Source organism: Vipera berus, assembly GCF_964194415.1.
Source record: "Vipera berus genome assembly, chromosome: 9".
Classification (NCBI taxonomy): domain Eukaryota; kingdom Metazoa; phylum Chordata; class Lepidosauria; order Squamata; family Viperidae; genus Vipera; species Vipera berus.
In genome coordinates this window covers 14,111,168-14,168,706 of record NC_138212.1, presented here as the reverse complement: position 1 = coordinate 14,168,706, position 57,539 = coordinate 14,111,168, and the positions used below count along the sequence as shown (strand labels likewise).

Here is a 57,539-nt window from a genome sequence, read left to right as displayed (position 1 = left end):
TTATATTAATTATATATATATATATATAATTTATATATATAATTTATATATATATATATGTTCTTATGTTAACTGAATTTCTTTTTAAATATCCAACCCAGGTGGGATGTCTCTTTCTGCTTGAGTCCCAACCCTGTCAACAGTGAATGACTGGTCTCTTCGAATTGTGCAATACTCTGTACTTTGGAAAGCATCATTTTGGGAAGCTAAAAAAAAAAACCAGCATAGAAGGAAGCATATATGCCCAGTGCAAGAAGACTGAGAAAATCAGTCTTAAATCTGTATCATTAAACAATTGTGTGTTGTTTTTTCAGATTGTGAGCTTTGGGAAAGGACAGGTGGCTTAGGCCAGTGTTTTTCAACCACTGTTCCGCGGCACACTAGTGTGCCGCGAGATGTTGCCTGGTGTGCCGTGGGAAAAATTGAAAAGTAATTATAAAATACTTTCTTTGTGTTTATTTGATTCCTATTCAAGAGAATTACTTTATATATAGTCAATATAGGCACAGAGTTAAATTTTTTAACATTTTCTAATGGTGGAGTGCCTCGTGATTTTTTTCATGAAACAAGTGTGCCTTTGCCCAAAAAAGGTTGAAAAACACTGGCTTAGGCTGACCAAGAACATGGTTAACTTTTTCCACCCCAAAGATGGACGACTTGCAAGGTGAGCTCCTGTTCTGCTCCTGATCCCCTTCCCGCCTTCTTCACAGCACTTGAATATCCCAAATCTGTGTGGGTCTCTCTTCAGATGACTCCCAGAGGACAGCGTGCTCCCGGTCGTAGGTTCTGCCTCCTAGCAAGACAGGAGGAAAGGGTGAGTGTGCACTGGAAAGAAGCAATAGGCAGTTATACCCAAATAGCAGCCACAATGCGGGGAATCAGTTTCTTCCAATATCAGTACCAATTTCTTCCAATTTAGGTAGTCTTCAACTTACGACCACAACTGAGCCCAAAATTTCTGTTGCTAAGTGAGACATTTGTTAAGTGAGTGAAGTTGTTAGTAACACGGTCGTTAAGAGAATCTGGCCTCCCCATTGACTTTGCTCTTCAGAAGGTCACCAAAGGTGATTCACATGACCCCTGGGACATTGCAACTGTCATAAATATGAATCCGTTGCCAAGCGTCTGAATTTTGATCGCGTGACTGTGGGGATGTTGCAATGGTCGTTAGTGTGGAAAAACAGTTATATGTCACTTTTTTCAGTGATGTTGTATCTTTATATGGCAAAAAAAACCCCAGAAAGACACCAAGAGTAATCCTATTAACAGTATTAAGACATTCAATTTTAATGTTCATGAACCTTAATTTTAAATTAAGTTCAATGTATTTTGGGCCCTGGCTCTGCTCATTTTTTCAATGTGGCTGCTGGCACGTTGCTCAAAGAAGGAGAACAGCTACCAGAAAGGTTTGCTGTGAGAAAATTGCCTGTAAGGCATTTGAAAGATTTTGCAAATTAAAGGACCATATTAAGTTAATATTATAAATTCTTATTTATATATTACTACATCACTGGGAATTAATGCATATCGTGTGCTATATTACTGCAATTAGCTATGCTATAGATTAGCCTGTGTATGAAATATTACTATGAAAATGCAGATAAGCATTTTAAGCACATAAGAGAACAATTATAGCACATTATATAGCATATCTATGTGCATTATCTATATATGCATTTTAAGCACAAAAACTATATTATTATTATTATGTATTCCATTTCACATAGAGTATCTATGCATTTTAAAGACTTTTACAATATGAAATGTTATATTGCTGTATTAGCTATTTGTGTATATGTTATTATGAGAAAATATTTATAAATATTTTAAAATAGTTACATAATATGAAGTAATATATATTACATATTTTACCATAATGCATATAAGCAATTTAAACAATATCAGCTATTAAATATTGCTGTAATATATAAGATATTATCATACTATGAAATAATGCCTGTAATAAAAACACAGGATCAAGATCTACTTGTTGTATATACTGTTGTAACATATATTAGGAATGTATTTAAACATTACTATAAAATGAAACAGGCATTGTCAACACATCCAATATCAAGTATTATATTACTATATTACAATATCTGCATATTTATGCATTACTGTATTAATAAGAGGTAGTGCATATATAGTTAGCATTTTAAACATGCACTCTCCGTTATGTAATACAATAAATAGAAGATATTTCTAGGAACCGGGTCCTGGGAATGGAGGAAATTCTAATGTTTGTTTATGTTTATGTTTTATTTGATTTCTATACCGCAGGATGATCCGGCTACGGTTTGATAGCTCCTGCCAGAACAAACTATATGCTACTAAAATTCTAATTCCTATAATCTTTAACTGGGCAAAACGGTGCACCATAGGGCAAACCATTTCAAATGGGCTAACTTACAGAAGGCATCCAAAATCTAGGACCCATGTCTCCTGTGGAGCTGAAATTTGGCAGATTTTATAAAACACTTTATGCTTTAAATATAAAATAGTTTATGACATGATACAAAATGCCACAAAATATTTCCTGTGCTATGCAGTTCAATGTGTGCTATTTTCAAGGCAGATACATCTCTGATGTATTCCAACTTTTCCAGGGAGGGCAGTATATTAGAAGCTCTGTTATTGTTGAAAAAATTGAGGAATCTGATAAGCAAATAGTTTTGAAACAATGGCCCAACATAAGTTGTCTAGTCTCTCCTAAATCCTGTCTTCTGAAACTGCTCTTTGGAGCTAAGTCAGAATTATCACCACCACCACCACCCCATTATGTTACCTTTCACATCTAGAACTTTATCTTCAAACATCTGGCTGCATATTCTCCCAAATGAATCAATTCTCCATGTCTGCCGGGGCATTCGACTCTCAGACCATAAAACCACTTTGGTGCTATTTGCAGCTGCACCAATAACCTGGAGGCTCATATTGGGTGCAACCTGAAAACCAAGAACAGGGTAAGCATTTTTACGAATCCTAGTAAAAAGAACCATTATTAGTATTTTTTTTATTTTCATCATCAAAGTAGTATTAAATTATGGGATCGTTCCTCAACCTGATCTGGTCTAGATATGTTGGAGGACAACCTCCATGATCACCAGATAGAATTGGATTGGTTGGCTTAGACTATAGGGATTATACTCCAACAAATATGGAAGTTATTGGCTTGTACAAGACTTTAATGGTGAAGGTCTTCAATCAGAAGAATTTAAACTCATGGATGATACACCTCCGTCAATGGTTGCTAATCATGATGGCTACTTATTAACTCCAGGATAAGAAGCAAATGAATTTTGGGGGGCAGAAATATCTGGTTAACAATTCCAGGAAACAGTGTCGATGTTTGGACACTTTGGGCCTGAAATCCTCTTTTCTGACAGTTTTTGGAGGCAACAATGTGACCTAAGGGATGGCCCAACTGCTACTACAAAAAATATTTAAAAAATTCTGTAGAGAGTTTGCATTCTGCTAAAGGTAGTACAGGATCATGGGTTACTATATATTAATTATCTAGAAGAAACAGAATCTTCAGCTTGGAAAAACTGAAACAGCCAATATAGATGGGCAAGATGAATTGTTTTATTCACTCCAGGGATGGGGAGATTTTGAGCAAGTGGGATATAAATCTAATTAGGAGATCAAATGGAGAAATGGTTGGAATCATGAACTCATACACTCCATTCTACAACTTAATGTTGCAAGTCCCACATCTAAGATATTACTCATCTTGCTTGTTTCTACACTATTTACCCTACTGGGAGACAAGCTCCCTGGACCTGGTATAAATGCTTGGGTATGTCTAGAACCAGATTGATACATTCTTGGTTGCTTCAGCCTCTATCTCTATCCAAGTGGATGAAGGCCCTTACTTGGTTCTTCATAAGTCCCTCTTCATAGTACCAGATGCAACTGTTCTGGTCATTGATCTCCGAAACCAGAACTCGTCCAGCTTTCATGTCTTCAACGTCATCAGGCACAGAAAGGAAGGTCTTCAAATCTTGATTTTTTATTCGAAAATAGATCCTTCTCTGCAAAAAGGGGAGGGGAGATGAATGTTAAAAAATGATAACACTACGAATTAGTTTGAATTGTCTGTGCTTGTAAACAAGTCCTGTACTGTGGAATGACATCTCTACAGTATCTACAAGATTGGGAATGCTTACTTGGATATTATAGGAACACCGAGCAACAAAAACACAGGCAGAAAATTCTGGTTGTAAAGAACTACAGCTGTCATAGAATTGAAAGATACCCCAAAAGTCATCTCGCCCAACTCTTGGCCCCAAGAAGAAATGCACTGTATAAAGAGAAAAACATCTTGCTTCCTTTTCAGGAGAGAAGAGACCACTGCTTTACAAACATTGTCTTTCCAAAAGAGATTTAGACTCTTGAGATATTGTTCTTAATTCAGACTTGCAATCTTTTCTTAGATGTAGAGCCCATATGTATTTATTTCTTAGTTATAACATACATAGAAATCTCATATCTATTTGCTCTCTCTACATTTGTCTAACATCCCTCATTCTGCACAAGTAGCAAAGAGGAGAGTCTGTTGATCACATGTATTCATTCAATTCCATCCCAGATGATCAGAAAATTGTAAGACCCACCTGCTTGATGGGGTACAGGGAGCCAATATGTTGAATCCCACTGTATGTCAGCCAGTTGGTGATTTCCATGCATTCCAAAACCCACTGGTGGCCTCGGAAGTCACTGTGTTCACATAGCACCCAGCTGTGAATTGGAATCAAACCAGTCATAGGAGGAAAAAAATTAGCAAAAAGATCATTGATCAGTATCAGTTGTCAAATGTTTTTTGTCAACTGAAGCTCAAGATTCTTTCGTTGTACCAAAAGAAGTGAATATTTGTAGCTCATGGTTGAACTATGAAGTCCTTGTTGCTTGGCTGTTTTCTTGCAAACATCTCATTATCCAAGTAAGTAATAGTGATTACTATCCAGCTTTTCAACTGTGCAGGTAATGGTGATTGCTACTCAACTAAGCACTGATGATGTTACTTCCCATCGCCCAGTACGCTCACACAGAGAAGGCCTCCTCAGGGTACCGTCGGCTAGACAATGTCGGCTGGCGACCCCCAGGGGGAGAGCCTTCTCTGTGGGAGCGCCAGCCCTGTGGAACCAGCTCCCCCATGAGCTTCGGATGGCCCCAGATCTCCAGTCCTTTCGCCGCGGCCTCAAAACACTCCTTTTCCACCTGGCTGACCTGGACTGACAGGGATTTTAATTTATGTTTTTAATTTTTAACTCTAATTTTTAATTTATTTTAATTTTAATTTATTCTACAGGGGCCATTAATTTAATTTTTATTTTAACTTCTGTATTATTGTATGTTATTGTTGTTAGCCGCCCTGAGTCCTTCGGGAGATAGGGCGGCATATAAGTCCCAATAATAAATAAATAAATAAATAAATAAATAAATAAATAAATAAATAAATGGGCAATGAAACATCTGCAAGAAAACAACTAAGCTCAGAGAGCACCAAGGACCCCCATACACTGATTGCTTATTCAATCAGTCTCAAGGGTAAATGTATATTGCCCTGAAAAATGATAATTTTACAGCAACTGCCCCCAATTAGTATTCTCTCAGGATGTGTTGGCTTTCAATCCACCCAATCCTTCAGTCATTGAGAGTCAGTTTGGTGTAGTGGCCAAAGCATTAGCTAGAAACTGTGAGTTCTAATCCTGCCTCAAGTGCAAATCTGGTTGATCTTAAACCAGTCGCTTTCTCTCAGTCCTAAGAAGGAGGCAATGGCAATCCACTTCTAAAAAACTTTGCGAGAAAACTGCAGGGACCATTCCAGGCAGTTGCCAAGAGTTAATGCTGACTTGAAGGCAAAACCCAGAATCCTTCAGCATCACAGCGACAGGTCAAAGCCAGAACAACCAAATAAGAACAAATGCAAAATAGGCACCTAAAGACATATATTAGAAGAATATGCATATAAAAAGTGTTGCTCAATGGCAGAAATGGCCGATACACCTACACAAGGAGGAAACAGTTTGAATAAGAACGTACAGGTAGTCCTTGACTTATGACCACATTGAAGCCCAAAACTTCTGTTGCTGAGTGAGACATTCGTTAAGTGAGTTTTGCCCCACTTTGCCACCTTTCTTGCCACAGTTGTTACGTGAAGCCCTGCAGTTGGTAAATCAGTAACACCTTTGTTAAGTGAACCTGGTTTCCCCATTGACTTTGCTTGTCAGAAGGTCACGAAAGGGAATCACATGGCCCCAAGGACACTAGAGTCGTAAATGTGAACCAATTGCCAAGCACCTGAATTTTGATCAGGTGACGACACGGATGCTGCAAAAGGTCATAAGTATGAAAAACGGTCACAAGTCACTTTTTTCAGTGCTGTTGTAACTTCAAATGGTCACTAAAGTGAAGGACTACCTGTATACACTATTGGAAGTACATTCAAAAGTTCAGACAAATGAAGAAGCTGGGCTGAATCTGCAGTTTGGAAGGAGACAAATGCAACGCAAAGGGAACAGTCCATCCCCTGGTTTTTAATTTACTTACATCCCACCCTTTACTCGGACGGAGAGCACGTGATTATTAAACCCTTCAGCTTTCAGGCTGCGTACTTCACTATTCAACTCAATCTCCTTCCCTTCGAAACACTCCAGTCCATGCAGGAAGATGGAAGGCTCAGAGAAGAACTGTTAAAAAAAACAACCCAGGAAGAGCAGAGAACAAGATGAAAACAGAGTGGGGGTTATTCGGTCAAACTACGTAATGTAGGCCGTCTCAAAGTATGATGGGAAAGCTCTTTGGTGAGAGATTGGCATGCAATCTGGAAATTCTGTGAGCAACTGCTGCTCTAATGACAAGAATTTCAAGTGAACGAGAATTATTTTGGAAAAGATGTCCATCAGGATGATCATTAGCAGGTAACAATAACAATTATTCCAAGGGGTATAGATTTCATTTTATTTGGATTTTATCAAGGTCTCATCTTGGAAAAATGGGGAAAAATAGACTAATAATAATAATAATAATAATAATAATAATAATAATAATAATAATAATAATAATAATAATAATAATAATAATAATAATAATAATAATAATAATAATAATAATAATAATAATAAGTTGGAAGGGACCTTGGAGGTCATCTAGTCCAACCCTCTGCTAAGGCAGGAAACCCTATACTGGATAATGGACAGTATAAGACAGCCTTTCCAGGAGGGGGTCTTCAGAAGTATGTTAGACTACAATTCCCATTATCATTGGTGTGCAGCCTATAACCAAGTTGCCTGAGGACGATGTGAATTGTAGTCCAATAAACAACACCACAAAGTGTAAAAGAAATACAACATAAAAAATTATTGAATGAACATAAAGTGAGCCTAAAGACCATCAGTCCACCTAGCCTGGCACTTTCCTTTCCACAGTGACCAAATGGCAATGCCAGAAGCCCATGGACAAGAAGAATGCTCTTCTTGATGCCCCCAGCACTAATAAATTGCCCTGACTTTTCTAAATCAAATTATTGCAGTTATTTTGACTAGCTGACCAGTTACTTCCATATCTTGTACTGAGCAGTTTCCTAAGTTAATTGTTTGTAATGTGAAAAGGTATCCTCTTCCTATCTTGAACTTATACTTCCCAAAACTGGACAATCAGAAAGAGAAAGACTCTTTGCTTGAGTCAAACTTGACTCTTGAACATGTTCATGTCCATGTAGTTTGCTAAGCAGCAACTGAGTAATAAGAACTCCAGATAAAGGCTTAGGAGGATGATCGTCATGACTTACAATAGGGACTTTCTTCAGAGAGCAGATAGCTGTAGTGAAGGCACAACCCATGGAGCTCAGTGTTGGATACTCGCCTTCTGAGAGAACGTGCTGCTCACCATCAAAATTGTGGCCATCATAAAGAATCCAGCTAAGAAGAGACAATTTGAATGTGACGTTTGTGTGACTTTAGAGGCAGTGATCAAAACCTCATCAAAGAAACAATTATGAGTTCATGGAAACCTGATCTCCCTTTGAAGTTTACCTGAACACCATCTGAATAGCAAACCAGCTTCTACTGAAAACACACTCACCTGGGAATAATGGCTAGACTGAAAATGGGAATATTGCTCTTAGAAATATATATATATAATTCCTCTTTGGGTCTTATTAAGTTTCTTAGAAGCTCAAAAGGAAAGTGTTGGTTTTATTCTCCCCGCCCACTTTTTCTTTCTACATATGTTATGGTAATTTTTTTCCTTCTGTTATTTTTTCCCCATTGACGTCAATGGCTCAGTTGACAGAACTGTCTGGGGAAGCCCCACAAAATGACTCAGAGTTATATATTTTAACTACTTTGACATTGCTGCTTTATATGAAAAGTTATCAACCCAATGAATCATTTCACTCTCTGAACTGTACTTTGGATAGACTTCCCTCCCTTTGAGAATTGCTCTAATTCCCTCCTGTAGAAACCTCCTTTTCCCTAAGTGGAAGGGAACTGAGCACCGTTTCTTTGGGGTCTGGAACAGGAAACATTGGCAGAATGGCAAGAACAAAATGAGAATGAATGTGGGAGGTCCTATTGACAAAAGAGATCATTACCTGCCTCCATTGACCCTACAGGAATGGGGGACTAAGTTCTCTGGAAGAGTTGCTTGGTCCTCCTTAAAAGTCATGGAGTTTCCTGAGAAATCAGGTTCCGAGAAGAGTTGGATCTAGGAAGTCAAAAATATCTTGATGTGAACAAGAGATAGACTGAAGTGGCTTGGAATAACTGTCCCGCAGTTGTAACCATTTTGTTTTTAAAATGATGGTTTTCAGAATTCCTTAAGGAAAGGAAATTGTTTTGCCTTCCCCATATTGGCTGGGAATTCTGGGGGTTGAAGTCCACCCATCTTAAAGTTGACAAGGCCTGTGGGGAGGCATTCAAAGGACGACGACTACCATATTTCCATTGATGAACCTAATGTATTATTATAACAATATGATTCTTATCCATCCTTCTTCTCTGAAAATACTATATTTATAAAATATAAATAACCTGATCATCCAGTTACTACAGGAGAAAGCAACCTTTTTTTTTTAATCTGGGAGGGGAGGTGTGCTGCACTTTTAATTTTTATTTAGCTAATTGCCTGCAAGGAACACAGGAATCATGGCAATAAGGCTACCAGAAGCAGAAAGGTAAAGATTACGAAATTTCAGAGAAGCTATATTAAATACAGCCTTTATTTATTATTGGGATAGGAGAGGGAAGCAAAACAGGATCAGTGGTCCAGTTTAGTAAAGGCTCAAGAAGCATCATATAAAGCCTATAAACAGCTTTGGGTTTGCCCACCTCTCAGCTAATGGACCAAACCAACTCAAATGTGGTAATCTTGCTAGAGTAGCATAATGTGACCTAAAAACTACCTTTGTGGCGTACTTCTCAATACCAGCTGCTCACCTTTGAAACGAAGAACAGGCTGCTGCGTTCCCCAACCTGGTAGAGGGAGAGAGGTGGGGAAATAAAAATAAATTATGATACAGTATTTGGACCAGGTTAGAGAAATGTACAGTTTATTCAGTGGTGGGATTCAGATACATGTGAACAACTGATTCTCTGCGTGGATGCCACTTCCGGAAGTCCATTCTGGGCTTGGGCAACGAAAAATTAGCTACCGGTTCTGCCAAAGTGGTGCGAACCGGATGAATCCCACCACTGGGTTTATTACTGATTGGATGATCTGGCTAGCACAAAATAGGAAAGAGGCGCAACTATGCTACAGAATTCACTATGTGAGTGAGATCATCTCAAATGGGAAAATGGCCAGTGCGCTGCAACCTCTTTTCAGTTTTGGACTAAAAGAATTCTCTGAAAAACATTGTGTTCAGCTAGATCAGGGGTGTCAAACTCAATTTCATGGAGGGCCGCATCAGCACTGCGGTTGCCCTCAGGGGGCCGGGTGGGTGTGGCCAGGGTGGGTGTGGCCTATACTGGGTGGGCGTGGCTAGAGTGCGTATGGCCTACTGGGTGGGCGTGGCCAGCTCTACGTTGTTCGCATCAAGGGTGCCTATGGGGGCCTGGGCAAGAGTGGGACAGATCTGAGGGTCTCTGGCAGGAGGAGGGTCTCTGGGCCAGGGCCAAGGTAGTGGGGGCCGTTCCCTCACTGTTTCCAGGATGGCTTCACGGGCCACATGAAACCACTTTGCGGGCCGGATCCGGCCCCCGGGCCTTGTGTTTGACATGTCTGAGCTAGATCGACCATAGTGCTCATTGCTTAGTTGTTAATCTCTGAAGAAGATATGAGAGGGCATAACATACAGGGCAAAACTTTAAGGCTTCTCCTTTTTTTAATGGAATGGAGTTCCTACTTCAGATCACCAGGAGGGCTATATGCAAATGCAGAAGGATCCAGAGACAGTTGTTGCTTGAAGACTTGGAACGTGGGTTGCGGGACATTATATCTGAAGTGGCAGGAAGTGAAGACAGACGTCTGGACCTTACCTGTAGGACAGGTTGCACGGAGGCAATCTGGCAACTGGTTGCTCCCCAGTCTTCACAGTTGCGATATACTCCTTTCTCCAAAATGTATTGTTCCCCACTGAAATTCTTGCCTTCATAGGCTACCCACCTGGTCACAGCAAAGGAAATAAAATTATCCGCAACTCCATATTCATCTACTAGTCCCAAAATAGTGTTCTGGTGGGGCATCAGTTCTATCCCCTCTGTTATCCTCTGAAAACAGTTACAGTTACTGATTTAAAACCTGAGTGCTCCAAGAGGCCTTTAGTCCCAGGAATGCTAAGGTTACAACCTGGCCAAAATTGAGACAGGAAGTCTGAAAGCTAACATTGCTGGTTGGGAATTTAGAAAGTTGATATCCCAATACAGTACATGTGTAAGATGCACTGAGTAATGCTGATGGAGCGATCTGAGACAACTTACAGAATAACAGAATAACACAGTTGGAAGGGACCTTGGAGGTCTCCCAGTCCCATCCCCTGCTCAAGGAGGAGAGCCTATAGCATTTCGGACAAACGCCTGTCCAATCTCTTCTTAAAATCCTCCAGTGATGGAGCACCCTCAACTTCTGAAGGCAAAATGTGACACTGATTAATTGTTCTCACTGTCAAGGAATTTCTCCTTATTTCTAAGTTTCTCTCCTTGAGACAGCGGTAAGCAGTGATCTTTGCTGCATCTCTTTCTCTCTTTCTCTCAGTCATGCGTTCACTTACTGACCATTTCACTTAATAACCTGATCGTTGGAATGGCACTTGATCATTAAATGAGGAATGGGTGTATCAAGAAGGGCTCTGTACCATCCATGTTTGAACATCATCTTCTGTCCCAGAACAGAAAGTAAGTTTCCATTCCTTTTGCTCAGGTTTGCCTGTTTCCATCAAGGTGGTCTCTCTACATTTCCCCAGCAAATACTCACACTCCATTCAGGACATGGATGGATTGTGTCATGATGCCATAGCTGGCCAGCTCAACATCTGGCAGAGCCTCACTGAGCTCAACACAGGGGCCCTCTTCAAAATCCATGGCTTCAAAAAGTACAATGGCTGGGTCCAAAAAGTCCTACTCAAAGAGATTAAAAAAAAGTGAATGTATCATAATGTAGCAATATTATTTACCCATGTTCTTGGTAGAGTTGCCTAGAATTGCCCTCTGAAACTCAAATTATCCCGGGGTCACATTTTGCAACCTTCTGACAAGCAAATCAATGAAGAAGCCAGATTCACTTAACAACTGTGTTACTAATTTAACAACTGCAGTGATTCACTTAACTGGCAAGAAAAGTCATAAGAAATATCTTGCTTGGCAATGGAAATTTTGGGCTCAATTGTGGTTGTAAGTCAAGGACCATGTGCACATGGTTATAATAAATCCACCTTCTCAAAATACTACTTTCAGCTGAGCAACGTGGTGGTAGAGGAGGCACAAAGTTTGCTTTTTTATGTCTTTGTTAAGTTTAAGCCACCTTCACGTGTGTGGTTGCCCCCTTGTGTTGGATACCCCACCGTTTTAATATTCCACTTTTTTATCCTTTATTCCAACATTTCATCCTTTTTTTTACGTCTACCCCACCACTACCACCACCAGTCTCATTGTATTGTTCTCATGCTTTACGTTCGTTTTGATATTTGGATTTTTTTTTAAGGGAGTTGGGTACATTAAGATTACACTAGAAGTGTGATAGCAAAAAGTTTAGGAATCCCTCCTCTAAAGCCATGTTCCCCAACCTTAGCAACTTTAAGGTCAATGGATGTCCCTCCCAAAATTCCCCTGCCAGCAGGAATTCTGGGAGTTGAAAGTTGAGGTCCAGACATTCTAAAGTAGCCGTGGTTGACAAACATTATGACAAAGGTTAAATATTTCCTTAGATAATGCTGCAGGACCAAAGCACCCTAGATCTCCCATTTTCAATTCAGCGAGGAAACAGGCAGACTTACTGTCCGGATCAGCCTCAGCGACAATAGCTCTTCATTATAGCCACCCCATTCTGTCCAGTCACAGTATTCCCCTTCTTCCAATAGGTACTGATGGCCACGAAAACCTTCTTTCTCATAGCCAACCCAGCTGGAGATGACAATACACCAACAATAAAAGAGGGGAAAAAGAGGGAAACTACTCTGATTCCTGAATATAAAAGTGCTTCTTTCTCTCAAGTCTACGGAGATTCTCAATCATCCAGGTGTGGGTTGTCCCAAAGGTGCTTTTCCAAAAAAGGCAATTGGACTTTCTTGGGTTTTTTTCTTTGAAAACATTTTGCTTCTCGCCCAAGAAGCTTCTTCAGTTCTGACTGAATGGCGGCTGTCCATTCAATCAGAACTGAAGAAGCCTTTTGGATGACAGGCCAAACGTTTTCAAGGAAAAAGCCAAGAACGTCCAGTTGCCTTTTCGGAAAAGCACCTTTGGGATTTTTCTTTCTCTCCTTTCCCGAATCAGCCTATTAAACAACGGACAATATGGTTCCTGCAGCGAAAATAGTCTTTTTGTATTTATCTTTTTAAATTAATCTTTCTTTTTTAAAAAAAAATGTGTGTGAGAGACAGAAAACAAACAAGTGCAAAGGAAGGGAATTTTTTTTGGTGGAGAAATAGTGGAAAATTTAGTATTCATTTCAGAAACGGAAAAAGATCTCTAAAATGCTTTTCCTTGTTATTAACAATGTATTTTTATGGTTATTTTTCATCAATGATATACTGAGTACTAATTGTACAACTTTGTAATTCCTTTGTCCAGTTATTGATACAATATTTTTGCATCTTATTTATTGTATGGTTCTGGGTGGATTCCCCAGTGATGTGTGTGTGTGTGTGTGTGTATACTGTATGAGTAATAAAAATATAATATGATGCAATAAGAAACAGTAAGAAAACAATAGTAATAACAATCAGCAGAAACCACTTTTTAAAGCCCAGGGTGGCTTGTCTTTGACTTGCTTTTTGCAAAGAAGCTAATGTTTTTGCTTCCCAGGTGAAGTAACATAATACAAATGGGGGAAATCATGTTATCCAGAATTGCTCACCAGCCTCCCACGATTCTCAGAGAACCAGCAGTGGACATCATGGAATCCTGGTTGTTTTCTGACTTCCTTAAGTTGTAAATATCTCGGCTTACTTCCCAGCTATGACCCTGGAAATCTGGCCTTTCAAAAATTAGAATCTGGGAAGACAACGATGGAGAATGAGATGAGCATTTGTCTGGCTTACACATAATACTTAATACTGACTTTAAGAGAAAAAAAAATATTGGGATGGGGGAATGAGTAAATGCTGAAATTCCCAGGGACCTGAATCACAATTACAGATAGTCCTTGACTTTCAACCATTCTGTTAGTGACAATTCACAGTTAAAACAGCATTGAACAAACTGACTTATGACTGGGTTTCACACTTGTGACCATTGCAGCATCCCCATGGTCATGCGTTCAGAATTCAGGCCCTTGACAACTGGCATGTATTTGTGACAATTGCCCTGTCCTGGGGTCATGCGATCACAAACTATAACCATCCCAGCCAGCTTCCAACAACCAAAGTCAATGCAGGGAGCCAGATTCACTTAACAATCACATGATTCACGTAACAACTGCAGTAATTTGCTTAACAAATGTGGCCAAAAGGTCATAAAATGGAGCACTACTCACTTAACAGTTGCCTTGCTTAGTAACAGAAAGGTTGGGCTTTATTTCAGTCATAAGTCAAGGACCTACCTATATACAGAATTTAGAAGAACCTGGGAAGTCACCTGGTCTAACCTGTAAGGTTTACCTTACCGTTGACACCATAACAAGTTCTTATTTGATTGCTTAATCAATTTCTCTAGCTGCCCAACTCAAATAAGTGACTCTGCTTGACATTTTTATCTTCCTTTCATCGAAGTTCACATGCTTATCTTTTTATGCCCAATTTTCTATCTATGAATATAGTGTCAGGATCGATGAGAAAGACCTTGGGGAAATGGGCAAAGAGATGCTGTCAAGAGAGAAGTCAGATAAGAGGCAATATCACTCACAGCTAGATAGTTGGAGGATTAAGAGGCTTAAAAGAGACACCCCCCCAGTTTCTTGGGCTGTAAAGGAGACGGGGGGGGGGGGATTTGTACTTTCATACTTGCAAGATTGTTTCAATGTAGTTTTACTAAGGTAGAAATAGCTGATCTGATTTTAGTTCTTATCTGGATTCCCCCTCAAGATTGACACATACGCAAGAATATTTTCTTCCACTCCTGTATGTTAAGTACCTTTGTGGTCTAAAAAACGGAAGTCTGTTTTTCCTGACACCAACCCCTTGTGGAAAGCAGAAATGTCCTGCTTGCCAAGTTGTTCAACTTTCTATTGATTTCAGAAGCCAATTTAATCAGCAAATTTGATCTTAATCCTTTCCAAGCAGACTCATTCCCTTCTACTTAATGTCACAATATCTATAGAAAACTATAGCTTAATTTTCTCTGTTTATATGATGTGCGTGTGCAGCCCCCAAGAACAGATTTTAGTTGACAGTCTATGAGAAAATGCAAGGGTTTGAAAGAAGGGAAGTGAGGTAAATGAAGGCAGATTTTAAAGGCAGCATCAAGGGGATGCATTATGTGTTATATGTCCCATGAGTCCTCCTCAGCATATTAATGGAATTAATCTAACTGCAGCTTCAATTTCAAAACCATTTCTGGAGATTTCTAAAGTAAAATCTTTAGAAAAATGTAAATTGCAAGCACCATAAAATAATGCCTATTCCATATATATAATGCCTATTCCATATATATCAGCCCAGGTTCGAATCTCAGAAGGGTATGGCTGACTGATGAAGACTAAAGAGTCAGAAATGCATCTCAGTCTCCTTTAATTCTTTGTTAGTAATTTACACAAATATATATATATATATATATATATATATATATATATATATATATATATATATATATATATATATATATATATATATATATATATATATATATATATATATATATATATATATATATATATATATATTCTAATATATATATATTCTAACATATATATATATATATATATATATATATATATATATATATATATTCTAATATATATATATATATATATATTCTAATATATATATATATATATATATATATATATATCTTCTAATATATATATATATATATATATATCTTCTAATATATATATATATATATCTTCGTTTTCGTAGATTATCTTCTAATGTGTTCTGCTAAAAAAAAGCAATTTTGCAGCAAACTCAGATTCTCTGTCTCTACTTTTTGCAAGGATGTATTTCTATCCAGTGATCAGACTTGTCCATGATCCCGTTACCTTGGGCTCTGCAGGAGTTTCAACAACTGGGGGACCCTGAAATGAGAATAAACAAAAAGGAACATTTTATAAATGGATCTATTGATTATGGTTTCCTTTTCAACTCATCATTATCTGGATTCTTAAGACATTTTCTGGTCCCACTTTTGCACAAGAATTCTTCCTGACATTAGATTATCATCCATCAGAATTGTCTTGTTTTCAATATTAAAATAGGAATTGGTTAAGAATTTCAAATTTCCTCACATACACTTAACATTTAAAAAAGTTCAAAGGCAGGGGATAAAAACCAATTTGACCAATTCACTAGTGCAAGCAGAATGCTTTGATTCCTTAGTTCTTTTAAAAATAAAAAAAGTCAACCAATAACCATATATATAGCAACGAATTTGGACTGTGACCTCTTTGTTTTTTTAAAAAAGAGTTACGTTGTGGATGAAAGTGTCTCTGCTGGAAATTGTAGAAACTGCTTAATTCACCTAGTGCAGATAGGCAAAAGCAAGGGGGCACGTGGAGGTTAAAAAAGTCAAAAAGGCAACCACAACCACATGATCAAAGCTTGGTTCATTTTAACATGTATCACTAAAAGGGCCAGGGCTTAATTCATTTGCTATTGCCATCTTCTTTTTTTTAACACTCTCACCCCTGAAAGATGAGAATTGGGTGAGAATTGAACAAAATTTATACTTTTCCCCTCAATCAAGACAAAAGAAATTGTACTTTTAAAAAAAATCTGGAAGATACAATCACATTAAAGGTAAAGGTAAAGGTTCCCCCGCACATACGTGCTAGTCGTTTCCGACTCTAGGGGCCAGTGCTCATCTCCGTTTCAAAGCCGAAGAGCCAGCGCTTGTCCGAGGACGTCTTCCATGGTCATGTGGCCGGCATGACTAGACACCAAAGGCACACGGAACGCTGTTACCTTCCCACCGGAGTGGTCCCTATTTTTCTACTTGCATTTTTATGTGCTTTCGAACTGCTAGGTTGGCAGAAGCTGGGACGAGTAACAGGCGCTCACTCTGTTACGCGGCACTCGGGATTCAACCCACCAAACTGCCGACCTTCTGATCGACAAGCTCAGCGTCCTAACCCACTGAGCCACTGCGTCCCTTACAATCACATTACTGGTACCAAAATGCTCTGTTTTCTTCCAAAGCCATTTGATAAAAGTTGTATACCTTTGAAGAACGTGCAAACAAGCCTTCATGCATTTGCACCTTTAGCAGCTTTAATGTTCTGCATGGTTGTGGATGTTTTTACTGTGCTGCTATTCTAACAGTTCAATACTGGTTCCTTTTTTAAGAAAAGAATTTGATTGCCTAACTCACCTTACTGATTTCCAAATCAATCAGAAGGGAAGGAGGTTGCTGTGTTAGCTGAAACTGCAATTTGTGCCACAGCATGGGACAGTGGCTTCAGGGCAACGAAATGTTGGCCAAAGTACAATAAAAGAATATAAAGAGAGGTATTCCTAGAACAGCCCAATCAGAACTGAATGTGCTTATGGAAGGAGAGGGTGTGGAAAAGATAGAAAAATAAGAAAGGGAGTGGAATGAAAAGCAGTGAACTTGCATTCCACAGTGTAACATCTGGTTACACATCTCACTTGCTTAAATGAACTAAGTAAGCAATGATTAAGTAATGAAGAAATGTACAAACATACGTGCATTCATTTGTATGAGGCACTACACTTTTCTTAAACAAATTAAAGACATGTGTGCTTAAAAAAACAAACCTGTCATTCAGCTGACTTGCACAAATAAAATACCGGTTGAATACATTTGGTGAAAATAGCACTTCATTTTTTTTAATAAATTGCTGCACCTGTAGTATTTAAATCTGCCCTCTCAGGGTGAGAAACAAATAGACATAGGCAATCTGCAAAATAAATTTTGTTGTCTGCATGTTTAACAGGTTCGGGATTTCAATATGTGGACTTTGTGCTGCTTCCACATGAGTCCCATATTGATGGGTTCCCCAAGGGTTATTAGTTTCTCAGCTAATTCGCATGGTTTATTTCTGGCTCAAATTGCAGTGGAAGAAATTCCCTCTTTTAAGACTATGAAGCTCTAGAGCAGGGATCCCCAACCTCCTCGCTGCAGCCCACTACTGGGTCATTCAGAACCAGGCTGTGGAAGTGGTGGGCAAGTGCACAAGCATCCACAGCTGTGCAAGCTGCGGGCAAGCCCATGCACGCATGCTCCATTAGTGCAAGCAGGTGGGCATGTGTGCCAACTGCTCACATGAAATCTTTCTGGCCCACAAGCCATAAAGATTGGGGAACTCTGTTCTAAAGCAATGTTTCCCAACCTTAGTCATGTTAAGATGTGTGGACTTCAACTCCCAGAATACCCCTGTCAGCAAGGCTGGCTGGGGCATTCTGGGAGTTGATGTCCATACACCTTTACATGGCTAAGGTTGGGAAACACTGCTCTAAAGCAAGGTTTCTCAACCTTGGCAAATTTAAGGTGTGTGGACTTCAACCTCCCAAATTCTCCTTTAAGCTAAAATGCAAACGTAAATCTAAAGTGCAAACAAATGAACAAATAAAGTCACAGTAGTAGAATTCCCTGGGTTTGAGAACTTCTCCAACACATGGCAACTGAGGATCAGATGAACTTGCCTCTTGAGATCTAGTCCATCCATTAAGGAATCAGTATAAAAAGGAAAAAACAACTCACGATGACCTTGCCCTTAATGAATTAGAACATTAGAGCTAGAATGTGTAAATGTATTTTTTCCCCAAGAATCAGTAGTACCTTTTCCTGACTTTAAATCTGACTAATGAGATTCTGTGTGATGTTAACTTGCTTGGTCGTGTGCTGTTAATAACATATATGCATAAAGAGCCCTGATGGTACAGTGGTTAGAATGCAGTATTGCAGGCAAAATATGCCCACAGCCAGCAGTTCAATCCTGACCAGCTCGAGGTTGACTCAGCCTTCCATCCTTCCAAGTTAAGTAAAATGAGGACCCAGATTGTTGGGGGCAATATGCTGACATTGTAAACTACACAGAAAGTGCTATAAAGCACCATGGGCAATATATAAGCTAAATGCTATTGTTATTTTTCCAGGAGATACTTACCAGTTTAATTGGATGCATGGAGCAAATGGAGGGGTCCTTTGCACCCCAGGCTTGCAAATTGGGATATCCACCAGGTTCTAAGACATATGGGTCATCATCAAAGAATGGTTTGGAATAAACGAGCCACCTGTGGAATAGAGAGATCTGTAAAAGAACTGGAAAAACAAATAATGGTAACATGCCTACTGAATGGAACTGAATATCCCAAGAGATCTTCTGGAAGGAGACAGTTTGTTTGATTAATGCCTTAAGTCAACTAGCCCAATTTGTGTTTTGCAGACTAATACGTAAATTAGAAGACAATGATTGGTTGTTTTTTGTCCATTTTCAAATTTTACAATCTACCCCAACTCACAAAATAAGCAAAATATCTATAAAATACACAGTTCGGAGCAATACATGTACAGAATTCTGTATTGTGCAAAGAAAAAAGAAAAATCTGAACAAGAAGAATCATGGATTATTTGTTTGAAAATTTCAATAGTACGCTGGGTTTTCCAAGCAAGTTCAGAAATGGTCTGCAGAGCTTGCCCTTAAATGCTTCCAATAAATAAACATTTGAATTTCCAAATGGATGTGAGAACCAGTTGTGAGAAGCTGTAAGACAAAGCATCAAGACCACTTTTCCACCGGTACTTTGACCGAGCCATCTCTCTTGCAACCAGAGAATTCAGGACTCTACCACAGTAAATTGTAAATTAGCCACACACCAATGTTCCTCTGTGTGGAACTGTTGCTAGTAACCAATAAGCCTTCCATTAGAGAAGGAGCTAATGGCCACTCTTCAGATCTGTCTAAACCAAAGAGATCACTGTCAATTTCAGAAAAGGCAGGTACAGCCACACTCTTCTGTGCATTAATGAGTCACCTGTGGAGATGGTTACCAACATCAAATTCCTGGGTGTGCAGTTAACGAGTAGGCTGGCTTGGTTGCTCAACAGCGAGACACTGGTGAAGCGGGCACAGCAGCACCTGCATTTTCTGTGTCTCATGAGAAAAGCACAGCTTCCTTCCCCTGTCCTGACCACTTTCCAAAGGGGGGCGATCAAGAGCATCCTGTCATACAGCATCACAGTCTGGTTTGGAAGCATCACTGCTTCAGACGGTGCAGAGAGTGATGAGGATGGCAGAAAAGATTATTGGCAGTTCCCTCCCTTCCATCCAGGACATAGCACAGAAGCGTTGCTTGAGCAGGATCCACAGGATTGTCTCAGACACCACATATCCTCTTCACGACCTGTTTTCCTTGTTACTTTTTGGGAGGAGGCTCTGTGGTATCCAAAGCAGAGCATCCAGATTCAGTCATAGTTTCGTTCCATACAGTATTAACCTTGTAAACTCTAAAGCTTCCTCTTTTTGTAACGTATTCAAGATGGTCAGTGATTAAAATTTATGTTATTTATATGTAAGGGTGTAGGTTTATGCATATGATGTATATAGCATATTTAAATATGTGCTATGTATGAGTACATTTTGAGAGCAAGCAACTAAATTTCATTTTTAATGTGTGCCAATGTGCCCACAGTAAAAAAAACAATGACATTAAAGGGTATCTATCTATTTTAGTCTCTATAAAAAGAAGTCAAGCACTTTAGCTCAAGATCACCTCTTATAAGCTGGGTACCCAAAACAGGAGGGAAAAAAAGTGTCTTACAGGCCAGAATGTACAATGATAGATGCTGCGTTCAAGGGTTGCCCATACGTTCGTAAATCTTCTGCAGAATTGGTGAATCTCTGTTTTCTCCCTTCACCATTTTCCTCCGCAAAAAAAGTGATCTCGGGGAATTTGTAATCCTGCAAAGAAGTTTTGCTTGTTAAAGTTGATTTCCATAATCATTACTTCCTAGCATTCAGTAATGGTTACATATTTCAACAGTCGATAAAACTTTTGTTTTTCAGAAAATGATTGTCTAGAAGAGATGACCCTGGTCAAGGCAGACTTAATGCACCAACCAATTCATTCAAACTACTGTCAAGTGCTTTGCACTGAAAAATGGAAGCTTCAGTCACTTAGGGTTATAATTTGAACTCAGTCCCCTTTACCTGCACAACCCGCTTGAGAGAACCAATACAGAAGGGGGCATTCTCTCTTTCTGACTCTTCCTTGCAATACATTCTCCAAGGGTTAGTGATTTCCACGTTCCCTTCAGCCAGCACGCACTTCCTCCCATGGAATCGGGGCTTTTCATACATCAACCAGCTGGAGAGAATCAGAAAGAAACAACATTGGGTGAGGATCAAATAGAGCCAAGTCTTCCACTTGAATTCTGGAGTTGGACTGGCTGGTGTATGATGCTGATGGAGTTCCTTGGGTATCCACCCACATTCCTCAAGGTCTTTAAAAGGGAAATGCCTTTCATCTGTACCGAACAAGCATACTAACATTTATCAAAAATATCTTACATAATGTTTTGCTTCAATCGCAAAAAAATGGAGGGGAACAAAAATGTTGGGAGATTCTCCCATCCTCCTCCTATTTGTCCTTTTATTCCTCCATAGCTCCAGAGAGACACAGTTTTATGCATTAAAATAATAGTGGCACAGAAAACAGTGTCAGTGTTCATCCAATAATTAAAGTTGGGGTATGATAGCAAACATGATTTACTTCAAAGAACAGCTGTTATGCCCACTGGGAAAATACTTAATCAGCCCAATTTATCTGGACAGCTCATACCCAATATATGAGGGAGGTTAATCTCCTTTACTGTGCTGTTCCCTCCCAGTAGCTGATATTTAAGAAGGAGAGGTGGACCAAATCAGGAAACTGATTCCATATAAAGAGTAGAACTTTTGAAATAGGATATAGTAGAGATGAAAAAATTCAGCACTCTGCAGGAATGTTGGTGGAATTGACAGATTTTTCTAAGATGGATAAACTAAGTACTTTGATTGCAGTAAAGAGAAAATAATACCTATGTTTAATGATGATGAAACCTCTTATGCACCTTTCGGATAATAATGTGATTTACATTTTTTTTTATAATTAGACAAGATAGAGGACAGAAAGAACTGGATCAGGATGCAACTTTAAAGAGATTAAACTACAACCGTGCTTGTAATTGCTGCGAAGAAGATCAGAAGCCATTTTTTTCCCTTTTTCTATTTTTAACTTGCACTTTTGGCTTTCTCTTGGTTTCTTTTTCCTCTTTCTTCTTTATTTTATAGATTAGTTTATATTAGTTTTTATCTTTCTTTTTTAAAAGGAACTGTGTATGTTTGTGTATAGAAAGAGAGAGAGGAATGAGAGAGAGAGAGAGGAAGAGATAGGAGAAAGAAATGAGAAAGAGAAGCTAGAGAGAGGGGGAAAAAGAAGAGACACAGAGAGAGAAATAAGAGAGAGAAACAAGACAGACAGAGAGAGAGAGAGAGAGAGAGAGAAGGAGAAAGAAAGAGAAAGAAAGAGAAGGGGGGGGGGCGGGACACACAATCCAGCAAGTCTGACAGACTGCCTGCTTAGTGATCATTCAAAGTTATGACAGACCTCTCCAACCCAACCCAATTTCCAAGTTTCAACGACCACGTACGGAAGCTTTGGATCTTTTCCATAGTATTTCCTTTTTTGATTTCTTTTTCTAGCCAAGGTCCAGTTTTCCCACTATGCTTATTCCAAGCCAGCCAAAGCGTTGCTTACCCTCCTCGGATCACCTGAATGGAGATTGTGCTTGCGAGTTCCCAAGAAGTGGCATCCGGGACATCATTCCAGATTTCTCTTTTCTGCCCTCCAAAGCCTGCCTCAGAGTATAAAATGATCTATAGTAAGCAAGAAACAGGAGTGGGGTGGGGGAAGGAAAAGGGGCCATCTTAACTTTGCGTCTACCAATGTATAATCTCTTTGCGGGATCCTGGGAAGTCACCCTTCCTTGTCACCATCCTACCTTGCTGGGGCGCTTGTTGATCTTCAGAGGATTATGTTCCTCTTCCTGAAATTGGGGGAAAAAAAAGTGGGAAATTAATGAAGATCACAGGGCAGCACTGGCACAAGTAAAAATGGCCATTGTGGAGATTTTCCAAAAGTCTCTGTGTCTAAAATGTACGTCAAAGGAACATTCTTTGCAGCTGTGAGAATAAGGAAGGGGTATGTATTTGGGAAGCTCAATCATGTTTTATTCAGCCTGTTAGTTTTATACCCCACCATTCCTTCAGAGGCTCCAAGTGACCCACTCTGCGTCTCTCCTCACAGTCACTACCTTATAAAGTGGGTTGGGCTGGGAGAGACGGATAAACCTTGGGGGATTTCCAGGTTTGAAAAGGGACCAAGACTGAATCTCAACACCTTAACTACAGGTAGTTCTCGACTTACGACCACAATTGAGACCACAATGTCTGTGGCTAAGTGAGACATTTGTTAAGTGAATTTTTGCCCCATTTTACAAACTTTCTTGCCGCAGTTGTTAGGTGAATCACTGCAGGTGATAAGTTAGTAACTCAGTGGTTAAGTGAATCTGGCTTCCCCATTGACTTTGCTTCTCAGAAGGAACACAGCAACGGTCATAAATATGAACCAGTTGCCAAGCATCTTAATTTTGATCACATGACCATGGGGATGCGGCAAAGGTCATAACTGTGAAAAACAATCATATGTCACATTTTTTTCAGTGCCATTGCAACTTTGAATGGTCACTAAACGAACTGTTGCAAGTCGAGGACTACCTGTTGTATACCACATGTGTCTCTTGCACTGCATCCAAATATTCCTTTCCCCAACATACATAGGTCTGGAGCATTGTTGGGTCATTTCTGTACATCTGATATAATATTATGGCTTCAAAAGCCAAGGAAGAAGATAGTCCATTGGCCCCTGAATTGTGTTCTACAGTAATCAATTTTGCAAACCAATCTTATCAAAGAACTCATCTCATCAGTGTCATAATCTAGCGAAGTCAGTTTCACAACGCCAATAGAAAGTTCTCTGACTTAATCCATTCTTGCTTGCATAAGGAGCATTCCTCTGTCTCTGGAAGCACCAGCACAGCTCTGAAACCCCACGCAGCCAGCCCTGCGTGGAAATCCAGATTGCTCAAAGGACCCGACATAAAAGAAATTGGGAGTGGGGGATGGGAAAACGAGTCAGAACCTGTGCCTTGTGCTCCATAAAGGAGGCTGTTGTGAAACGGTCAGGTTGCAATGGCCCAAGATAAAAGCTTTACATTTCATAAACATCTGAGTTTCTTGTTCCTCTTGTTCTTTTCACCACTGAAAATTCTTGTTTAATCATAAAGGGGAAAAAAAGTGGGGGGGAATCGGGCATATTCAGCAATGAATAAAAGGTGACCTCTCATTGCAATTGTAGTTCGAGGTGAGAATTCAGGTCTCCAAAATTGAATATTGCGGTCTTTTCATTATGCACACTTATTGTATCTCTGCTCCTGTCTAAGTTGACCACTTTTCAATTTCTTTAATGAGCATCACTGACTCTGTAGCCATCCCACCTAAAGATTGTACATAATGACCTTTGTTCAGGCACAGCATTCAAGTGGCTTCTATAAGTGCTGTGCAATTGAGCAAAGTGATGGGTTTGGTCCTGTAACCATCTTTTTGAACTTAAGCTATGCCACCAGTTCTACAACTGGCTGAAGCTGGGGACTATAACTCATCTGGGTGCAAAATGGTACAATGCTCTTTTTTCACATTGCAGACTCGCAAAGAGTTCAAACAGCCCAGCTCTTGAACACCCAAAATGGCAAAAGACCATAAGTAGTGGCAATTTGGAAGACCATTGTTATTTCAAGGAGTTTAGTGACATTATTTTGATTTCTCCTTCATATTAAGAAAATTCTGGAGGTTTAGAACTCATTCTGAGCTAACTTGCTTTTTTACTCTTGTTTTTGAACAAAGAAGGTGGGGGGGGATCTTCACGTAGCTGCAAACCTTTCTTACTGTAAAAAGTCTCAGACTTTCCATTCTCATCCTAAAGTCATATGCCGTCCAGTCCTTCTGCACAGAATCTAGCACTAGATACTGTGGAAACTGCCCACTCTTGGGGTATCTTTGCTGTAGCTATTAAGGAGCTCCTGGCAACTTGTAAACAATTTGGGTGTCATCTTGCTTGGGTATGTATGCCTTTTATGTTATGCTTTTAAATATCTTTGCATGAGCTAATAATAAAGCTTAAAATCCTTTCATTTAGTCTTGTGCTTATGGTCTCTAGACCCAAAAGAACCTATTGTCTAGGCATCTGATCACTGCACTGGCACTTGGCAAAACACCGTATCACAGTTGTCATCAGCAAAGACCAAACAGAACATTCTCATTCAGGTTTCCTTAACCCAGGGCTCTCCAGAGGCCTTAGATTTCAACTCCCACACTCCCCCAAAGAATGCCAGATAATGCAAGTGAAAGGCTAAGACATTCTGCAGGCACAAGCGTGAGAACAGTGACATTAAAGTCAACTTAACCTGGATTTCATGATACCTGGCAACGGTTCACTCACCTGAATTTCTGACTGTGTCAAGGTTTCTGCTTCCTTGGACAGAAGAATAACCTGCTTGGAATAACCACCAGTATCTGGAGCTTTGAAGTGGTGCCCAGGATGGAGAGCAGTTTGTGGTAACCCCCTACGAGCTGCATCTTCCTGATGTGCACTTGGAGCTGTATGGCACTCTCTGCTGATTTTCTGGATAACTGGGCTCATTTCCTTCCTTTTTGCTGGGCCCTTGGGTTCAGCCTTTTCTGGGGAGATGAACTTGCTATAAAGAAAGCTGTTGTCCAAGCGAGAATAAGGCTTGTCTTCCACAACCTTCCTGTCTACAAAGTTGGACAAGAGAGACATCCCTGAGAGAACATTGGTTCTAATCAAGTTGGGTTGATTCACAACAGCTCTGGGGACAATAACACTCGCCTTGGTATCTCCTAGGCTTTGCTGGAATTTTCCAAGAAAAGGCCCAAAGTTTTCCTCGGTCTTGGACTGCTGGCTTTCCCAAGAGAAAGATCTCCTGCCTACCTTACTCTCCCATGATTTATCTTCTTTACTGAGATAAGGGTTCTCAATCTGCTCTTCATCTGCCAATCCTGGCTCCTCCCCCTTGGATCCCGTTCCTTCCTCTGAGTTCTCCTCGGTGAGAGGAAACAGCTCACCCCGTGCTGTTGGGAAATGAACCTTTGCCTTGGGAGTGATGTGGTTCTCATCGATGGGCGGAAGGACGGTGTGCTTGGCAAGAGTGGAAGGGCGTGGAGCCCTCGAGAGGACTTTTGAGGGCTTCCGAAGTTCAGCGGGGTCCATGTTGCGGAGAGTGTCTACAAAATGCTCCATTTCCCCCACTTCCTCGGGTTCCTGTTCTCCTGCCAGGCTGATGCTTCTTAATAAGTCACTCGGGGGTTCAGGCCATGAAAAGGAAGGAGAACTCTCTTGTTCCAGTGCGAATATCAGGGGACTCTTGCCCGAAATCTGGTTTTCTTTCTTTAGTCCATCCTCCTGTGACCTGGCTTTAAGGTTCCCTGGAGACGTTTGCTGCGTTGCAGCAGAGATTCCAGTTTCCTCCGCGGGGTCCAAGTGGCACTTATTTCTTCTGTTGGCCGATAAGATGGCTTTTCCCACGCCTAACCAGCTGCTGTCTTGATCTGACCCGCTTGTTATTAGGCCTCCTGCAGTGGGCATGCCTTGCTCCTGTTCAGACCTGCTTCCTGCCAACAGGTTGCTGTGCTTCTGGGAGGTTGAATTGCTGGGCAGGCTGCCGTCTCTCTGGGCTGTGCTGAATGGAAGTACTCCCTCCCTGACTACAGCAGCCTCTCTGTTTGAAGTGCGAGCTGGGCTCGGCACAGGCGCACACCTTGGCCTCTGGGCATCCCTCACATTGGTATTTTGAGAGTGAGTCAGGCCATTCTCAGGCTGTGACTCTGGCGTGGAGTAGATGCGAGATGTGGGGAAGGAGGAGTGGACTCTTTGAGGGGACTTGGCATTAGGGAGATCGGCCTGGGATGGCCAGGTTTCTTCCAATGGAGTGCAAGTGAGGGAGGAAGAAGCAAAGGGTTTCTCTTGCTGGCCTTGGCTGGTCTTTTCTGATCCGGGGGCAGACATAACAATCTCTCGCCCGACTTGGTAAACAGTGGAGCATCCGGGCTGAGGCACAATGACTTGTTGTTGGGCTCTAAAAACGACTGTGCTGCTCCCCTTGGGCCTGTGCCATTGGGCATGGGATTCGGCTACCATGCTGGAACTCACGACCTGAGGGACTGGCTTGAACACATAGGGTTCCTCAGAAAATGCAGGGCTCGGGGCAGAGGACGTGTAATTTCTCCCTGGGGATGCAGAGAATGAAATAGAATGGAGGGTGCTGGAAGAACTCTCCATTGAGGATTGAAGTGCAAAAGCACCAGGCAAGTTGCCTTCCTTCAGGGATCCAGCCTCCAGCTTGGAGCAATTCCCATTTAGCATACGTCCTTCCTTCTGGGAGACGGTTCCATTCAAGCTGTCACGAGAAAAGCCTAGATTCTGCTCCTGCAGCCCATTGGTGTTTGTGGCAGGGATCTCTTCCTGGAATCCAGCCTTGCCAGGATAGTGAACAGGAGCAGGAGAGTGCGTGGCTCCTGGTGATTCAGTAACTCTAGTACCGGTGTCGTCTTTGTTCGCTGGGCTCTTCGGCTTGGGAAGTCGGGAATATACTTGAGCAAAGACGGGGCCATGAGCCGTAAAATTCCTCTGTGGGCTAGGAGGACAGACATGTCCCTCCCTTGCTGTGGGAGAGAGGTTTCTGGGGTCCACCAGAGAAGGGGAGACCCCTGCATCTTCTGGGGATAAGGACAAGAGTAGGGCATCTGGCGGAGGAGGCAGGCTGTTGATCTCTTCCAGGGAAGGGCACCTGGCGTCTGAAGAGGCGGAAAACCATTCATTGTCTGGTGGAGGGGGTGGATACCTGATGTCCAAGGAGGGTGAGGAACATTTTGGAATTTTGGGGGAAGGTGAACTCCTGGCGTTTGATGAGGGAGACTTGCTCCTGCTCTCTGCTAGGGCGAATGCCCGCCTGGTGTCCACTGCTGAAGAAGCTGGAGAAGACGGCTGTGCGATGCTTCCTCCAGAATACAAACGCCTCATCTCTGCCACAGAATAGGAGGATCGGTTTCCTGCTAAGGAGGATGAATGCTGGGTATCATCCGGGGATGAGGAGGAGTGGTTCTCTGTTCTGGAAGGTATATCTTTCCTCCCAACTGGAGAATGTGAACAGGTGCCGCCTGCCGGCACAAGGGGCACTTGTGTTGGCTTGGCCTTGAGTAGGGGAGGAAGCTGTGGTTTTGCTGCTGGGGTGGGAGGCTGCTTCTTCTCTGCTGGAGATTGGGACCTCCAGTTTTCTGTTGCTGGCCCAGAAGGATGCTGAGGACCAGGAGAACGGGCACGCCTGGCCTCCTCCAAGAAAGATGGTTTCTTTTTCCCTGTTGGAGAAAAAGATTGCTTGGCCTTTGCTGGAGAAAGACCTTGCTTGGCATGCTCGGAGGCCACGTTGGACGGTGGAAAAGAATTCCTGGAATTGGCGGAGTGAGAAGAGTGGGCGCCTTCTGGGGGTGGAAGTAAGCGCCTGGTAGATACGGGAGAACGGGAGGGCCTGGTTTCAGAGGAAGGAGCTGGGCCAGTGGCGTCCGTCCCCACAAGTCCTTTCTCCCAGGCCTCAAGCAGCTTGGACACTTTAGAGGGGCTGCTGGCCCTGGTGCCTCCTCCCTCCACCCTCTGGGAGGCTGCCAACACTTTGCCAAAGGGCATCTTCTTGAGACAGTCCAGAGGGTTTTTCTTGTGTCGCACCGAAGGGCTTGAGGCATGACCTCCCGGCTTGCCTTGATGGGAACGTGCGTTGCTGGCAACTTTCTCCATGCTGGGATGAGGGCAAAGCAGGTCTCTGTCAGTGTCAGCCCCACTTCGAGGCTGGAGCTGCTCGTGGTTGCCTTCCCCAGAGGCTCCTCTGGTTTTATAAAAGCTGGAGTTGGGGTGGGGTGGGGTGGGAGAGGGTGGGAGAAAAGGAAAGCAAAAGGTTAGGCCTGGGTCCCCACCCAGCGTGCCACCGCCCAGATATCCCGTGTCATTTTCCTTGGAGCCTGGCAGATTCCTCCCTCCCTCCGATTTCCTTGAACCTTACTTAAACATAACAGCAACAGCAGCAACAAAACAGGCATAATGAGGGGGCAGTTTTAAAAACAACCTTCATGTTCAAAGATGCTTCTGGGTCTCTTCTAAAAACAAATCTAATGGCTTGTGTGGAAGGGTCAGGAAAAACCCCCAAATAGGCTGAATTAACAGAGAACATTCAACATTCATTTGCTGAAGAGACAGTGAGCAATCTCGCTAATTTGCTTTCAATAAATGGGTTGTTTGTGACTGATCATCCTTTCCATGGCACCATATTGTGAGAGCACCCTAACAATGAAATCCAAATTCTCAATGGGCTCAACAGGCTAATTAGGACCCTCTCCATGGGAGCATAAAGGCATGAAAGATGTCCCAAAAGAAATGTGTATCTCCATTGTTGAAATCCCTTCCAGATGCTGATCCTTCCAGCCTTCAGGATGGCTATTTGGTCCTAAGAGTGAAATGCAGGGGTGGAAGAATGGGCAGCTTGAAAAAAAATTGCAGGCTGGTGAGCTGCCTTCTTGCCCTCCCCTTTGAGCCTTTCCCCCAGCATCAGCAGGGAAGGGTTGTCAATCAAGCTGCAATCCTGAGACAGGTGCTGGAGGAGAAGGAGGAGACCCATCTTCTGGAGCTCTGCAACCACCAACCAGCAAACTGAGCACTTACAACAATTTGCCTAATAACCATTTAAAGTTCTTGACTCACAGCCATTTGAAGGCACTGAAAAAAGTGACTTATGACAGTGTTTCACACTCAGGACCATTGCAGCATCCCCATGCTCACGTGATCAAAATTCAGATGCTTGGCAAGTGGCATGTATTTATTGGCTGGCTGAGGAATTCTGGGAGTTGAAGTCCACAAGTCTTAAAGTTGCCAAGATTGGGGACCTCTGCTATAGCACATAGTTATATAGGTAATTGTAATAGAGTAATAGTAATAGTAATAAAAGATAGTATATTGAATAGTAATAGTATATGTTGTAAACATTGTTATAGTAATGGTGTATCTGTAAGCCACCCAAAATCATTTGGTTGAGATGGATGGCCATAGAAATTAAAGAAATACATAAAAATAAATAGTAATTGCTTAATGATGGTACAGTAATTGTAATAGTATTTATTTATTTAAGAAAATGTATATGGCTGCCCAACTCACTTTCAGTGACTCCAGATGGCTTACAATGATAAATTTATCATATCATATCATACTATTATCATAGTAATAGTATAGAGATAGCAATAGAACATAATTAGACAGAGAATAGGGTAAAAATAGAACAGAATTAGAACAAAGAACAGAATAAAAATAGAATTAGAACAGAGAGTAGAATAGTTTGGTCTAGTGCAGGGGTAGGCAACCTTGGCTCTTTTATGACTCGTGGACTTCAACTCCCAGAATTCCTGAGCCAGCTGGAGTTGAAGTCCACAAGTCATAAAAGAGCCAAGGTTGCTTACCCCTGGTCTAGTGGTTGAGGCTGATCAGGCTAGAAACCAGGAGACAGTGAGTTCAAGTCCATAAACTCAGCTTGGTGACTTTGGGCCAATTGTCAGGAGATCACAAGTTCAAGTCCTGCCATGAAAGCCAGTGGAATGACTTTGGGCCAGTGCCTCTCTCTCTCAGCCCAACCCACCTCATAAGGTTGTTGTTGTAGGCAAATAAGTGGAGAAAGGTGTTTTGGATATGTTTGCCGCGTTGAGTTATTTGTAAAAAATAATGGAGTGGGATACAAATTAAATAGATGGAATATAGAAGCATTCTCTTATCACTTTTATATGTACAGTAAATAAAATAGCTCCCCTACTCTTACAGGATTTTTATCCCATAAAATGGTCCTATTTAGGGAAATATAAAGAAAATACCTGTCCAGGGTCTGAAGCTTTTCCATCTCTCTTGAATCTGGGTCAATGCAATGGGATATAGTTTTTTAAAAGAAGAACCAGCGACAACCAAGTTAGGACCAATTTATGGGATAAAATAATTCACCTTTTTTATTTTATTTTATTTGTATGTTGCATAGAATCACTCGGTGGGCAAAATGAGCATTTCTAAATTTGAGAAATAAATAAATAATTCCCCCCTCCCCATCCAGAACAATGTCCATCATTTCAAAGTCCTAAGACATCTAGAAGGTGCCAGATTGAAGGGCCATGAAATCTCTGGATATCATGCTAAACTGGTAAGAAGTTGAGATGTCCATGTTTTAAGCACAAAGGAACTGACTAAATCCTAGCTAGGCTCTTTGGTAATGGGAATGCTCATTAACGCTTTGCTAATGTTCGATTGTAAACAACCTTGTAGCCAAACACATTCTTCTTTTGCCCACTTTGCTCATTGTGGCATGGCATGGGTCATCTGAAATGTCACCACTGGAATTTCATTTCGTCTTTAGAAAAAAACCTCCTATGAGTCATTTTCCCATCTAAGCTATGCTCAGCTGCAAAAAATCATGATGTTCTGGTTACAAAGACATACTGGTAAAAACAAAAAGATTGCAATAGGTAACATCATCATTGCTACAATAGCAACAAGTATTCTCCTCTATCAGAAACCAATAAAGAAGTAGGCACGGAAGACACTGTAATTTGGGGTACAACAGAGCAAAAGAGAGAGAATGGTGCCCGCTCTGTCAACCTACTCAATATATTTGTTTGTTTTATAGTCCACTTTTCATTCAGGAGCTCAGATTGGAAGCAAAGCTTAGAAACCAGAGACTGGTTTTCCAAATTCAGAAGGAAACATCTGTATCAAAGTCATCCCCTAGATTTTTCACACATAGTGGAAGAATATATAGAAAGGAAGAAGGGGGGGGGAAGAATGCATCTCAACACATGCAGAGTGCATTCTGCTCACTAAATAGTCACTCCATAAAACACAAAAAGCAATTGAGAGTTAGGTCAGTAATTTCAAAATGCTTCTCATCGCTTCAGACCGTGAAGAGATTTCTATCCAACCCAGCTTGCAGGGATATTGTTGTGGAGGAAATAGGAGAAGGGGGCATAATGCATCCCACCTTGCAATATATAGAATAAAGACAGGATATAAATCTAATGGGGGTGTGATGGCTCAGCTGGAAAGCTGACAGCCCGGGTTCGAGACCCAAATGCTGTGCAATGGGGTGAGCTCCCGTTCCTTGCCTCAGCTCCTGCCCACCTAGCACTTTGAAAGCATGCCATTGTGAATAGATAAATAGGTACCACTCCGGTGGGAAGATAACAGTGTTCCGTGACCCTCAGCGTATAGACATGCTGGCCATAGAGTCATGGAATATGTCTTTGGATAACCCTGGCTTCTTTGCACCCTAGAGTCAGAGACAACTGAACAGGGAAACCTTTTACCTTCGCCTTTTATACATCTAATAATAATATAACAAACTGCTTTCTATTTAACGTACAAAACCCCTGTCAATGACCTAACCATGACAACATAAAAACAGATGAGAAAGAAGCTGATAAATCTACTCATTAAAAAAAAGACATTAAAAAAGTTCAACACAATAAAACCTAGAACAGAGTAAAATAAAAGAACAGGAAATGCCATAAATAACTCCGTGAAGTAGGTTGTAGGTTGTTCCCTGGCTAAATTATAACAAAGAAGGGATCAGTCCAATCTCTTTCTCCAGAGCTCAAGGAGCTCCTCCTAAAAAATCCAAATTGCCAACATGTTTTATTTTATTTATTTATTTATTTTAATCCCATTTATATCCCGCCCTTCTCCGAAGACTCAGGGCGGCTTACAATTTAAGCACAAACCAATGTGCTTAGCAATAGCCTTCATTCTATGTATATGCCTGCTTATTAGGGCTTTCACACACACCCCCAGCGGCATTATTACAAAGTCAGCTTATTGCCCCCAACAATCTGGGTCCTCATTTTACCTACCTGGGAAGGATGGAAGGCTGAGTCAACCTTGAGCCTGGTGGGACTCGAACCTGCACTAATTGCAGGCAGCTGGTGTTACTTAAGGAGGCATTAGCCCACTGCTCCACCAAGGCTCTTGAAATGACGAAGGGATTGTTCTCAGTGGCGTAATGCTAATGGTTGTTCAAGTAAACTGGGCCTCTCTCATACAGATTGGAAATTATTTTGAAGTAGGTGCTTCTAGGCAGGAGCAGGTTCAAAAAAAAAAAAAAAGCCAAGGTAGTGACTGCAGCCATGTCACTCAAGCCCCACCCCTCTTGTCATAGATGCCATCTTGATTTTTGTTACTGTCCCGGAGATACCCTTAATAAACAGCTGCTCCCAGCTTTATTTCTGATTGTATAGAGTTAGATGTATACATATTTCATAACTCCTTAATAAACAATAAAAAGAACTGAAAAAGCTTCTTGGATGAGAAGCAAAACATCTCCAAGGAAAAACAAAGTCCAGTTGCTTTTTGAAAAAGCACCTTTGAGACAAACAATAAAAAGAGAACCATGTTTGTGAGTTTACCCACCGAGGTATTTACAAGGTGCAGACATAACGAAACCTTTCATGGAATTTAAAATATCATCAAATGCACCAGCATATCAATCCCATGCTGAAAATGACTGCCATCAAATACTGTATCTGCATTTTACATTTGCTTTCCATAGACAATCTAATCTTCCAAGGAAGGGGTGGGCAACCGTGGCCCCTTTATGACCTGTGGACCTCAACTCCCAGAATTCCTGAGCTACCATTAGCCTTATAAAAATGGAATCTTTGCTGCAAAGCAGGGTAAAAACATGCTCAATAGTGCTTATCCAACCTGGTGTATCCCATATATATTCAATAGATTTATTATGTTGCGCAAACCTAGTCCTGAAGTGACCAGCCTGAAAATCAAGATTACCGTCAAACAGAAGACTATCATCAAAAACATTCAGACATCTTATTGATGCTGTAGCAAAAAAATGGAAAAAGCTGTGATCCTCAAAAAGGTTGCTGTTGTAACCTCCAGTATCTCTGTCTCTCTCCCTCTCACTGCTTCTCCCTCTCCTTCTTCCTCTCCCTGTCCCACAAGGAACGGAATTGGTGAGAGCGTAGTTTAGCAAGATCTGGAGGACTTCTATTTCTCCACCTCTGCAATAGTACAGCTCTGAGGTGGTCAGGTCCTGGATTGTTTTATTTCACACAAAGAGCAGGATCTGAATTTCCAACACAATTCCTCTTTTGACCAGAGCATGATTGGTAGCACACAAGCAGGGTTTCTCAGAGAAATCTCTATCTAATACAGGGTTTTTCAACCTTGACAACTTTTAAGATGTGCAAACTTCAACTCCCAAAATTCTGGGAGTTGGAAGTCCACACATCTTAAAGTTGCCAAGGATGAGAAACACTGTCCTAATGCCCAAATTTCCATCTGCAAGAAGAAATAGTTGCATGCTGAATTCTGAGAAACACACCTTTCTCCTAGCAGGAAATTTACCTGTTTCAGAACCTGCCAAGTAAAAAAAAACAAAGAAGACAAGAACCAAAGCCACAGAACGCTTGCCGTAGTTTCATCCAGAATGGTTGAATGACTCTCTTAAAATCCAGCTGAGCCAGATTGACACAGCCCTTCATTTCTAGCGTCCAAGAAGCAGGTTGCACCATTCAGTTTAAGATGTCTTGACCTACTTAGCAGGAAGCACTGTTAATTTTCAGGATGAGTCAGGCTTATAGTTGTGTATGAGATGCTGAGTGGCAGCATTCCACAATTAACCAGTGGAACAACCTGCCTCCAGAGGTGGTGAATGCTCCAACACTGGAGGTTTTTAAGAAGAGACTGGACAGCCATTTGCCTGAAATGGTATAAGGTTTCCTGCCTGAGCAGGGGGTTGGACTAGATGACCTCCAAGGTCCCTTCCAACTTTATTATTATTATTATTATTATTATTATTATTATTATTATTATTATTATTATTATTATTATTATTATTATTATCTCTCTCCACTTCCTTTCTACCTTTAAAAAAGAGCTGATCTTTTTTCTTACACCTGTACAACAAGACCCAGGGTTTCAAGGTCACAACCTAACATCATCCATGTTGAATTCCCAATGCTTCCCTATGGAAACAATTTATTCCAAGCCTCCTTGTGGTGATGTGAGTAGAGCGCATGTAGCCTGCCCTATGCTTCTCATTCACACCAAGGTACATCTGCAAAACAAAGGGAAACAGAAGCAAACACACACAAACATACACACAACGTTTTGCTTTGTGGTATAGGAAGAAAAAAAAAGCAAATATTTCCTGCAACCCCTGCTGGTCAAAAGGTTGGAAAGAACTCCACAAACCATAATTTGCATGTTTTTCCCTAGCTTGGTTATTAAATGTGATAAGTCTGTTTAAGGGTTTTTAAACGCTTGGTGAAGTTTTCCACTTAAAAACAGCAGAGTTGAAAGGTTAAACTGCAGCATCAAGTTTTGAATTTCATTCAGAAAAGGGATCTGGGGTCCTTATCGTGAAGTTTAACACCACATATGGCCTTACAGCAGCCAGTTGCTCACCTGTGCTTAAACTACCCTATGATTTACTACAGGGAATAAACCTGGCCATTGAATCCTGCAAACTATTCAGGTTTCATGATTGCCTAGTCCAAGGATGGGCAACAATGGCAACTTTGCCATCTCTTTTAAGGACTAGCAAGGGCTGATTTTCCTTAGTGGTTCAGTCAAGGGCACCTTACTACTGCCATCTGCTGTTTATCATAAACACCTGGAAATGGAATGTACAATAGCAAAATCAGACAGAACAAGAAGACTAATTCATTTTCAGGGAACTTTAGCCTTAGACCTTGAATAAGTGGTAAATGATTTATTTTTTCAAAAAAATATTTTTTCAAATTCTGGTCACTTGATATAGTTTTCTAGGGCTTGTTGTTGTTAGTTGCGAAGTCGTGTCCAACCCATCGCGACTTAACATTTGTTAAGTGAATCTGGCTTCCCCATTGACTTTGCTCGTCAGAAGGTTGCAAAAGGGGATCACATGACCCAGGGACACTGCAACCGTCATGTAAATCTCAGTCTCATGAGGAGACTGAGTTCCGCCACATGTTTATTGGACCCGTGCCCCTCCTGGCTGGTATATGCAGCCCAGGAGGAGACACGAGGCTGGTTCCAGGCAGTAATAACTGCTTCTTTGAGGGAGGGTACCTTCCCTGCTGCCTTGAAGGAGGCGGTGGTGAGGCCCCTCCTCAAGAAGCCTGGACCCGGCTATTTTGAACAACTGTCCTCCGGTCTCCAACCTTCGCTTTCTTGCGAAGGTGGTTGAGAGCGTGGTGGCACTTCAGCTCCCTCTGTTCCTGGAGGAAACTGATTATCTGGACCCGTACCAATTGGGTTTCAGGCCCGGGTACAGCACAGAGACGGCATTGGTTGCGCTGGTGAATGATCTCTGGCGGGCTCGGGACAGGGGTTGTTCCTCTGTCCTAGTCCTATTAGACCTCTCAGCAGCTTTTGATACCATCGACCATGGTATCCTACTGCGGTGTCTCAGGGGGTTGGGAGTGGGGGGCACTGTTTTACAGTGGTTCTCCTCCTACCTCCTGGGCCGCTCGCAGTCAGTGTTGACGGGACGGCAGAGGTCCGCCCTGAGGCCTCTCGTTTGTGGAGTTCCTCAGGGGTCAGTCCTCTCTCCCCTCTTGTTCAACATCTATATGAAGCTGCTGGGTGAGCTCATTCGTGGTTTCGGGGTGGGGTATCATCAGTATGCTGATGATATCCAGCTTTTTCTTTCCACCCCGAACCAACCCAGTGATGCCCTCGACGTGATGTCCCGTTGCCTAGAGGTGGTCCGGGTTTGGATGGGGAGAAACAGGCTTTGTCTCAATCCTGCCAAGACTGAGTTGCTGTGCATACCGGCATCTCAGACTAACCAATCTTTTCCATCGTTAACTATGGGGGGTGAGGTGTTACCCCCCGTTGATAGGGCCCGCAACCTGGGCGTCCTCCTGGATTCACGGCTTGGAAGATCATATAGGAGCCGTGGCCAGGGGGGCTTTTGCCCAGGTTTGCCTGGTGCGCCAGTTACGACCCTACCTGGACCGAGATGCCCTTCGCACAGTCACTCATGCGCTTGTGACCTCCCGTTTAGACTACTGCAATGCTTGCTCTCTACATGGGGCTGCCCCTGAGGACCACTTGGAGGCTTCAGCTGGTGCAGAATGCAGCTGCGTGAGTTGTGATGGGAGTCTCCCGATACTCCCATGTAACACCTCTTCTCCGTGAGCTGCATTGGCTTACAGTTGCACTCCAGGTGAGATTCAAGGTGCTGGTGATGACCTATAAAGCCCTAAATGGCATGGGTGCAGATTACTTACAGGAGCACCTGCTGCCAGCATCAATTTCCCATCGTCCTGTGCGCTCCCACAGGGAAGGCCTCCTCAGGGTACCGCCAGTCAAGGATTGCCGACGGGCGATCCCCAGGGAGAGGGTGCTCTCTGTGGGCACGCCTGCCCTATGGAATCAACTGCCAACGGAACTCCAGACTGCCCCCGACCTTCGTTCATTTCGCCAGGACCTAAAAACCTGGCTCTTTGAGCTATCTGGTCTGGACTGAGGGGTTTTAATGTTTTTAAATTGTGATTTTAATTTTTTGGGGCTAGACTTAATTTTATTTTATTTTAATTTGATATTTAAATTTTGCCTTGTAAACTGCCCTGAGTCCTTTGGGAGTAGGGCGGTATATAAACCGAATAAATAAATAAATAAATAAATAAATAAATAAATAAATAAATAAATAAATAAATAAATAAATAAATAAATAAATAAATCTGAGTCAGTTGTCTGAATTTTGATCATATGGCCATGGGGTTCCTGCAACGGTTGGGTGAAAAATGGTTATAAGTTCTTTTTTCAGTGCCGTTGTAACTCTGAATGGTCACTAAGAGAAAGGTTGTAAGTCAAGGACTACCTGTATTCTGAAAACACACTGTCTTGCTGCTAAAGGTGTGTAAATCAGATACCTCTCACTCCAGTAAGTATTAAGACAATACAGCTGATTCAGGGAAGTTACTTTAGCATAAATGGCCCTGGGACTGTTGTAGGCTAAGATTAACCACATGTGGGTTAATTGTTTGGAGCGATTGTCTGGATTAGTATTTACACAGCACACTTACAATCTGCCCTCCAATAGCCGAGTCGGATATGTCATTTAAACAGGGCTGCTGAATTTTATCCGGTATGTAGGTATCACACACCTTTTTAACAGCAGCCACAGCAAGAATTCTCAATCAAGTTATCTTGGAAAATTACAAGATGTTTTAAAAATAATAATACCATCCAGTATCTATATTTTTATTCTTATGTTGAAAATATGTGGGAGCATTTCTGATAAGTATCTTGTTCCCAGCATGAAGGTGAGAAATAAAATAAACACAACTGCTATTAAAATTGTGGCTTAGCTGAAGCTGTCATGAGACTATGAGATTCAGCACAGCAGCAGTCTCCTTGTGTGGGACCCACCAAAAGCAGAAGGAAGCATCTATTTGTTTGTTTGTTTTGTTTGTATCCCACCTTTGCTATTTTTAATTCAAGGTGGTGAACATATCCAATACAGTTCTTCTTCCTATTATCCCCACAGCAACAACCCTGTGAGGTGGGTTGGGCTCAGAGCAAGTGACTGGCTCAAGGTCACCCAGCTGGCTTTCATGGCTAAGGCAGGACTTGAATTCATGGTCTCCTCTTTCTAGCCTGGTGCCTTAACCACTAGACCAAACTGACTCTCTCTGTGAGAAATTGCTTGTTGCAGTTCTGAAAAGACACGGGTTTGCCACCTTTTTTCAACTGGTCCTGTTCTCATGCCCTATGGAGGAAGCTTAAGTGCAAGAATTATAACAGCAATAGTACTGAGACTTATATACCGCTTCAAAGTGCTTTACAGCACTCTCTAAGTGATTTACAGAGTCAGCATATTTGTCCCCAACAATCTGGGTTCTCATTTTACCAACCTTGGAAGGATGGAAGTCAACCTTGAGCCCTATCAGGATCGAACTCCTAACTGTGGGCAGAGTCTGCCTGCAATACTGCAGTCTAACCACTGCACCACCACAATTGCAATAAAGTAGACCGTGAATATTTGTGTTATCAATTATTTGTACTGTAGAAGACAGAAGGAGACGATGAATTGATTGCACTTTAGACTAGTCCACTATTGAAATAATGTGGAGGGAGTGCAAATAAATAAAAAATATCATGTGCAAAATAAAACTGATTAAAAACACCATAAGTTTTAAACAAGAGATAATCCTAGTGGAACATGATGGAAACAGTGCAATAAATAAGTAAACAAGAGCAAAATAAAAAGATATATAGATACTGAAAATTTATCTGTAACACTAATGCCAAGTGAATGCCTCTGGAAAGGGAATTCCACTGATGGAGAATGATCCACAGACTAGCCCAGGGGTAGGCAACCTTGGCTCTTTTATGACTCGTGGACTTCAACTCCCAGAATTCCTGAGCCAGCATGGCTGGCTCAGGAATTCTGGGAGCTGAAATCCACAGGTCATAAAAGAGCCAAGGTTGCCTACCCCTGGACTAGCCCAAAGCACACACTGTGCTAGAGAGAAGTTCCCTAAAGATGGGCTCAACCAATGGAACAACTTGCTTTCAGAAATTGTGGGGGCTTCATCACTGGAGGCTTTCAAGAAAAGACTGGACAGCCAAATGAGCAGGGGGTTGGACTAGATGACCTACAAGGTCCCTTCTAACTTTGTTATTCTGTATTCTGAACTAATAGAAAAGGCTTTTTTCCCTTGTGGCTGTCAACTTATCTCATTTAAAATCATGAAAGCAACTCAGGGAGTCACTGATGATGTGATAGAAATAGAACAAAATAGTTTTCCAGGAAAACTGTCCCCAAGTTGACTTAATCATTTTTTTGTTCATCAGAATCTAGTCATAAGCATCCACAATAGTAAGAGCAAGGAACCAACAATGCAATTCTAGGTTCTGGCTCACGCATCATATTAAGCTATAGGATGCTTTGTTGGGTTCTGACTTATTGTAATAGTGCAAATGCAACCAAGTATGGCTTATTCAATAAAACATGGTTAAATCATAGCTATGATATGCAAGCCTAGCCACTGAATTTAACAGGAGTTAAATGGCTAGATTCCATTCTCTCATTGGTTTTACTTAAGGGAGGAACCAGCACTCAGTAGCACATACCTTGCATGGAAAAAGACTCAACTGCTCTATATCCAGATCAAAGCAGATCTGATAGTAGCAGAGATCTGTGATTCCCCCCCACCCACCCAGATACACTGAAGTGGCACTTCCAGTAGAACCACAGAAGAAAGTACTAAGCTTGCTGATCAAACAGTTTGATGTGGTATAAGGCAACCTCCTAGTTTGAACAGTTAATGAAGGAGGGCAGGACAGTTGCCCACTGAATCCTTTAATGACTACTTCCCAAATCTGGATATATGGGATTTAATTCCCAGAATTGTCAACAACAAGAATTTGGGGACAACATTTTGGGGGGAATGTAAAGGCTGATTTACACAATTCTTACCCGTCCCTGTGTTCTCCAATTTGAATTTAATTCCCATAATTAGGTATTAGCCAAACAGACTTAGCATTAAGTAGGAATTATGGGAGTTGACCTCCTTAACATCTAGAAGGTAGCAGATCAGAGAAGACTGGCTTAAAATGATGGGAAGATGCTATCTAAATTTCCCATTAATTTTCAAGAACAGTTCCTGTAGCTACTGCTGCCGCTGCAAAAAAAAAAGTATAAATCACTAGATTGGCCTAGTATTCCTAAAATTACCATTCATTTGTGGTCATTGAACCACAAGGCTGCCAAATGCATATATATCATATACATATATATATAAATATAAATATAGCCCTTAAACTACTTAAAAGGTTGTTCATCTATTATTAAGCTCTTGTCATTCTGTAGTGACTCCAATGGTAATGATGAGGATTTGTGCCATTGAGTCAATCTTGACTCCTGGCTGCCTAGACAAGTCCATGCAGTTTTCTTGGGACTTTTTCAAAGTGGTGAGTTGTCTTTTTTCTAGGACTTTCTAGGAGAGACAGTGACTAGTCCCAAATCACCAAGGGGCTTCATGCCTAAGGCAGAGCTCAAACTTACCATCTTCTGCTTTCTAGCCCAGAGCCTTTAACTAGTAAATCAAACTGACTTTCCCTTGACTAGTAGTGCTACATAAATAAACACAAGATATTAGGCCAATCCTTTAGGAGTTTCAATAATCCACTGCTAAATCTAAGTTAATGAAAGAACGATGGGCGTATCGCACGCATTCCTTATTCATTTCCTTTATTCTGCTTAATTCACCATTTATAATTTCAAATTCATGGCCTCATCCATATTACATAAGACATTTAGCTCAAAGAAGACACATGTTTGTGTATCCTGCCAACCTAAAGCCCAAGGGGTCCAGATATTTTGAGTTGCCTAGCTCAGATAAAGGAGGAATGATCACCAAACATCATCAGGATCTGGGCAAGTCTAAGGAAATAAGAAGTACATGAATTTCAGGAAATTCTCTTTAATGCTAATCTGGGATAAATACTGAATTTTGGAAACTGTAAGAGGCATCTCCTTAGGCTCATTTATAGGGAGTTAATTAAGGCCGAGTCTCTGAATGAATTGAAGTGTCTTCCTTCAACCTTGGCAGACTTATTATTGATGAGATAAGCTGACCCACCCATGGCAGCCTTTTCCATTCCTTTCCCAGACACCCCATAATCTCTCCCAGGTTCCTCTTGAATGCAGTTCCATAACTCCCAGGAATTATCAACTAAAAGAAAAAGCAGGTTAGAGAAGGTTGCCACACAGTAGCTAGATTAGCACAACACACTAAATCCAGGTTACTAAAATAATTGCTATGTTCACATAACATTCTTCTCCATCAGAACAAAACAGCAGCTGGAGACTTTGGATTCCACCCTTGCAATTAAGTCCAATACTGCCTAGTACCATTAAAAATGCATGCTTAATACATTAATCTTTGGGCTACACAACAACAACAACAAAAGAAGCTAAATATTAGTGGTATCAGTATTGAAACCGGAAAAGGTGTCATAACAACTGATCTTAAAATAAGGTGTTTCTTCCTGAGAGGCTGAAAAAGGTAAAAGGCTGCACAGGTAGACCTCGACTTATAGCCAAAATTGGGATCAGAATTTTGGTTGCTAAGTGGTGTGATCATTAAGCCAGTTATCACACGATCAGACCTTATTTTATGATCCTCCTTGTTATTAAGTGAATCAAGAGTTGCTAAGCGAATCCAGTTTCCCCAACTGACTTTGCTTGTCAGAAGCTGGCTGGGAAGGTTGTAAATAGAAATCATGTGACTGCAAGATGCTGCAACCATCGTAAAGCAAGCCAGCTGCCCAGCATCCAAATTGCAATCACATGATTGTAGGATGGTACGATGGTCGTAACTTCAAGGATGGGTCGTGATTCACTTTTTCCACAGCTGTTGTAAATTTGAACCATGGTTAAACAAACAACTGAAAGTCAAGGACTACCTACGATAATGGACCTCTTTGCATGCAGAAAGCCTCCAGTTTGGTCTCAAACTCAACTTTGGACCCTCAACTGGACAGTGTGGAAGAAGCATTTGTGACACTGGCTGATCCTACCTGCCAGAAAGAATTGGCATGTGATGGGATAGATGGGAAACTGCCAAGACACAAAGGCAACTGAGAGCCTGCCTGCTTTTAAAAAATAAGACCATCACTCCACTGCACGGTCTCTATAGACACCAGGAAGTCATCAGGCAGCAGCTGCTCCAATATTTCTTGTCCTCCAATCTCTCTTTTCCCTTTTCATTTTGTACTGTGATCATTAGGCTGCACGTTCTTTACTCTTCCATTATCTTAGAAAATTGTAGGTCTTTTAGAAGTGTTCCAACTGGACAGCATAGCAATGTGTGGGGAGAGGGAAAAACAATGTTTTCATTCTATAGCCAACCCATTTTGGATTAAACTCATGTGTCTGAGGGGAAAAAAAAGAGGATCGGCATAATCCAAAATTCAGAGCATAAAGATATTCTTTGCACAGATTTTTCCTTCTTTTGTTCGTTCTGTCAGGGTTAAATTATTACAATTACTCCAGTTAGAAGGATGAGGCGCCCATTCATTTAACGTCTATCATATCTTTTCTTCCAGAAACAGTACATTCAGGTCTCCCCACCTCTTGTTTTATCTTCTGTAAAGAAGGTGAAACTGAACAGAAAAAACGGGACCGGTCCAAGATTGAGTTTTAGGATTCAAAGAGTAACCACTACACCTCACTGGCTTTTTCTTTTCATTTTCTTGTTAAGATGTACAATAAGCCAGGTGTGCTACTTACCCTGAGGCCTACGGAGTGCATTTGTTCTTTTAATTAAAACCACAACTCTCATGACTTTATCCAGAAATCTTGGGCACGTAAAGTTTGTGCTTGCTGCCTCCCTCCAATATCCAACTGGCTGTTTTCAATTCACAATAAGGTAAAGCCCTCCTCAGATCAAGGTTGATTCTCTGTCCAGGATGGCTTTTTAACAATGACAGGGAAAGGACATACCTCTGCCTTGGACATAGCCCTGTTAGTGGTTGCAAGGACTTTCAGTCAAAAAGAGATTGAAACAGTAAATTTCCTAATCAAAGTCATAGCTTTCTTCCTGTAAATGTTTAGTAGTTTTCCTTCTAACTATGCTAACCTTGCCGATATATAGATCCAAATGTGAGTGTTTACATCTGAGCAGAATTTAAGCTGCACAGTAGTCCCTCTTGCTTCTGGAACCCCTTTCATGATGCACAGCGGCATCCAATGTATTTATGACACTTTCAATATCAAACAACCGAACATAGGCGTGGAATGATGGAAGAAGTAGGAAGAACGCAAAAGAATATATCTGATTTATCCTTCGTGTTTACAGAACAGGGAGTATACTTTCACAACCTGTAGTGTTTGAGGGCTGTTACTCCCAGAGTTCCCATTCAAGGTTGCTGCTGGTTAAGGATTCTGGGAGTTGTAGTCTTAACAGATTTGGGAAACCCCCAGAATGAGAAAGGCTGTTCTTGAGTCTATAAAGACAGACAGATATCATATTTTGATGCCCACCCTGTGATATAAGTGGTTTGGCTGTGCATCATACCAGTTTGATGAGTTTGGAGGGGTTTTGGGGGTTTTTGTCTTTTAGCCATAAGTAAGAAATGCTAAATTACTCTCAGTTCACCACTTTGTTACCAGATCAAAGCAATGTCCAGTAAATCATAAAATATAGGACTGTTCTGTCCTGATTATTATTTTTTAATCTGACTTTCTTTCTGGCTTAGTTATTGAATGGAAATGTCACCTGAATTACTGTCTAAAGCCTGAGGGAAAGGAAGACAGGGTTGTCACAAAATGTTGTTTATTACAGATATAACCAGAGGCCTTTAGCACATCTGCTGCCAAGGTTAATTTCTGGGGGGAAAATAAGCATGTTAAAAGCAGATGTGTCAAATCTAGATTGTTTGGGTTTTAAATGCTTACACTCATTTAAACCCATTATGGAGATGGATGGAAAAGTGGTGTTATAAAACCAGTTTTTTATTGGAAGTCCAACCTGCACAGTCAAATCTTACAAAGACATTTCTTATCTAAGTCTGCAGTCACTGATTCTGACTAATTTTGAGTTAGAGAGATATTAGAAAAAATAAACCATCACCTGTAAAGTTTAGCATCTAATCATGGACAAAGAAACTGTAATTGACCAAAAGACTTCTGCTCTATGCCAAAAATTCTATAAGATTTTTGGCAACTAACCAATTGCCCTGTTACATCTTAAGAGTGCATTGGTGGTGGAACTGTGGAGGAACTGTGGAACAGACAGATGCCTTCTGAGGAAAAGTGGTGACCATTTCCCTCCATCAGAACATGGCTGCTAATATAAAATGGGGGAGGGAAAGAAAATGACAAATACGAATATTTGTAGCTCAGGGTTGAAATGAGGGGTCCTTGGTGCTCTCTGAGTTTGGTGGTTTTCTTGCAAATGTTTCATTACCAAAACTGATGATGTTACTTAGTCTGTAAGAAAATAACCAAGCTCAGAGACCACAAGAAGCACCCCTCAAAATGACAAATGTAAACAATGGGGGTTAAATGTAATAATCTATCAGAGTCTTTTAGGCTGTGCCTACTAGTAACATAGGGTGTTTTCTAGAGCCATCCAGACTTTGTTGTGTGTAAATAACAGTAATAAGGACAAGCTTTGTCTCACTTTAATGACAGATGACGCTGTGAAGATGCTGTATATCTCTAGTGAGGAAATGGCCTTTGAGAAATTTTATCTTTAGGGATCAGTGGAATGTCACCACAGGGATAGAGTCATTATAATGTGTGGCCACTAATTGGCAATGGATTTAGTTGTGTCTTGGGGAAGTCAAGAATTTATCTGGCCTGTTGGGGTTTTTTTTCTGGAAGAAAGACAGACAGTCTTGCGGGATCCAATCTCAGTCAGTCACTGGGACCAGAGGTTTAGTCTTTTGAAGTTCCTTGAGGATGGGTTTCAGCATGAGTCCAAAAGCTCAGAAAACTAAACCTCTGGTCCCTGCAACATTATCCTGGGACATATATATTTGCCTGCATTCGTGAAAAACAGTCTTGCCTAACTTCCCAACCAAAGAATCCTCTAAGATTTTCACGTCGACATTCTTAGGATATTCTGGTAGACGTTTCAGCAGACATACTTGGTACATGATAAGCTCTGGATAGGTTAAATTACCTCATCCATCATTCCACCCACTGGGAGAGTCTCATTCAGACCGTGCATCATCACAGTCCTACATAAAGTGGGAGGGGGAATTAGAATATGCTGAATCAGCATCCTCTTGCAGATGCCTGAAAAAGGAAAAGAGCCACAGAAACAGGCAATTCATCCTTCAGGATGCTGGCGGGCTGTTATTCCTTTTCTCATGGGGAGCACCCTGGGCAAACTTCTGAGGGACTCTATACAACATCACTTGAAGGCTACTGCTTGAGCAAAAGTTCTTAGAGAGGAATGTGCTTCATAAACCAGCTACCTTTTAATGAAGTCCTGTAATACTCTCTAGCATTTGTTTTTCTCATTGCTGTCCAGCAATACTAAAACGCCCTTACTCTGCTATGCAGCAAAGCCCATGATAATGTTCTGATTTTACATAAACAAAGGCTACAATACAAGTGCCAGGGCTAACATGCATATTTAAAAGGGGTGGGTGTGAGCAGTAACTAGAATGTCTCAAGAAAAGGAAAGACATCTCTGTGGCTGGATATTTAAGAAGGAAAAAGCCAATTAAAGGATCTTACAGGAAACAAGGCAATGAATATTCCAGCTGACTTCTTTTCCTTATGGATAAAAGTCTGACAATTGTAGTGCAATGTATTTCAAGGCTATCACATTCAGAAAAGTTACATTATATTGGAACAGGAACAACCTATTATTTATTTAGATCAGGGATCTCCAAACTTGGCAGCTTTAAGACTTGTGGACTTAAACTCCCATGGCTGGCTGGGGAATTCTGGGAGCTGAAGTCCACAAGTCTTAAAGTGCCAAGTTTGGAGACCTTGATTTAAATGTATTGGTCGCTCATCTCCAGTGGACTCTTATTGAATTTTTGTAAGCTGTTGGGGGCTGTCTGGCTGAAAGCTGACTAATAAATATTCATATAAACTAGTAAGTGAACTATAATGCAGGATGGAATTCTACTCAGAAAAATGGGACACAGCATGTTGACTTCCTCTGCCACCTGAAATGTTTGAGGTGGGTGGTGAGGAGGATCATCAGCTTTTAGATATTATCTGGGATCTTTATGACATACACACAAATATGTGAACCATGGGAATAAGTGAAAATGAATTTCCATTTTGCATTAGAAACACTAAAACCGGATCTATTATTTAGAGATGTTACTGTAATGAAATATTTGGGAAGTTGTATGCAATAAATAGAGTATGTGTTAAATTGCCTAGTAACATTTTTCTCTAGACAGATTACTTAAGACAACAGAGTGTCAAAATAATCTTGCACCCTGCAGGTTTATTATCTTGAAATATTATATTCAGTTGGGCTACCACAAACTAAATGGTTATTTCCTCTGGAATCAATAGACCATATAATAAAATAAAATACATAATATGGGCACTTAAAAATTCAAAATATTAACAGAGTGGCATAGCAATCACAGCTGAAACACTAAAAGTTCTTTACCCTGTGCAAAATAGCATGGACGTTCTTTTAGCATGATGAAAACCATGTTAAAATAATAAAAAGTTGAAGTTTTTATCCAGGCATCCATCCTAAACTGCTTCAAGAACCAAAAATATATAGATCTTAAGTCTCCTTATTCCAGAATAGAGCAACCTTGAGACTTGCAGTGTCTACGGGGGTTTTCTTGCTAGTAATATACCCCAAGAGATCTACTAAATTGAACTTGATGTAAAAGAAAAGCATTTAATTGGATTTATACATAATATCTTCTTCAAGTGAAGAGCTTCAGATAAAGGACTGCCCTGCAAGGGAAATTAGGCTTCTAACAGTTTTTTTGGTTTTTTTTAATATACAGGGATGCTTTTAAAATCTTGCTAAAACAGAAATGGTACTCTATAAATAGGACCAAAGTCTTTCTGAGAGCGAAGATGAATCTAGGATTTCACTAAAAAGTGAGCCTTGATCTTCAAAGAACAACCTTCCTGTCAGTTCTAGGATTAGATATTCCTACTCAATCCAGCTGCTGAATTGCACCAATCTTTATTCTGCCCAAATAAAGTAAATAAATACAACAAGCAAACACTTAAGAGAGCAGCGAGGTTATCAAAACACTTTGATTGAGGTTCCCCAAAAATGACAAATATAAGAAACTCATTTGGCACAACTGAAGACTCATGCTCATTGCCATTTTGATTCATTTAGGTTTGGGATATTTGCAGTTAATACTCAAGGAAAGGAATGTTAAATTGTATTGGAACTGGGCGAGAAGTTCTTAAAAATGCGTATGTGTGCCTTTGTTTTCATTCTCCTGAGGTGGTTTGCCTAGAAGTTCCCTTCTGCAGACACTAAAGTAGAATTATCATGGCTTCATCTTTCTAAATGTGTGGGCTGTTTAATTAGCTTTATGACTAACAGCAACATCATTGGATAGCCAATTAACAAGACAAACATTTGGAATTTCAGCTAGTTTCGCAAAAGTTGACAACAAATTGCAACCTAGCATTATTTTATAGGCCAGCATTGTGTTGGTGAGAGACATGAAGCTGCTGCCATCTTTATTTAGTCCAGTGCCTTTAATACCTGTCTCTGATATGGCTCAACTAGAGTTGGGCATAGAGGTTTTAGGCAACTTCCAAGGCGAAAGGGCTTCTGGTGTTCTAAAGGAGCACACTTTCACTGCTTTCAGCACCACCAGCCAATCCTTCACTGCCTGCCAACCATACCTTTGCAGGATATTGATGGAGCAATACCAAAAGGCCCTGGGAGACAGTGTAGGAAAACTAGGACAGCAATGGAAGGAGCATTAGACATAAACAACCAAGAGACAAGAGGGCCCATTGAAAGCACATCTCATAAATAGCCACACAGCACAGGTCACAACAAAAGTGGGTAGAAAGCATTCAAAACATTCCAAGAGACTCCACCTAAATGAACTCGCCACTACATTATCCTTGCATTTTCCAAGATTCTGCATTTACCCCTAATAGTAGCATTAAAGCCACCTTACTCTAGGCTGTTCTCCTTGATCTTGACCAGCTGTTGTCAGGCATTCTCATATTGCTTTTCAAAGCAGACACTAATTTGATGACTGGTTTTTGAAAGAAAAAGTTCTAGAAGTGGCCAATATAATACACACCCATGTCCCCTATTTACACCATAATTCTAACGTGAAAGCGTACAACACAAGGATAAATATAGCTCTTCAGAGAGCATTCCATCTGGCCTAGGGGGCTCAAGCAAGGCCCTTCCTGTTCCCTGATGCTCCTCCACCCCAACTTTGCCTCCTCTCCTCTCTCCCACTAAGAGCCGGCTTGCACCTACTGGTGCTTGCAAGCTCCCGATTCATATCCCAAACCTTGAATCTTTCCCAAGGATAAAACACATGACAGCAAACATAGTAATGGGTATCTGCTACTTGTCCACCATCACTGACTCTCATGATCTTCACTCAGAATGAAGCTTCAGATCTCCATTCCAGCAAAGGAAGAAATGACCAGAAGGCAGAAGAAACAGACCAACCACAGGGACTTCCTTTTCCCAAATCCTCTTTCTTTGATGCTATCTGGCCAATAGCGGGCAGTGAGAGGACGTGACTCTAATTCCTATTGTCCCATAAGCAGGTTTCCTTCCATTAACTAACTTGCCACAGTTGAGAAGGAGTAGACAAATGAATCTTCAGTTCACTCAGATGCTTTGGCTCTGAAACAATAAAGCTCTATTGAAAGCTACATTCATATTTAGGTTTGTTTTTTGTTTGTTCTCTTTCTCCCAAGACAACATCCCAAGGCAAACTTTTAATCCTACGGCTCCATTGTTGATCACTATAGCAGCCAATATTTTTGAACTTTTGAACTAGAATTCACCTAAGGATGTATTCCCATCAGCAAAATGCAAAAGCTGGGGAATTCTCCTGTAGGTTTTGCAGAGAAAGAAGCATGCAACCTCCTTTGACAGGGTTCTTATTTGCTGCAAGGTCTCCTAAAATAAGCATGCACCATCCATCCCTCTTTCCTCCATGCTTTATAGAGCCCTAGTAATGGGTGAACAAGAGAGACAGAGTGCATATTGCAATCAGACTATAGAGCTAGATGACTGTGCTGGATCTATTTGGAGACGCATCAGCTGATAAAGCACTCACCTTCAATCTGATTATAATGTAATTCTATCTATATTCACTCAGAAGCAAATTCTACTCAGTCCAATGGGAATGATTAAATATTCATTAAGTGGATATTCATCGGAACCCAATCTTCAGTTATGTATTTTTGCCCACTGACTGCAGCTATTTACTGATATCTTTTGAAGTTCTTAAAGGAAATAAGGTGGTCATATGTCTTGTTCTACAAGACACCTATTTGAAGGTGTTCCTCATTTATGGGAGTCTACTAATTACTTACACGCTACCCACTTCCAAGCTCAGGATGGCTTACAGTAGGAGATCTCTCACACATAAAGGTTTCACACACAGTATACACGTAGACAAGTAGAAACCTACCTAAGCAAGAGACCACATTGTTCAATGGTCAGTTCTGTTTTAAAAGGCCGCTTAGCATTACTCACAAGAGGGCTTTCACAGCTTCCCCCAAAGCTAATAAATTTTAAAGAACTGCCCATTCTAATTCCATCTTAAATAGGGGGGGGAGAGATGGATGCAGACAGGCTTTGAAATCACCCATCTACAACTGCATAGAAGAATTGCATTGCCACCTGGCCGCAGCCTTTCCCCAGTAGGTTGAAACACCTTTAATTCCTATATAAATTATAGTCATTATTTCCAAATGTACATCTCTACCTATAAATTAACTTGTGTGACTCTCTTGCAAACTGTCGTTCTCTTTTCTCCTTATTTTGAGCAATGCGTAAGTGGGTCCTAACTCAGGAAAGCTGGGCAATTGTTGAATAATAAAAAAAATCAGTCCTCATCAACAGCCAGTCACTGAGTTCTTTCCCAGCCCTTTGCAATATCCAAACACTCTGAAAAATGAGCAAATGCATCGGTCATTTGTAGATGTGCTAATTATAATCCTGTGCGTTCTTGCAAAGGAATAATCTTCTCAGCTTTATGGAAGGAAGCTGGGTTCAAACTTTTTATAGAGGAAAAAGCACAAGTTCAATGGCATTCCTCCCTCTTTCTTCAGCTATTCAGTCACTGAAATATCTGGCAATAATGCTAGCCAGCCATCTACCACCGAGCACCTCCAGCGAGGCTGAAGTACAGTTTCCATAATCCCTTTCCCATCAAACCCAAGCTATCCTTTCAAAAAGCATATCACAAGAACTACAGCAAATAGGAGGACCCAGATTGTTGGCGGCAATTAAGCTGACTTTGTAATAATGCCGCTTGGGGGGGGTGTGTGTGAAAGCCCTAATAAGCAGGCATATACATAGAATGAAGGCTACTGCTAAGCTTGTAAGCCGCCCTGAGTCTTCGGAGAAGGGCGGGATATAATTGGAATTAAAATAAATAAAATAAATAAAATAAAAATAAAATAGGATGGAGAGGATCCTGAATCCTTACTTTTGTGTCCCTCTGTCTGTCTGTCTGTCTGTCTGTCTGTCTCTCTCTCTCTCTCTCTCTCTCTGCATTCTACTTAAATCCTGAACCATTGCCCCCAAAGCTGTTAATACCTTTCTTCTCCATCTTTTCTTTTTTCTGATAACTGCTTCATTCAGCACCCAACCAAAGATTGCTGGCAGGTTAAGAGTTAAAATGCCTCACCTGTTGTGGGATAAACTATCCTAACAGGCATCCGGGACCTCCCAAGGTTTAGTGGTCTGAGAATGGGAGAAATGGCCCTGCAGCTTTCTCTCTTTCTTTGCTGAGGCACGTCTCCTGAGACCTTCTCAGCAGTTCAGGGCTGGTTCAGAGAACACACCTGCTGCGATGCCTAGATCCCCAACCCTCTTCCCCACATACCTCTTGGCCGAGGTCTCCAATGCTATATCGCCTTTCTCCTCCACCGAGGTGCCATTCTGTGAATGCTCTGGATCGGCTCCGTTGTGCTGCGCTCCTTCTCTTGGGCTGCTCTCCAGTCCCCGCGGAACTGCCGGGCTCTTCGTGGCAGGAGTTGCTACCAAGCTGCACACCTGACAGGTTTCCACCCCATGCAGCCTGTTGCAGTCTTGGAATTCCTTGCACGCTGACAAGCGAGAAGCCGGTCTGGCTGGTTTCTGGTGACGCTGTCCCTCTGTTTTCTCTAATTCAGCAAGCCCCAGAGAAAGTGCTGCCTTCCCAAATGAGTGGCATGGCGAGCTTTGCTTACCATAGCTGGCTGTGGGTTTGGCTTCCACATTTTCTTCTTCTGACTTAGTCATTGTGATCATAATCTCGTAGCAAATTATTGAAGCCTTCTTGGTTGGGGTGGTTTTTGCATCCTCCGCTACTCCTGGAGGCCACTGGACATGTGGGCCTGCCATAACACTCCCAAGTCTTGTTCCTTTGCCCAAATGCCTAGACCTTCCGGGCCCAGCGTGGTGACTGAGGTTTTCCGAATGCCTCACAATAGAAAGCAGGGAAGTTTCTGAAGCTAAATGATCTTCTAATATATTTTCAACCAAATCAGAGAAAGACTTGGGAGCTGCGCTAGTTTGCCCCAGGTCTTCTGCTTCCATTTTGGATAATGTTGGGCCGCCCAGAGAAGAGCTGCTAATGGAGAAGGACCTATCTACCCAGCAATACAGAGCATCCGAGGATGTGGATGGGACCAAGTCTGACCACAGAGAATCCATTTCACTTGGTTGAGATGAGAGTTTCTCCTTCTCGGGCTCTTGGGGTTGAGGGCAGAGGTCAGGTCTAGTCTTCATATCCACACAGCTGCCAACAGCAGGTCTCTGAAGCTGTCCCAAAGACCAAGGATCACATGCGCCATTATCAACACAACTGGAGAGCTCAAGATGGCTACTGCGGTGCTTGTGCCAAGTAAAATTTCTGAACTTGTTGAAGAGGCTGTTCCTCCAGAGACTGGGCTCCGAGGAGCTAAGGGAGTGGGTCTGTAGAATGGAAGGGAAAAGGTTGAGAAGGGAAGTGCAATTTGAACACTTCCAAGGCCTGTTTCTGGGTCAGGTGAGTAGGATCATATAGGCAAGATGGAGATTTAATGGGCAGAAGGAATAACCTTGAGGCACAGGAGGAAACGCCACAGCCAATACAGATAAACCTGAGTCTGGGACAGAAGTGTAACCCAACTAGTGTCTCAGACAAAACCCTCTCTAGTTCTCACAAAGATAAGTTGGGGGGGGAGCAGGAGAGAGAGAAGCTTTTTTAGACTTGCAAAATTCTGCCACTATAACTTTACATTAAAAATAGTATTGGCTAGCATGGCTTTGGTTTCCTAATCTGCTCTGCTTGAAGGGCTAACAGGTGGTCACAGCCAGGTACTCGAAGGCCTATCCTTTTTTATATGTGTCGCGTTCTTCTGGGAAATTGTGGCAGGTGTGAACAGAGGAGCTGAGTAACAAGGAAAATAGTTTGAGTAGACCTGGACCGCATCCTACCCATCCAGTGGTGTGAGAGCCGGTTGTTACATTTTCAGGAATTTTGCAAGTTGGTTGAGAGCAGAGCTGAGCCATGATACAAAGTGCACTGATTAGCTGTTTGGTGGCTCATGCTGCCATGCAGCCAGATGTTATACAGGTAGTCCTCCTTTACAATGGCCTTGTTTAGTGACCATTTGCAGTTATAGCAATGATTTAAAAAAATAACTTCGTGACCAGTCCTCATATTTATGACCTTCGCAGATCTGTTAAGCAAAGGAGATCTGAATTAAGATTATAAGCACAGTCACAATTTCATTGAGTGGCTGCTTCACAATGATCGGGTTGCCAGTCCCGATTGTCATCACTAAGTGAGGACTACCTATACATTTATCAGCACACCACTGCACCCAGCAATGGAATGGATTGGGACAACTCGCCACAGCCAACTCGCCAGGGCCAATTCACCAGGGCCAACTCACCACAGCCAATTCACCAAGGCCAATTCACCAGGGCCAACTCGCCGAAGGACAATTTGACATGGCCAACTTGCTGCAGGACAATTCAACAATTCAATTCAATTATTTAAAATATTTTTTTTTTAATCCCATTTATATCCCGCCCTTCTTCGAAGACTCAGGGCGGCTTACAAGAGCCTTGGTGGAGCAGTGGGCTAATGCCTCCTTAAGTAACACCAGCTGCCTGCAATTAGTGCAGGTTCGCATCCCACCAGGCTCAAGGTTGACTCAGCCTTCCATCCTTCCGAGGTAGGTAAAATGAGGACCCAGATTGTTGGGGGCAATAAGCTGACTTTGTAATAATGCCGCTTGGGGTGTGTGTGTGAAAGCCCTAATAAGCAGGCATATACATAGAATGAAGGCTACTGCTAAGTTTGTAAAGCCGCCCTGAGTCTTCGGAGAAGGGCGGGATATAAATGGAATTAAAATAAATAAATAAATAAATAAATAAATAAATAAATAAATAAAGCACAAATCAATGTGCTTAGCAATAGCCTTCACTCTATGTATATGCCTGCTTATTAGGGCTTTTTGCCCCCCCCCCCAAGCGGCATTATTACAAAGTCAGCTTATTGCCCCCAACAATCTGGGTCCTCATTTTACCTACCTCGGAAGGATGGAAGGCTGAGTCAACCTTGAGCCTGGTGGGACTCGAACCTGCACTAATTGCAGGCAGCTGGAGTTGGACAGCTGTCATTTATATTTCATTTTGTCCTTCCTTTGGCATCCTTTGTTTAATGATTCTCTTCCGCCATTTCTTTGATATTAATGTAACTCTTGTCCCGTGGTGAGTTGTCCCATGGTGAGTGGGCTACAGCAAGCTGGCTGTGGCCCATTGGCCCTGGTGTGTTGTCATAAACCCACAATGAGATTCGCAGGTCACTAACATCCCTCAGCCTAACCGTCCTCAAAAGGTTACTAGGAAGTTAACACATTTAATAAATATGATATAATAAATATGATAAATATGATAAAATAATTCCAGTGAGCCTCTGAGATAGGTATGTATAAACAAACAAACAAACAATTAAGATGGATGAAGTGAGTTACCCATGCTCTTCGAGGCTACACAACCCACACTAAGTCAGGGTTGGTTAAATCAAAGTTTCTTTTGCAAACTATAATTTTCTAGGCTTACCCAAGGAGGTAAGCTAAACTTGGCAATTCTCAAACTACTTCTCCTCACTGAAAAATACGCACATCTACAAGCACCCATTCACTTTTCATTCTCTTCCTCCCTAAAATTTAAAAATAAAAATTTCAGGAGTGGCTTAGCTGGACTTTGCAGATCTAAAAATGATTTTATAAGATTGTATACATTGTTGTATTTCTTTTTACATTAGTTTGTAAACTGCCCCAGTTTTTATTTCATTTCTATGTTTGTTTGTTGAATTTATTAGCTGCCCATCTTGTAATGAAACAACTCTGAGCGGATGTCAGTTAAACCATAAACAAATTATAAAGTAGGTCGAGTGGGCATAGAAAATTAGGGAACGCAGAAAAAGAGGTCAAGCCCCTATTCTGTGCCCAGGAACCCCACCTTTTGTAGACACTCTGGCTGCCTTCCTATTTAAGTTACATTCCAGTCATGAGGACTAACAGCTTAGCTTCTGGGCCTTAATGCTAAAGTCAAAATTGTCAGGAATTCAAGTTCTATGGCCCTGAAAACTCCAATTATGTAAGAATGTTCCTGGGGCAGGCCGGCTATTGTGCAGCTGAATTTATCTTATGTATAGCAGCCCTAATTTGATTCTGCTTCCTTTTATATAATCCTCCTTGACCCCTTTACCAGGCCAGGAAGTGGGTGGTTCCTTCTGCAGCAGATGAAGCACGTCTGAATAGCAGTCATGCCTACCCTCAGGGCCAACTCCAGTGACTGAAAAACAGCTCAGGGGCACCCTACCCAGAGGAGCTGCTGAGGTAGCAGGAAACCACTAGATAATAAGTATCCTCTTGTTCCAATTTCATACACTCCTTTGGAGAGTTCAGCTGCCACACATGCCTGTATTTGCCCCCAGGTGAGCCAACTGCCTCCCAAACATGGCAGGGACTGGAATAGGAGCCCTTGGCCATACCATTGTGCTGGGGGGGGGGGCGGGGGTGTCTCTTACCCACTGCAGAAAAAGCAGGTGGGATTTTGTTCATGGCGCATGTCAATGCATTGTAGTATCGCTTTGGGTGCCAGTCAGACAGCTGGCAGGGGCAGAGGGGAGAAAATCCAGCAGCAAATCTGTCTATTAAGAAGCAACCAGATGCAGTCCCAAAGTCTCTCTCACTAGCTCGCTCCTTCATTTCTCCGCTCCTGTTTTTCTCTGGGGTGGGGAAGAGAAAGCGATGGCAGGACTGGGGGGTCCAGAATGGATGCTGAGTCCTCCCAGGTAACACGGTGGTCAATGTTTTACTTCTTTTTATTTTCAATACTTCAATTTTTTTTAAAATAATAGGATGATGCTATTTTTAAAAATATTACATAAACTCGACTGCATTGATAGTGCATTGAAATATTACATTTACAACCAGTTGCTGCGTCCCATCATCATGTGACCACAATTTAAGGCGTCTTTTTTGCCACTTTCTGGCAAAAAAACCCCTCCCCTTTTGGGAGAGTGGATTCAGATTTATGACCCTAAGATTTGTTTAACAATCACTATAAAAATGGTTGAAAAATCAGGTCTGGTTACAAGGTTCTTCGACTTACGACCATCGTGATTTTCAGTGGTTTTTTGCCAGTTTCCTACGTTTCTATCCATTCAACACACTTAACCAGAATACTTACAACCCTAACAGCTATATTCACACCTGCTACATTTAACCTGATTTACCTTTTTTGTGTATGACTGTGTTGGGTGAATCCAGGTTTATCACTCAAAGTATTGCGCAATCTCAGAAACACAAGTGGAAGAGATTTGCAGGGGGGAAAAAGAGGGGGGGAAATTGGAAAAGGAAAACTGGACAAGGATGATGTTGGGAGCAAGGAACTACCCCCTTAGTTTGAAAAGCCAATAATATGTTTGGCAGCAAATTTCATTGGATATATAGCATATGGTGTAAAATAACCATGGGAAATTGCCTGGAGCCAACCTTCTGTAGCCTACTTCCTTTTAAAAATATGTTGGACTTCACTTTCCATAATCATGAAGGCCTTGCTGGCATAGACCCCAGTTCTTCTGGAGGCACTGTAGCCAAGCAGATATGGAGTACAATATAATCTATCAGAGGCAGGGCTTTTTTTCTCATAGAACACCCAGAACGGAGTTCCGGCACCTTTTTTGGATGGAACCTTGTAGTGTAGGCCAGGTGGGTTGTATGACATGTGTGAGTTCCAGCACCTTTTTCTTTTACAAAAAAAGCACTGATCAGAGGGCTCTGTTAGGATCTAACCAGGTTCCTCCCACATTGCTAGTTGTTGTTGTTGTTGTTAGTTGCGAAGTCGTGTCCGACCCATCGCGACCCTATGGACAATGTTCCTCCAGGCCTTCCTGTCCTCTACCATCTTCTGGAGTCCAGTTAAGCTCACGCCTACTGCTTCAGTGACTCCATCCAGCCACCTCATTCTCTGTCGTCCCCTTCTTCTATTGCCCTCAATCTTTCCCAGCATTAGGCTCTTCTCCAGTGAGTCCTTCCTCCTCATTAGGTGGCCAAAGTATTTGAGTTTTAGCTTCAGGATCTGGCCTTCTAAAGAGCAGTCAGGGTTGATCTCCTCTAGGACTGACCGGTTTGATCGCCTTGCAGTCCAAGGGACTCGCAGGAGTCTTCTCCAGCACCAGAGTTCAAAGGCCTCAATTCTTTTGCGCTCAGCCTTTCTTATGGTCCAACTTTCACTGCCATACATTGCAACTGGGAAGACCATAGCCTTGACTATACGCACTTTTGTTGACAGGGTGATGTCTCTGCTTTTTAGTGTGCTGTCTAGATTTGCCATGGCTTTCCTCCCTAGGAGCAAGCGTCTTTTAATTTCTTGACTACAGTCCCCATCTGCAG

At 41.5% G+C, this 57,539-nt stretch overlaps 1 protein-coding gene across 1 annotated transcript; it reads right to left on the bottom strand.

Annotated features, from left to right (window-relative positions):
• Positions 1-602: 602 nt before the first annotated feature.
• CRYBG2 (crystallin beta-gamma domain containing 2) lies at positions 603-28,678 on the bottom strand (the record flags this gene model as incomplete). Its single annotated transcript, XM_081335034.1, has 19 exons — positions 603-793; positions 2,789-2,948; positions 3,879-4,037; positions 4,620-4,743; positions 6,556-6,695; positions 7,796-7,925; positions 8,600-8,712; positions 9,444-9,479; positions 10,485-10,611; positions 11,419-11,561; positions 12,437-12,563; positions 13,516-13,652; positions 15,796-15,831; positions 18,883-19,009; positions 20,537-20,676; positions 20,926-21,082; positions 22,514-22,632; positions 22,758-22,802; positions 25,313-28,678. The coding sequence occupies 19 exons, from the start codon at positions 28,676-28,678 to the stop codon at positions 705-707; spliced, it is 5,475 nt and encodes a 1,824-aa protein (XP_081191160.1). The 3' UTR covers positions 603-704.
• Positions 28,679-57,539: the final 28,861 nt, after the last annotated feature.